This window comes from Azolla caroliniana, unplaced genomic scaffold (assembly GCF_043228905.1).
Source record: "Azolla caroliniana isolate FFs.n. ecotype wild unplaced genomic scaffold, voAzoCaro1.0.p SCAF_2, whole genome shotgun sequence".
Taxonomy (NCBI): domain Eukaryota; kingdom Viridiplantae; phylum Streptophyta; class Polypodiopsida; order Salviniales; family Salviniaceae; genus Azolla; species Azolla caroliniana.
In genome coordinates, this window is record NW_028230437.1 from 25,683,170 (window position 1) to 25,754,838 (window position 71,669).

General features: G+C 38.6%; 5 protein-coding genes and 1 non-coding gene across 12 annotated transcripts; 3 read left to right on the plus strand and 3 right to left on the minus strand.

Moving 5' to 3' along the window:
* The first annotated feature begins 11,313 nt into the window (after nucleotides 1–11,313).
* On the plus strand, nucleotides 11,314–17,230 carry LOC147867836 (uncharacterized). 2 transcript variants are annotated; one of them, XM_087315653.1, is made up of 6 exons: nucleotides 11,314–12,164; nucleotides 13,665–13,759; nucleotides 14,791–14,895; nucleotides 14,984–15,805; nucleotides 15,890–16,100; nucleotides 16,175–17,230. In XM_087315653.1, the coding sequence occupies exons 1-6, from the start codon at nucleotides 11,792–11,794 to the stop codon at nucleotides 16,882–16,884; spliced, it is 2,316 nt and encodes a 771-aa protein (XP_087171779.1). In that variant the 5' UTR covers nucleotides 11,314–11,791; the 3' UTR covers nucleotides 16,885–17,230. The 2 variants fall into 2 exon arrangements, with proteins under 2 accessions (XP_087171779.1, XP_087171781.1); XM_087315655.1 differs by lacking the exons at nucleotides 11,314–12,164; nucleotides 13,665–13,759 and adding an exon at nucleotides 14,432–14,561.
* Nucleotides 17,231–18,277: 1,047 nt separating this feature from the next.
* On the minus strand, nucleotides 18,278–25,479 carry RPN13 (regulatory particle non-ATPase 13). 2 transcript variants are annotated; one of them, XM_087315656.1, is made up of 13 exons: nucleotides 25,309–25,479; nucleotides 25,124–25,216; nucleotides 21,263–21,319; nucleotides 21,132–21,170; nucleotides 20,988–21,062; nucleotides 20,846–20,915; nucleotides 20,681–20,750; nucleotides 19,544–19,683; nucleotides 19,420–19,440; nucleotides 19,216–19,310; nucleotides 19,055–19,132; nucleotides 18,920–18,974; nucleotides 18,278–18,756 (listed from the first exon to the last, which is right to left on the minus strand). In XM_087315656.1, exons 1-13 carry the CDS (start codon nucleotides 25,363–25,365, stop codon nucleotides 18,617–18,619), a joined length of 990 nt encoding a protein of 329 aa, XP_087171782.1. In that variant the 5' UTR covers nucleotides 25,366–25,479; the 3' UTR covers nucleotides 18,278–18,616. The 2 variants fall into 2 exon arrangements, with proteins under 2 accessions (XP_087171782.1, XP_087171783.1); XM_087315657.1 differs by lacking the exon at nucleotides 20,988–21,062.
* A 655-nt stretch (nucleotides 25,480–26,134) lies between these two features.
* Nucleotides 26,135–26,206, minus strand: TRNAT-UGU (transfer RNA threonine (anticodon UGU)). The gene has a single exon. It is a non-coding gene; the product is annotated as a tRNA-Thr (tRNA).
* Nucleotides 26,207–28,399: 2,193 nt separating this feature from the next.
* LOC147867839 (5-formyltetrahydrofolate cyclo-ligase-like protein COG0212) lies at nucleotides 28,400–31,340 on the plus strand. 4 transcript variants are annotated; one of them, XM_087315659.1, is made up of 6 exons: nucleotides 28,405–28,856; nucleotides 29,562–29,652; nucleotides 29,735–29,961; nucleotides 30,217–30,292; nucleotides 30,385–30,529; nucleotides 30,611–31,340. In XM_087315659.1, exons 1-6 carry the CDS (start codon nucleotides 28,521–28,523, stop codon nucleotides 30,699–30,701), a joined length of 966 nt encoding a protein of 321 aa, XP_087171785.1. In that variant the 5' UTR covers nucleotides 28,405–28,520; the 3' UTR covers nucleotides 30,702–31,340. The 4 variants fall into 4 exon arrangements, with proteins under 4 accessions (XP_087171787.1, XP_087171785.1, XP_087171784.1 ...); XM_087315658.1 differs by having other exon boundaries at nucleotides 28,423–28,856; nucleotides 30,385–30,510; XM_087315660.1 differs by having other exon boundaries at nucleotides 28,550–28,856; nucleotides 29,558–29,652; nucleotides 30,385–30,510.
* Nucleotides 31,341–32,528: 1,188 nt separating this feature from the next.
* Nucleotides 32,529–38,868, plus strand: LOC147867840 (uncharacterized). Of its 2 annotated transcripts, none has more exons than XM_087315662.1 (3): nucleotides 32,529–32,673; nucleotides 36,957–37,157; nucleotides 38,782–38,868. In XM_087315662.1, exons 1-3 carry the CDS (start codon nucleotides 32,563–32,565, stop codon nucleotides 38,833–38,835), a joined length of 366 nt encoding a protein of 121 aa, XP_087171788.1. In that variant the 5' UTR covers nucleotides 32,529–32,562; the 3' UTR covers nucleotides 38,836–38,868. The 2 variants fall into 2 exon arrangements, with proteins under 2 accessions (XP_087171788.1, XP_087171789.1); XM_087315663.1 differs by lacking the exon at nucleotides 38,782–38,868 and adding an exon at nucleotides 37,259–37,975 and having other exon boundaries at nucleotides 32,530–32,673.
* Nucleotides 38,869–45,675: 6,807 nt separating this feature from the next.
* Nucleotides 45,676–47,528, minus strand: LOC147867841 (uncharacterized). Its single transcript, XM_087315665.1, has one exon. It carries the CDS (start codon nucleotides 47,389–47,391, stop codon nucleotides 46,327–46,329), a length of 1,065 nt encoding a protein of 354 aa, XP_087171791.1. The 5' UTR covers nucleotides 47,392–47,528; the 3' UTR covers nucleotides 45,676–46,326.
* Between the last annotated feature and the right edge of the window lie 24,141 nt (nucleotides 47,529–71,669).

Genomic DNA, 71,669 nt, shown 5'->3' on the forward strand with positions numbered 1-71,669 from the left:
TTATACTTTGATTGCAATAATAAATTTCTACATAACTTAACTAAATATTGGAAAAATTCCAAGTGTTTACCATTTCCACTAGCATTCCGTTTTTTCCATTGATAATCAGTTGGATCCCAATCCAAATTATAAAGCGGCTTTTTTTGAAAAGCCCACAATGAACAACACCGTAAGCATTCTTGAAAGGGTGGATCTAAGAGCCATTTTTTTACAGATCTTGCAACTACACGAATCGTTGAAACACTGGCGGACATCCACACATTTGATTCAGAAAATACATGCCACAGCCTACCATCATAATCCACATTAAAGTATATTACATCACCCGTAGTGTTAATTACTTTAGCTCCTAAAATAACTTTTAAACGAGAGAAATAACCAAACCAAGTCTGATTGCTAGAGGGGGACCATGAAGCCATAAATTAATGATACTTGTTTATTATATTAATGATGGGTATGAGTGCTTATGACATGGTTATTGACAATGATACCAAATATTTTATTTTTAGTCAATTGTTTTCTATTGATAAAGAGAATAACCAATTAAAACATGATTTATATTACATATGTATTTGTGGGATAAAACATACAAGGACATATTTTAATGTAAACATAAAATATACTTTAAAAAAGTTCTACTAGATTTGGTCTCCAAACTTGTTATATCAATGACTTTAATTATACCATTAAGATGTCAATGCATATTTTCTTCGTCTCCCATGACTCTTTTATCACAACATTTTATTTGAAAGCATCACATTTTCATCTTAAAATTTATGGCAATTTTGTTTAATGCAATCCAATTTATCTTATACAAATTCATTAATTAAAAACCCTTACAATCAATTTTTGCGATGCCATAATATGTGAACTAATGACAATGATTTTGAGCAAAATATGATCCAAATTAATTGTGAAACTGGAACTAGAATATGATCCAAATTAATTGTGAAACTGTATGGGGGTCCGTACAGGAGCTGAAGTTAACAGGGGAAGGTTGGGTTAAACAGTTAAACCCTCAGGGACATGGATTTATAGTGCAGGGTGGCATGGTGTTTCAACGGGTTGGAGTTCGACCTGGCACTAACTCATAACTTTTTGAAGAGATATGGAGCATGGTGGCTTGTTTATCAGTCTGGCACATTTGGACCAACCGTTGTAAGTTTGTTTTTCAACAACAAAAGATCCCTAGTGGTGAGGTATTAATAAATATCTGGTTTGAGTTGGTCTCTTGGCTGCGGGGACGATACGACTGGATTAAGGGGGAATCTGATGCAGCTGAAAGATCTTGATCAAAGTTCTTGCTGAAATGGGGTAATTCTCCTATGGTCGGCAGATCATCATCGGGGCCTCAATGGCACTACCGAGCACCCCGATGGCTGTTTCCCCCGATAGTTTCCAACAACGTCTAGGTGCTGTAAATTTGTATAGTTATGGTACAAATAACTAGGTTATTGGAGTTGTTTGGATACGTTTGTTGAAAATGAGGTGGGGACTAAGTCCGCTTTGGTGGGAAGGCCAGAGTGAGGGCTGTTGAGAGGAATTTTGAGAGTTCTATGATGTAATTTTGTTTGCTAACTAATGCGAAGTAGTGATTTTTTGGAAAAAAAAGAAGAATAAGTATCTAGATACAAAACATGATTAATTAAAATTTTACCGACATTTTATATGATCTCTACTTGATATCTATTAAGTTGACTCTGCTTATGGCTGATAATTATGTGTTGTAAGATGTAATTTATATTGGTACTAGAGAAGCTTACAAGTGTCATGCATGCACTAAACTGACGATAGTATATAAAAACCTCAAAATCGAAGAGGTGAATATCATCATCTGAGATATAACATAGTGATATTGTATTTGATAATTAATTTGAAGTACATTCTATCTAATTGATGTTAAGATCGTGCTCTATGTTAAATATAACTAACAATATTTATCTAAAGTAATGAATATGGCTCATACCACAAGGTGTCACACTTCTGAGGTTCACTATTAAAACTTGAGGGTTCACTTTTCTTATCCAAGGTTCATTATCAAGTGTTGAAAGTTCATTTTTCTCAATGGTGGCGTGACCGAGGAATAATGGATGGAGTAGAATTTCTTTGTTGGGTGGTGATGCTAAGGTTAAAGATTAAAAACATTAAGAATTGCACCAAAACCTCCACCACCTCCAAGGTCATTGTTATTGTAATTGCTTCCTATCTATGTTCTTTTTTATGATGATGTTGTTTTGTTATGGTTGACGAGGATATCAATGATATTGTTGGTTGGTGATATTCTTCTTGATCCAAGGGTCTTTGATGGGGGGACTTACCTTGTAAAGGAAGACTCTAACTTTTGATGCTAGGGGAGATTGTTTTTCAATGCCAAGTGATGAAAATCTACAAAGGATCATCGAAGCTTTTATGCCCCTCATCTTTTAACTTTGTCAAATTAGTTTGTTCTATCCATAGCCCAATGCTTATTTGTAATTGCAAGTTATATAACCATATTCATAATCCTTATTCATTGCTTTGCATTGTTTTCTTTGTTCCCAAGTTGTTCATTTTGCTTAAAAAACAAGACAATAGATGAACATAAAATACTATTAGTGCCTCGTACCATCGAATATTAACGTTTGGTAAAATTGGAAGTTGAGATGAACAATTTCAAAAGTACAGGCTCACTAATACACTCTTAAAAACATCTCAAGATGTCCTAAAGAAGCAGGTTTATAGTTCACTTTATATATACGCTCTTAACAACATCTCAAGATGTACTAAAGAAGCAGGTTTATAGTTCACTTTATATAGCCCAATTCCTTAGGTTCCTAGGCTGTCACATGTTCCCGTGTGTCACGAGTTCTTTTATAGGTTTGCTCCAATTACTATTGATAGCTAGTTTTTCACTTATCCTACAATAAATAATTGAAACTATTAATTAGAATTAGTCCATCAATATTATGACCTATGATTATGGTCACCATGTGATAATGATACTAACATCATCGGTGTGGCCGATGATGGATCATACCCAAACTTAAGTTGTGCATATCCACATGCAACCACCTAGTCTTGAAGGCATGGACTCGCATCTTCGTTTGCAATTACCCGGTCTCGAAGGTGTCAATGCACATCTCCATATGCAAATGTTTCATCTTGAATGGGTCATCATCATGACCCTCATTATTGTTGTCATTTAAATGTTGGCTCCCTAAATTATTTTAAAAAAGGTTGGCTATTCTTCATATATGTTTCGAAGTTATTTAGTTTGTTTGTAACTTTGTCGTTGTAAATTATTTTTGCCCCTCCTTCAACACAAACCCATGCATCTCACTTAATCTATTCATTTGATAAAAAGGAATTTTCTAGTTCTTTATAGGGCGTTAAAAGTAGTTGGGTTAATAATGTGCATTGTTGATGTGTTGTGTCATCAAATCATTCATTAAAGAGCATATTCCTACTTTCAACATGGTTGAATGTTATTATCATAGTGTGTCGACATAATCTATGTGGATGAACTCTCACCAAATCTCATGCATCATTAATAACGAATGTCTAAGAAAGTCAGCAAGAGAATAAGATAATTCGGGAATGACATCATAAATGCACAAATGGCTTGCTCTCTCCTACACTTTATAAACGCAAGTTTTCTTTGTGGCAACATAAATGCACCAAATCCTTGTTGGTCAAAACTATCAGGGCAATATTGAAATTGATATGAATAAAATGCCTAACGAGGTGTTAGAAGCAAGAGGTGAATCACATGATGTATTACCAAATGATATACATCCATGTCATTGTGCCATGTTATTGTGAAGTACTTGTTATATGATTCCACCAATATTGAGTTAATACTTGTGTACAATAGACATATACATGTACATGAAAGAGGACAATAGATGAAAATCTCGTGTGTCATCCTATGATCAAGAAACCTCATGTCAATTTTTGTATCATGCCCAAAAAAGGGAAATAGGTCCCTCCGGATGGGATTTGGACGTCGAGACGGATCAAACGAGACGAAGGAAAGAACCGGACTGGATGTATCCGGGAGGAGTCCGGCCGGATCCGGTATGAACCAACAAATATGAACATATTAGTAAATATGTTCAGACGTGATCGTTGAGGTCATATTTGTAAATAGCTCCAAAGTTATATAAGTATAAATATAACTAGGGCAATAGTATTATGTGTTGTAGATCATCACTATAATTGTACATAGAGAGAGAAAGAGAGAGAGAGTTGTTATGTTGTAACCGTCGATTGGCGAAGATACAGTGCTCGAGGTCGTTGCCTCTGAGTTCCCCCATTGTACCTTCCTCTCTCATAGTGATAGTTGGAGTCATTGGGCTCTCGTGGTTTTTCCCAATTAGGGCTTTCCACGTAAACATTCGGTGTGGTCTTTGTTGTCTTTGTAAGTGCATTGCTACTTTCTGTTTATTTCTTCCATCATGAGTTTGAGACTCGGTTGTGGACAAGCACTATTTCCATCAAATATAATTGAGTGTGTTGTTATCTTATCATGTAATAGTACATGTCATTACACTTGAATCAAGCATTAATAAAGTGTTGATTATGTGTTTGCTTATTTGACTGATAAATAATGTTATGCGAGATGGAATTTCGGGAACAATATCATCCAAGGCACCTACAAAGTCAGAGAAACATGCATGCACCTTCCTTGCCTTTGTAGGAAATAGTTTTCATGACGTGTGTCCCTTGTTTATTGGTCAACAATATATTAAAGACCTTCCTCATCGCCCATAAGTTGAGACATAGAGACCACAATGTACCACCCATGTTGTATTGAAAGAATGTAAAGAATGTCATTTGACCACGGGTGACTACACTTCAATCATGGACAACCATCCATACACACATGCCTACACGCATCACACCTTTGCATGTATCCTTGGTAATTCTTGTAGTTCCTACCTTAACATCTGGGATTCCTTAGCCATCACAAGTCCGGTCTTTGAGGAACAACTTATCTAATTGTTCTCTGCACCACAATATACAAGCAACCATGTCTCAACACTACTAACAAAATCTCCCATGCCAACTATGTCCCCAATTCACTACAAACTTCCTAACAAACTCACTTGTGCTTCCACCCTGAGGAAGGAGCCATGTTTATACCCATGTTCTAAGTATATGACTAAGGATGACATAGAATAGGACTTGGCCACCTACCTCACCACGTGACCAGTGAACCACATTCCCATTGATTGGGACCAAATGATAGTAGATACCAACATATCCCATATACCCAATTTTAAATATTATTTAGATGCACATGTTGTCAACTCGGTGCTTTGTTGTGTAACTCCTCACTAATATTGAATAAGAAGTTTCCCTCGAGGGGACCTATGAAAATTGTTACATTGCTTATCATTTTATGGAGGACAATATTTGTAGCTCATCACCTACTTTGAATAGCTCTTCCATAAGATACCATGTTGATCCCATAAGGATGACCTTAAAAGACCTTTCACTTAGAGTTTCACAAAGAGCCTATGTATAACCCTTCGAATTGAGTATTTATCCGAAAACAATGAACTAAGATCCATTGTCTTGAACTAAAAACCAATGATTACTTGGCATGCCAAACAAAGATGGACTTTTTACGTAATATATGGATAACTCATACCACTATTTGTGATTATGTTCACAATGAATATAATTCATACCATGATTTGGACCGATACCATGATTTGGACCGATATAATTCACAATGAATCTCCCATGATGATGTGAACCCTCAAAGATAAGAACATGGCCATGTTGCATGACCAAAAGTAGAATGCCCGAGTGAGTAGCCAATTGTGATCTCAATGCCTACTTAGAAGTTTGACCATCCCTATAGAGATTCTTGACCGTTTGTTCCACATAAAAAGAGTAATAGAAAACAATTCCCTCCTTATGATATTGTTCTATCTGTTCTAGCATCCTCATCGAGGTCCCCATTATTTGTTCTTTACATTGACCCAATGTTGGCCACAAACTTGGCAACCATATCAAACTATGGAATTTGAAGCTTGTGAGGCCCTCAATGGGTATGTGTTAATATCTTAGAGCATGGTTGAAACCAAGTTCAAGGAGTTGAATGTCGAACCAAATGTTCCACCATGACTAGTTAAATTGCAAAGGGCCTATCATTTCCATTTCTCTGCGAGTTGATCCATTTCATAAGTATGTATGTATTTTCTCGGTGCTACGATTATAAACATGTATAGGACCAATAAATTCATAAACATAAAATTCATATCGAGGAAGACTCGACATCGACACAATAGTGACAATGCTAGACAAACTAAAAAACAATGCAATAATAAATAAGCAAATTAATAAACAACTCCATGTTGGCTTCATATGATTTGTAAATTGGATTCACATGGTCCTCCCCTCCTCAAGTTGTCTCGCTTGATTCCTCCAAGTAAGATCCATGATTCTCTCCACACATGGTTGTTCCAAAGCAATCTCAACAAAGAGGATAGGCAATAAATATATAGACGCGAGTAGACACATGAATTGGGTTCGAGTGTTTTCAAATGTTTGATTCTATAGTTACGCAAGGATTACGTATATATCCAAGGTATACAAGTAGTTTGCGCGTGTGAGAGAGACACGCATATAGAGAGAGGGGGGGAGGAGCTCAGTTTACATAAAATATTTTAACTGTACTTCAAATGAAAATTTGAACAAATCTTTCATCTAAGGATGTAAAAGGTATATTGTGTTGATTTATTACAATGGCAAACTCACTCGCAAAAGTGTGTTCACGCATGTGTGTGGTTGAGTTTGATATCTCAACGAGGATGAAAGATGAGTAGCTTATAGGAGTGTTGGTACGTTGATTGAATTGGGGTGGCAATATTCTTGAATGCTAGGACATTCTTTATTTACTAATCAAATATTCCCAACCTTTAGGGTCCGACTCTTGGTTAAGGCTAAATCAAAACCAAATTTTATAACAATAGATAATGCACATGAAATGAATGTATATCATTGTTGTTGTATGCAACCAAACAAAGAGAAAGAGAGAAAAGTGTGACATCAAATAAAAAAATAGTTGTTACCTTTAAAGTTATTGCTTTTAACATAACTCGACTTAAATATGGTGGTGTTTTACATTTAGGTCAACCAAGCAATACTTCGGCAAAGAGAATGATCACCCTTCTTCGAAATTAATGTCTTCTTCAAAATTCTAACGTAAAATGTGAATGGATAATAGTGTCACCCTTTTATTTCATGTTGCTTAACGATTCAACGTTGAACTTTTTTGCACTTGAGAAGGGATGGTCTTTTAAAGCTAAAAAGGTTTAACACATTTTTTCATTAAATCTCTTGATTGATAAGGTACTTCATGAAACTCACATTAGAAACCAAAATCATGTTCAAATTAAATCCTTCAAAATTTTATAACTAATACGTTATATTGAAAATTTTCTTTACGATCACAAAATGGACTACCACACTAAAGAAATTTCTTAGACTACGACATGTTTTCAAATATTCATAAACATTTTAAATACAAAGAAAGACCTTGCCATCCTCTTTAAATGATACATGCCACTTCTTGCGTTGGCATGGATTTGCTCACAATCTTGAGGTCTCAACCACTTTCACCTCCACCATCATCATTTGTCTTGAAAAATAACATCATTGTAAATTGAAGTATCATAGTCATTAATCTTTCTATAATGGAACTATTGAGATATTTCAATTGTTGAGTTTCTATCAATTTCCATCGAATGTTATGCTAATATCTCTTTCCCTTTTTGTATGCATATGTTTTCTTCACATTGCATGTATATGACTCTCATTTTGCAATGTATACGTTGATTGTAAAGGCTAAACTTAGAGAGCATGTTTTTCAAAATATACGTGTTTTTTTAGCTATCGTAGGTCTAAATTCAAAAGACAATTCATGTTTTCTTTTTTGCCTCATTGTTTTCTAATCTCAACATAAGTAATATCGACATGTTCAAGATTCGCATTGATAATACAAAAACTTCAATTTATAAGCAAGTAGTCGAGTATTTCATTACTTTGGCATTTGTAAATCCACAAACTTCCCCTCCTTATCCAATAAGCCCAACAAATGCTTAGTTGCATTGTGTTTTGCACGTAATGTCTTATTTTAACTATCATTACTCTAACTATACTAGCATAATGTGTTGCGTTGCCCTTCAATTCACCATCTTATGTTTTTGATGTTGGTCACATCTCCATATACATGTGGGAGTTGCATATAAAAATTGTTTGTTCATGATTTATATCTTTTAACGAGTATTTTCACTTTGGGTTGGAGGGTTGTTATAAAGGCAGTAAATAGAGTTTATGAACCTGTTAACATTGGTTGACTTTGGATTTATACTTACTGGGACAAATGGATGTGGTTTGCTAACTATATTGCAAGGTTTGCATACAAATGGCTCAATGCATCACTTGTGATCTTTCATCACAAAGATTGGTTGGATCACTCACATTATGGTTATTATTATTATTGTATGTTTTCAAAAAGGCGTTGCTTTCCCATTAGTTAGGAGACTCGCAATAGGGTTATTATATACTTGTATAACCAAAGTTTGGTGCATTTTAGGTTCATATGTAAGTTTTTATCATTCTAGAGTCACACACGGAGTTCCTGTACTTCAAGATGTGTTGACAATGCTTCCACAATTTCATGTACAAATAACTCATTACAATTTTCCTTCCTTAAATGATAGCGACTAAAGAACTTTTCACTATTAAAATAATTTGTAGAATGCAATACTCACTTGTGGAAAATTGTGAGGTCATCTACTAGGTGATCAAAATGTTCTTAGAATGTTGTGTTGGTACCGGATACAATGTTTGGGAACCACCAATGAGTTGTGTGCATGTGCGTAATTCCTATGACGCTTCTTTAGTTTCTTGGCAAACATTGTTACAACTTACATATATACTATAGATAGAAATGGTTTTAAGTCGAGGTAACTTGAGTACGAAGGCATATAAAGGGGGGTGAGCATTAAAAGTGAAGGTATAGGAAATGGATGCAACAAATATTGTCAATTCAAAACAAAAGCCCACGTAAAGTTAGGAATCAACATTATGAACTGCTGGCATCTATTTGTGTTCAAACATTTTCAATTAAGAACAAACCATTGACCTTTTTTTATAGCATGGCCTACATGTACACTTGTGGTAGTTACCATCGTCATTTTGTGAGAAGATAAAGCTATTATTTTTAAGGGAAAAGTACCAAGATACCCTTGGAAGTTCGTCTATTTACTAAAATGCCCCTAGAAGTTCCAAATTTACCAAACTACCCCTATGTCCAAAAAATTACACATTATAAAGTAAGTATACACTCAAATCTACGAGCTCTATTTACCAAAGATGGAAGAAATGGACCCGAACTAGCCTTATTTACCAAATATTTGAGTGTATAATTACTTTATAAAGTGTACTTTTTTGGACATAGGGGTAGTTTGGTAAAATTGGAAATTCCAGGGGCATTATGGTAAATAGACGAACTTCCAGGGGTATCTTGGTACTTTTCCCTATTTTTAATTGGAGTTAATATGTTAGTAAGGAAGGAGAATTACATATACAATTATTCTCCTTTCCACTACAAATCATCATTTCCTCTCAAGAAAAAACTCATATTATTAATCAAGTGCAATTGCAATTCAATGCCACGTAAGTTAATTCAACAAATAAAGTTTAACCAAATCCAATCTCATTGCTCTACCCTCCCTAGTTTGTCTCTCTTGGAGGCAAAAATCTCTCTCTCTCTCTCTCTCTCTCTCTCTCTCTCTCTCTCTCTCTCTCTTAACACTTGCACTTTTTTAGGGGTCCCCCCAAGGATGTCTTTCTTGATTAAACAACCATTCTACCGTTTTGGACTCGTGGTAGATCACAAAAGACCCAATATGATGTTCTCATCATATCGTAGCTAATGCAAGAGTTCATACCCTCATGTCATGTGGCGTAGTCTGACGACGAATGATACTACAACACAACATTCTTTTAGCTTCTCTTAGATTGCATCGTGCTAACATCTCCCACTGGCTTTCCTTTGATAGGGTCTTCAAGTTCAAATTTGCTAGCAACAATGTGATGGCAGTGGGACACTCACCGTTTGTCATTTTCACACGTGCTCCTCAATTCATGAGCCCTTTGGTTGGTGTGCATGGGTAGTCCTTGCTACTCACACAACATTGGTTTTGTCATAAGTGCACACACAAACTCCCACGTATCATTAAGTCGTCGTCTTTTGCCAACAACGCACTTGTTTTGTGGTCTTCCCTCTCGAGGCCGAGTATGAGCTTGGCCCTACGCTCAACAAATTGACGATGCATGTGCCACAGTGTGAGCAAACATGTTAAAAAAGAATCGAAGCACTAGTGTATGTGAGCTTGCAGAAACGCATCGATGATCAGAAGGTTGGCATCCATGGTAGCGTGTTGTTTATCGGAGGGCATCTTCCATCCATGATCTGATCAATGCGCGAATTGTCTTCAATTGAAGTTGGGGGAGAGAATGGAGAGATAGATAGAGAGGAGGTCATGGGTTCAACCACTACATTCCATAGTGGCATCTAGTTAATTGTCTTCAATCGAAGTTGGGGGAGAGAATGGAGAGATAGATAGAGAGGAGGTCTTGGGTTCAACCCCTACATTCCATAGTGGCATATGGTGAATTACGAGATATGTATGAAGTATATAATAGAGAGGTGGGGAAAATTAGGTTTCGAACCCAAGATATAGTGCTTGTAGTGTTTACCAATAGGGTAAGCTAATTACAAAAAAAGAAGAAGACGAGAATGAGAATAAGAGAGAGAGAGAGAGAGAGATAGGTCAAGTGATTTGTTTTATTTTGGGGAGTTTTATTTTTGGTGGGGGGGGGGGGGGGGGGGGGTGCGCCAAAGAAAGAATGGGTCAAGAAGTTTGAAGGCGAAGGAAAAGCGATCTGAGCCGTCGGATGGAGGAGGCCAACTCTCTCTGAGCCGTCGATGCGCCACCTCAAAAGAAACGACGGTTTTCCCCAGAAAATGGTTTGCTTTTAGTAGAAATTCATATTTATTTGTTTTTTGATATTTATTTATTTAAATTCTCCGGAAACGAAATAACAACCTCATCATCATCTCTCCTCTCTCTTCCTTCCCTTCTTCTTCTTCTTCTTCTTCTTCTTCTCCTTCTTCTTCTGCAGACAAAAATTAGGGTTTCCCTTCAGAAGCAGAAAACTCCTCAGACTTCTCATTTCCCTCTTCCCATTCACTTATCGCTTCCTCTTCCCCCCCCCCCCCCCCCTGCCTTCCCCGTCCCCGTCGAAATTAGGGTTTCTTGCAGGGAGATTTTACAGCGCTCCGTTCTTTTGAACCCTCCCTCATTTCTTGCCCGCTCGCTCTCTGCTCTACAGATCTGAGGTCTCCGGTCCATGTTTTTTTATTTTGGCTTCCTTTGAGCCCTTCGAATCTTCTGTTCTCAGACGTTTTTGGTCTCTTTGGGTTGTCTAGTCTTCTGAACCAAGGAAGAAACAAAGGACGAGGTAGAACCACCTGAAGAAGAAGGATCGCGTTTTTCTTTCTCAACAAAAGAAACAGAAGCACGGAAAAAGGAACAAGTTTTTCTTTGTTAACAGCAGGCGAAGAAGAAACAAGAAGAACCAGAACGGAGGAGGAAGGGGAAAAAGGATTCTCTAGATTCTTCCCCATAGAAGGGTTTTCTCCCCCGCTTCTCTTCTTCCTCTTCTCCCCCCTCTCTTATCGTTCCTTACTTTTCTTATTCTTTACACAAAGCGGAAGAAAGTAGTCATGCTTCACAATCATACCGAATCTCTGCATTTCGTTGGGGTTCATGAAGAGACCATATCGACAACGACTTCATCGCCATATTCTTCTTCATCTTCCTCGTCATCATCACCAAATGATACCAACAGAGGAGGCAGGGTGATCCATTACTCTCTGAAAAGGCAAGATGGGTCTCTAATACTGGCCGTAGTAGGAGTCGAGAGGAACTTTAGGCACGTTTCGTATGTCATCCAGGAGGAGTTGGAGACCCTCTTGGGGCTTGATAGATTAGATCCAATGGCCTCTAAATGGAGATCGAGGCGAGATGTTGTCGACTGGTTAAAGAGTTTCATACGGACAGAATCCACCTTTTCTTCTTGGGAACCGAGCACCTTAGGTATGTTTGCCTAAAAGACAGTTAGTTTTTTCATGTTCTCTCTCTCTCTCTCCTATCTCTCTCCCTCATTTCCCTGAACGTTACATGATGACATTGATGGGTCGAAGGATCTCATTCCCAACTGATTCATCAAAACTAGGCCTATTAGGTATGTCCTTAAATGAACCCGTTTTCTATACGATGAACGCATGTTTTTCGTTTTTTCTTTTTCATCGGGTTTTTTCTGACATTGCTGGTTAAGTTTTGGAGTTTCATTTAGAAGCTCTACTTGGCTACGTGGTTCTTCTTAAACCAAATTACATTCTTTAAATAATTTTGTATTTATGACTCAAATTGACCTTTTTTTTTTCAAAGACTTAGGGTATCTTTGATTTGCCCAATAAATTAATCTGGAATACCAATCTTAGCCAAATTTCATAATTTTCGTTAAATATCAGTTTTTTTTTTGTCTTTCTTTCTTCCTCTCTTAATGTTTAGTTATTTGTTGATCGGTATAAGACATGCTTTAAATTTAAAAACCAGTATTTTTCTGCGAAGTTTTTCATATTCCTGTATCTGAGAGAAATTCAGTGGCCAAAGAATTCCAGATCTGACTACCAGCCCGCCCAACTGCCTGTTTTTCTTTCGGAGTTTTGGTTTTATTCTTCTCAGTAACCCAGTGTTAACGTTGAATGACACCATGTTTTGTGTTCTTGATGGATATGAAGCTTTCTGTACTCCCTACCTGTAGGCTTTCTGAATATTCAAAATATAGGTATGAATTTTTTATTCTTTCTGAATTTGTACTCTATATGTTTGTTCTTTCGGAAATATATTTGTTTCATACATGTGGATCATCTTATTCAAGATTTTTGGTTCCCAAAATTTTCATTCTCTTTGAATATATCTATTTTGTTTGCTAACTGTCTCTGGCTCTTATTTGGTTTGAAGATCTTTGTGAAGTTTTATTTCCTCTGAAAAATGTCTTCTTTTGTTTGCAGATCGGCTGTTCTGAATTATAGCTTTTGAGATCTAAGATCTATTTTTCTTGTTTTCTTTATTTCAGGTTTTGATTGTTTTATTATCACATTAGATTCTTCTTTTGTATAGTTTCTATGGATCTCAGTTCAGCCAATGTATCCTCTAATTCTGTGGTTTTGTTGTGTTTATACTTAGATCTATGTATATGGATATATGCGTTCATATGACTTCATACATGCACACACATATATTTGTGTGTTTATGTAGGACTCACTGTTTGTCTACATGGTTATCTATACATACCCACACCCACACCCCCACTCACACAGACTCACACACATTTACTCATGTATATGTGGTTGTGAGTTTCTTACTAGTTCAACAAGAAGACTGTTTTGTACATGTAGAATCGAAAAATATGTATTGTTTAGAACCTCGAGGTGTTAATGATAAATCTTTTTAAACTCGTCTACATTTTATTTGGATTTTTCTGCATTTTACAACGTACACAGTTTTTATGGCAATGTTACAAATGTTCAGGAAATTTGAAGCTTAACAATGAGGTCCTATTTGACCAAGAAATGGGAGGAATCAAGCAAAAGGATGCTAATATTGAAAGAGAGACATATATGCAGGTACATCATTCAAATTCTATTTATATATGACCTTTTGCTTTTCAACACTGTTATGAAATTCTAGTTTTGCTGGATCATGAGATTTGAATGAGGATATTTTGGTGTACGTAGAAAACTGTCAAATGTATGCGCTTTTTTGCTGAGAGAATTATTGCATATATATTCTGAGCAATAGAAACCATTCTATAGGAAACGCCTTTTGGCTATATACAACTTGTGGATCATGTAATGTTGGAAGATTTCAATCATGGTCATCCCCAGAGTTTGATGACGATAACTTGCCAAGGTATTCACCTTTGTGCATTTATATCCTTATGATGCTTTGGGTGTTATTCCGGTTTACCCATTCTTGTTCTTAAACTGGCCTATGCTTTCTGTTTTCATGATAGACTCAAAGTCTACATTGATCTAGTCGATCAACGATTTTTGCACAATACATCAGATCCTTCTCAGGTGTACGTCTACCTGATGTTTTCATCTTTGTGCACAGCAGCCAGTCTTTTTCTTAGCTTGATCATGTTTTCCTGAAGCCCAAAATGCTGAATGGAAAAGAGCGTCTACTGTTGGCAACTTTTCATCCCAGGAGTCACATACCTGTGCTGGTTATTTTTCTCAGGTGACGCATTGTTCCTGCTTTATACAATGCCTCTGGAAGTATGAAGTCTGAAAGTATTGATGAAGAAAAATGCAATTTCAATACAGAAAGGGCATTTGTTTTGATAGATTTCAGTCTTGTTTTGATTGAAAGCAAAGATTCTCTGGCACCTCACTCCAGACCTGGAAAATGTGATAAATGTTTCAGGTGTGTGGTCGAGAAATTTCCTTAAGAACCCTACCCGTTGCAAATTGCACTGAGTCTAGTATTTAGGATTAGGCTTTCTGGTATTGATAGATGTCACTGATTGAATAAAGGGTTCTGACAGCACTTTGTTGTTTGTGTTCCCTATGTTTTATTGCTGTATTTTTCTTATTTGCAGTAACTAATGGTTTCTGATGATGCATTTAACATTTTTCTACGAACACTTTTGCAGGGTCTTAAACCAACTAGAGAAATTATTTGGGTAGGAAAGTTCTGGTCATGCCATAAGCGATTTCGTCACTATTACTCTTTCCGTCGCAATGGAATCACAATATCTGTAAGTCATCTCTCATTCTTTTCATCCGTGGAAATATTTGTGTACTTTTTAAGTCTTAACTCCTGTATTTTTAATGTTGTTTTTGCAGATAAATTCATTTGTTTATGTCATGTCTGAGGGTGGTGAACGACACATTGCATACATAGAAGATCTTTATGAGGACAAAAAATGTCAGAAAAAGGTGCGAGTACGCTGGTTTCATAAAACAGATGAGCTTGTAGGTTCTGTCCCCCCACCTGCACCTGAGGCGAGAGAGATTTTTATGACACCATTCCCTCAAGTCTTGAGTGTTGAGTGTCTTGATGGGGGGGCCACAGTTTTGACTCCTGACCATTATGAAAAATGTTTGTTGACAAATCCTGATTTTGCAGCACAAGTACATTTGTGCTACAGGCAGTTTGATAATGATGGGATTAAGCCTTTTGACTTTTCTAGTATTAAAGGTTACTGGAACCAGCAATCTCTGTCCTTGATTGGTGTGACATGTCCCCGTGACCTCAGTCAGAGTTGTGATCTTGCAAGTGATAATGCAGAAATCAATGAAGATGAGGAGAGACATTTAGTCACAGTGATTAAAAGAGGTCCGAGAGGTGCCAGAAGCTCAAGAAAACGGATTGGAAGGTTTGAAACTCCTCGCAAGGAAGGTAGTTTAACTCCCCAGCATGATGTCAGTTGTGACACAGCTGATGCTGCTACTGGAAGTGAGATTGAGCTACCTTCTGCCAGTGAAGGAGAAATTGGCCATGTGAATCAGGTCACGTTTATTCCTGGTGACAAAGTAGAGATTCTGTGTGAAGACAGTGGAATGCGAGGTTGTTGGTTCCGATGTGTAATTGTGAAGAAAGATTTGCACACTTTGAAGGTCAGATATGAGGACCTGGAATCAGGAGATGACTGCGGGAACTTGGAAGTAAGTGGACGTGTGTGACAAATATTCAATTCCACTCCAAATAGAGGTTGCCTTTAATCTGACTTGTTGTCCTTTGTTGTGTAGGAATGTGTATCACTTAAGCGTGCAGCTGGCGGTGACAAGTTAGGGATTCGTGCTTCTGGTCGCCTGGCCATCAGGCCGTCACAAACTAAAATAGAAACTTTGTCTTCTTATGAGATTGGTACTGCTGTAGATTGTTGGTGGAATGATGGTTGGTGGGAGGGTATAATATCTAGCAGGGAAGCATATGGAAAAGTTCGTGTATATTTTCCTGGTAAGGAATGCTTATTTACTCATTGTCTTCATTTTCAAAGTATTTATGCCCTAAATTTCACGATTATTGTGCAGATGAAAATGAATTTGCATCATTCCTAGTTTCAGAACTCCGCATTTCAAAAGACTGGGTGAATGGTCGTTGGCTAGATGTAAAGGATGCAGCATCAATCTCAGAAAGATTGTTGACTGCAGAAGATTTGGATAATATTGTGGATGAAAGCAAGATTGTGTCTCAGGCCACTGTCAGACATGGAACATGTGCAGTGCAATCCATGTTAAGGATGACCAAGGATCCCAGAATTGATGAATCCTCAGGTCAGGTAAACAAATCATCTGAATCTGGGCATCGCACTATTGATGACTCACACCAAAAGAATACTCAATCTGGCCTATCTAGGAGTTTTTTGGGACAGCAACTAGACATCTACAGGGACAAAGAAAATAAATCAGCAAGAGAGGTCATCACCTCTAATGGGGTGAAATGGAAGGTTTCAAGAAAGAGGCATCGTGAAGTTGATGCATCTGTTTCAGCAAGGTCTGAAAAATTACAAGTCATTGGTCGGAGGGATCCTATGTCAACTCTGGCAATGGATCATCTTCAAGGGAGAGAGATCCCCTCGTCAGATTCAATCCAATCAAATAAAAAGAAAGAATCCAGAAAAGCTGAGATGAAGAGGTCTCAGCCTGGGCATCATGAGCAATCAAAGCCTATTAATGGCACACCAGTTAATGGTTCGCTATTCAGTCCTGTGTCTCTAGCTAGCCTGGTGATGTCTAGATAAAGACTACAGCTCCATGAAACTGTCCTGTATAATGTGCACCTTGGGAGAAACCATGTTAAGAAGCAATGTTCCAAAGGGAACATGTCTTTACATACACAAAAGTGTGAACACCCTCTGCTTTCTTCCGAATGCTGGGTTGTTGTTTTCTTTGGTACAGAATATAAATGAATCACCTACGAACGTCAAAGGATTAGGATTATAAAAGATGTGCTCATCCTTATGTGTTTAGTGTGCACAAGTACTCATTTTATCTGCTTTGGCAGATTGTAACAGTTTTTGTGGAACCTTTTTGGTTGCACAGATTTAACCAAAATTAACATCAGCTAATTTGTACGAATTTCTTCTCTCCAGTCTCTATTCTGATGTTTTTCACTCATCTTGTTCTTCTCTCTTGAATTTCTTCGCACTCTATTTTTGTAGTCATCTAATTGTACATGTTATAGATGGGTGAAAGATGTGTGTTGTTTTCCAGTACATACATTCAGTACGCATGGCAATGTGTTGGCTCTGCTATATTTCTCAGGGTAATGTGAGCAATTATTCCTCCTGTGCATGAGGATACAGCCAGTCTATTACTAGCATTAATATGGCATTAATACCTGCTATATATGTACTGCATTGTGAAGATAATGATTCCCATATTGCTCAACTAGATAACAAAATAGGTATCCTCCATTGTGAACAGACTGGAAAATAGATAATGTACCATTCCAATCAGGGTATATACCTGTGTAAAACGTCTGAATCATAATTTCTGGGTAAGGCTGACAACTGAATCATAATTCTAAATGATAATGGAGATGAAAACCAACCTCTTACCCATGGGTTGTGGGGAACTCTAATAGTTTCCTTGTTTAACCTTCAATAACACTATACTTTCCTAAGCACCACTTGCATATTCCTTAGTTAATAATGCTAAAGTTCATAAACAACCTACGTGGTAGAGATAACCAGAAGGATAAATTATTGTTAGTATAACTCACTTAATGAGGTTAAAGTTCATACACTAACGTACTAAGTTTGATGGGGCTCGTAGGGCTTTGTCAAGGCATTTAATGACTAGGAGAGTTCAACATATACGGTAAACATTCACACAGACCTTGTAACTGCTCACAGCAAATTAGGAACAAGATTTACATATGCGATAAAAATTATTGGTAGTGATTAAGCTCCAAAAAGATCCTTTTCTCATTGGCTAAGAATGAAGGGCAAAGGATTTACTATATTTCTATTTACAGCATTCGTTTAGAAGATAATAAGCTTGGTATAAACCGAAAGGACAAGGAATATCTAGAAGATAATGAAATTTATCCCAAAATTACTTTTGTTAACCCAAAAAAAGACATCTACAACTTAAATTCCTATAATGCATCTATAACATGTGAAACTCAAAAACTAAAACTTAGAATGCCTTGATACTGATGGTTTGATTATGATAAAATAGCATAGCACCATAGCAATGACATTCTTCAGCATCAGGTCCAATGATGATGCTTTTATTTTGTTAGCATACATATAAATGTGATGCTTTGTTGCCCAATGGTCAATAGCATTTACAGCATTTATGTTTTATCATTGAACTTCCACATTGAAAGGTACAAAAAACAATTGAACTAAGATGATCATAATTTACGTCACAGCACTAGATAGATGTTTATGGATGTACAGACTATCCCAAAAAAGTCTAGAATATTTCTGGATACAAAATAAATATCTAACAGCACAATGATGGCTACCTAGTGTCCTCCATGTGATGATCGGTTTCTTGATCCATACCTCTATCTTCAGAAGAAGATGCTGCAAGATTTGAGGTTGCTTTCTTAGCTACTTGATCTTCAATAGCTTCTAGAAATGACAGAACTGTGAAGTTGTCTGCAAGCGTCAATTGACAAGATGTTATTAGTAAAGGGAAGAAAAACGTTCTGAGGTATATAGTAATGAGTACTCACAATTGAGCATCAATCAACAGGATAATATTAGGAAATGTTGCATATGAAAGATAAGTGTTCTGAGCAATTTAGTAAAAAGCACTCACAATTGCTAGAGTCAATTCCAAACTGGCTAAGATCAATTTGTCCACTCCTAAGTACCTAAAATATTTCATGGAAGCTGTCAAAAAGACAAAGATTGAAGGAAAAACATACTGCCACAACTGCATACTCTTACAGACATGGGTGAATGCATCTACTTGCTGATGAAACTGTGGACTTTGTAATAATTCCGCAATGGCTTGTGGAGTCCATGAACCCTGTCAATGAGAATACAAGAAAAACTTACATTGGTAACCTATACACCACACATACTTGAAAATTTTAGACTTTACAGTACTACCTCTGGTAAAAATTGAGTCAAATTTTCATCCAGAAGAGAACTGTCAAGAAGTGGAATGACAAGCTCAGGTTTTAGCAGATCAGTGAGACTTGGTCCTGATGGCAAGATTCAGGGGGAAAATAACATTATATAGATCTCCGAAGTATGTCTACTGATGTGGAAAGAAGATATGACAGTTGGAAGTGAAGAGGGAAAGAAAGAAACCTGTATCTTGTTGTAATAAACCTTGCAGAATAGAATACAGATCATAAAAACACAACACATCATTATTCCTCTCTATATATCTCCAGCTTAGACACTAATTAAAATGTGCAAAAAGAGGTCTAACCTGAACCTAATGTCCCTGAGACTGGTGTGATGGAGCTCAAAATTCTCTGCAAATCAGCCAGTTGGACAGCACCTTCAGTAGAAGCAATTTGAGGTACAATGGGAACAGCAGAAAATGGAAGATTTTCCCCATCCATTTTGCTTTATCCATAGGAGTGTAGCTCAATGTCAGATATGGTAAAATGGTGAAAAATGAAAAAACTGAATACATGATAAATAAAACTCTTATTGTGCAATTGAACTCTTCTTTCTATCCTGAGAACACGTTCAAAAATGAGCATGAACATGAAATATAATAATTCTACCAATATTGGTAAGCAATTTTGAGAACACAAACTCGAAAATTAAATCATTATCCTTTGGCGAGCCAATCTAGTCATATGTCAAGTTTTCAAGATCCTGTTTGACTTTGAAAAACATACTTTGTCAAGTAGCATCGTGTGTTCATGTTTTCTTTGATGTGAAATTTCTATCTTTCACTGCAGCAAGAGCTTGTGATTACAAAACAAAATCTTTTCCAATCCATGTAAATTTTCATGATGTTGAATGTACTCTTTCCAAGACATCTCAAATAAACTCTTCCCAAGACATCTCAAAGCAATTTTCTTGGAATGTCCATCTCTAATATTTTAAGAATGTGTAAGGTTACCTTATTAGGACTCTTTCCAACTTCTCAACCACTATTCTATTGGTAACTTAGATGTGGAGAGCTACATGGTTTCTGTTATCCTGATAAATGTTTTTTTTTTGTTTGAGTGAAAGTTTGCATTTCTGCTGTATACTGCTCCTCTGGAATGATTCAATCCCAGTTGTTTACAATATTTAAAAATAACTACAGAAACACGTCCTGGGCTAGGAAACACTTGACACACCTTTCCTGACCATGTGCAGATTGCTAGCAACTTAAATTGGCATTCACCAAACCTTATCAATCAGCATCATATGTGTTGTAAAAACTATACTTCATAATATTTGGTCATTAGCAAGACATCTTTGCTAGAACATCATTACCGTTGCCAGGTTGTACAATTCCACATTGTGATGTGGTGGAATGAAAATAGAGAGAATGTAAATACTAGGGTCTGTGGTGTTGTAGGTTTGTAATATTAAGGTGGATGCATTGTGAATGAGTTTTAACCTTATTTCTGCAACTTGAGAAGACGATTCTTCTCCAAAATGTACATTATCCTCCTCTTCTTCATCAGATTCTGAAACAGACATTCCAACACGTAAATGAGGTGGAAAAAAAAGAGAAAAGAATATAGTACTCTTCTAAACATAATGATCAGAGTCTAAAATAAACCTGGGGAGGGATAATTTAGGAAGTAATCAACAGTGTCACAGATTTCTGAGTCTCTTTTCTCATCTGGTTCCTACAATATATTACACAATTACAAAATGGAAGTAACACAATATTTCAACTGCAGTTAGTAGTACTGATTTACCTGCATCCAAAAAAAGTACTTCCTATCATCTTGTTTGAAATTTAGTAAATAAACACGACCACTGGATTGTTGGACCTGAATAAACAGAATAAGTAAATTTCAGTGTGAAAAATAAATAAATAAATGTGCAATCGTCCTCCTTACCTTTTCAAAACTAGCTTCATGGGGAAACACAAGTATATCCTGGTTCAAATCAAGGAAATTCAATAACGTGCTCAACATAAATGATATGGAAAAAACTGCATTGAACAAAGAAGTAGTTTCCAGTAGGATACATCATCAGGGTAATCCTGTGACCTTTCTTTCCATTGAACCCGCAAAAATCCTTCACCCTGCATATTGCATCTCTCTCTCTCTCTCTCTCTCTCTCTCTCTCTCTCTCTCTCTCTCACACACACACACACACACACATTGGGAATGTAGTTATCATGCTTTTGTTGTATGCTGATGATGTGGTGTTTTCAGGAATACTTTAGGTGATATACAAAAGTGTAGAGTTTTGCATGCATACTAAGTTGAATGTCAATAGCTCTAAAACAAAGATTATGCTTGTGAAGAGTCAAAGTAAGGATACACCATGCATTGTGTACAATAAGCCACTTGAAATTGTGAAAATCTTTAAATACCTTGGCCTTGAAGTTCCTTAACATCATACATGGAATAAATGGCTACCTAATTCTTAGAGGTGGGAAAGAGGGCATATTATGCATTTGAGAACACATGCAATCATGGAAAAATTAAGTGTTGGGTCTTCAAGAAATAGCTTTTTGACACTTTGGTGACAATGGCGGGGTGGAAGTATGGGGCAGTAGCATCCCTAATTCATTTGGAAAGTGTTTGAAAATGTGCAAAAGTATTTTCTTATAAAGTTTCTCCAAGTCAAGCAACAAATTCCATTGAGATGGGATCACTTCCCATTGAGATCATGGCCATCGAAGGGTTGTCGAATACATGCTTGAGGTTCAAAAAAGTACCTCACATTAATTTCCTAGAATCACACAATAAGCAACCAAAAGACAAATAAAAGCAAAAAATTGTGTTCCAATTGGATGCAAGTTATGAAAAAATGGTGTGGAAGATAGGATGCAACTGACTTGTTTCATGATGCATCAATAGATTCCTCTATGAATGAGGCCTTTTTGCAACACCAATGTATCATGACATGGGAAATTTGTGGAGGCTCACATTTCACACATTATATTTACATATGTTGCACCTGATTACAAAACCATATTCTTTGCCAAGTGGGGAAACCACAAACATCAATACATGTTAGAGGCCATCCCATTGTCTACTATCCGAAGCAATGCTTCAATGTGACGTAGATCACACTCGCTACAATGTGAGAGTAGGTGTTGGGGCACAAGTGATGAGAGTAGTTGACTATGCACACTTTGTCCTAAACATATTTAGGAGTCTGAGTATCAATCTTTGATAGAAATGCTCTAACTTTGAAAACATTTGACTATGCTTTCCACACATCTTCAACCAAACCCAATACTTTCACCATTTCTCCTGCGGTTACAATGTGCACTCACAATTGTGACATTCATCAATAATGTTCTTGAACATCGAGACTCACAACTCACTTTCATGTGAAAATGTTATAATTTTAGTCTCATAGTCATATTTAACCCCTGAAGACAATAATAAGCTCTCTCTTTTGAAACAAGTTTAAGAGTCAATAGTATTAACTTTGATGCAATGTGCTACATTCAACCACATTCAAGTTTGCCTTACACATATTGTTAATCTCGTCTACTCCATATACTCATTCCTCTCACAATCACAATTTGCATTCCTGATTGCAATATTATTAGTAAAATTCTTGGACATTGAGGGTCACTACTAATTTCCATACATGTTACGTAGAAATATTTCACTTATGATCCCATTGGTCCTATTTGACCTCCAATGACGATAATAGATATCTTTCTCGCTTTCCATATTGAATTTGTGAAGTATCAAGCCACAAGTAGGACAAGATGAGCTCAATTAGACTTTGAGAAGGTAGTGGGAAAATATCTCAAAGACCTTAGACTTTGCTAACCATGTGAAGGAGGTGTATTACAGGATGGCACACATGTATTATTGGAGTGTCCAGCATATATAACAATCACACTAAGCATTTTTATTAGATCCAACTTGCTCGCTAGTTTCTTTGATATTCTCAAACCTCCAAATAAGAGCATGCACTCGAATATACACATCAGACAAAGTTGGAGGAGACTAATGCAATTCTATACGAGGAAGCATTATATGAATTTTCCAATGACTTATGTATTGTATGATCGTCTCATAGATACGATGGTCTCATAGAAATGCTAAAACATTCTCTTCTCTTTGCATTAGTGATGTACCTAGTGGTAAGCCATAATTTCTTGGGCAATTGGGTTCGAATCATACAAGTTGCAGTACTTGGCTAGATGAGACTGCTAAATGTAGGATGATCTTGTGTTCCCTGTCAACTGATATGAATCTACTTTATCTCTCTTTCCATTGATGCCAATCAGTCTCCCATGGATGTTAAAAATTTATCTCAAAGAAGGAGGATTTATACAGTTGACTATAGTCCATTCAAGTTACTAATTAACATAAATCTGAAGTGCCAAATTCACAGAAACACCCATGGTTACAGTAGAAATCAATTTTAATAATGATAAATTATCATATAACGTCTACCTCTATTAACCTCAACAATATACGATCTCCAAAGAAAATCATACAAACAATGGAAACTAACAGTTCTCGAAGAATATTTACCTATGCTAACCAGAACAAGAGTGAAGATCTACAAAGAAAGTTGCTAAGTTATCAATAATGCAACAATGAATCATCCACAAAGAAAAACATGAAAACGAATGATAACTTCTTTCTCTGCTTATGTCAACTGACCTCACATGCATATGATTTGCAAAGGAAATCAGAAAGCTACTGAATCACATCTATTTCTGCCGACCTCAAAAATGTCTCATTGACAAAGAACACCGTGAAACTGTCTGATAACCTCATATTTTATATATTCTATCAAGAATATAAGAGGCTATATGATAAAATATAACTTTTATAGCCTCAACAACATATATGACCTACAAAGAAAATCATGCAGCTATGCCTAGCTCACATAACCTCGGGAATGTATACAATCTACAAAAAGAGCTGTAAAGATATTGAATAACCCTTACATCTTCTAACCTCAAGATGTATATGATCTCAAGTTGGAGCAATTGTAAATGCACTACTAACCAGAACAATGTAGGATTATTGATCTCGACAAATGTATATGTTTTATTAACCACAACAACATATGCACTCATCAGATGTAGATATTCAATCGACCTCAACAAATGTCTATGCTCTACTAACGTCAAGAAGTATATAAGGTCTATTAGCCTCGACAATATGTCAACTCTATTCATCTCAATAAATGTATACGATCTACTGAAGTCAACAAACTTTGAACAAGAAAAATGTCTACACTGTATTAACATCAAGACGTGTATAAGGGTCTATTAGACTCAACAAAATATGAACTCTATTAATCTCAATAAATGTATACGATCAACTGCAGACAACAAACTTTGAACAAGAAAAATGTATATTCTACTAGAACAAATGTTATGCTCTAATAACCTCAAAAAATGTGCATGCTTTATTAACCTCAACAAATGTTATGCTCTATTAATAGTAACAAATGCACATGCTCTATGAACCTCAAGAAATGGATATGATCTCCTGACCTCAACATATTTACAAACCCCACAAATGTTTAGAGTCTATTAACCTCAACAAATGCATACTTCTACTAAACTCAACAATGTGCATGCTCTATTAACCTCAGAAAATGTATATGCTTAACTAATCTCAGCAATTTATGAGCTCTACAAATGTTTAAATTACAAACTTCATCAAAGTTCTATGCTCTATTCTATTAATCACAAAAACCTATGAGCTGGACAAATGCATAAATCTATTAACTTGAAAAATAAATAACCTTGACAAACGTATGTGTTCTATTAACTTCAACAATTGTGCATGCCATACAGAAAGAAATCCAACAACAAAGAAGGAAAAAAAACTATATTTTCCTCCGATGCGCAACCAAACGAGGAACAAATACAAGGTACAAGACTCGCCTGTATTAGCCTGAGCATGCCTTTCCTGAGGTCTGGCCTCACAGTTCTATTCTCAACGATCATCTTCCCCATCCGGGCTTCTAGAAGGAGCTCCTATAAGAAAAGGCAAAACAGAAAGGTTAAAATACAGCGAGAGAGATCTATTCGCGTGGAAATAGATTGACGAAGAAGAAGAATAAAGTAACCTCGTTGCTATCCGGACCGAGGACTCGAGCTGCAGTGGAAGGGGAAGGAGACGCCATTGAAGCTTTCTCTGTCTGTTTCTGTTTCTGTCTCTGTCTCTGTCTCGGTCTGTGCGTGCGTGTGCGCAAAAGCTTGGTCAAAATTTAGGAGACACAGCCCGGGAAATAGTTTTTAAGGCCAAGACCAGACGCAAATAAATCCCTTCTTTTCTGTCTCTCTCTCTCTCTCTCTTTCGTTTTATCGTAAATTGTAATTAGCTTTTGCCTTTCTCTTCCTTTTTATCGTAATTAGCTTTTAAAAGTTACAAGCACTATGTCAATTTAGCTTTTGCCCTAGTGGTAAGTTGCACTATGTCTTTTATTGTAATTCCCTTACCGTAGCGGTAAGTTCTTAGACTACGAGCACTATGATAGGTTGCACTATGTCTTTTATCGTAATTCGCTTACCGTAGCGGTAAGTTCTTAGACTACGAGCACTTCATCTTGGGTTTCAAGAGCTTACCTTAGTGGTATTAAGCTAAGCACTACATTTTGAGTTTCTTTTGTTTACTAATAATTAGCTTTTGTTTTTCTCTTCTTCTTTTTTCGTAATTAGTTTTTGCCGATAAGTTGTTAAGAGTACAAGCAAGCACTATGTCAAATTAGCTTACCCTAGTGGTAAGTTGCACTATGCCTTTTATCGAGCACTATATCTTGGGTTTCAAGAGCTTACCTTGGTGGTAATAAGCTAAGCACTACATTTTGAGTTTCTTTTGTTGGGAGCCCAATTTTCTCACCTCTCTATTATTGACCTCAATGGGCAACCTTACCAAACATACGAAGTAATTGTTGCCCCCATTGAGGATCGAACTCAAGACCTTCAGTTTACAAGACTAACGCTCTACCACTGAGCTATAGAGGCCAAGTTTAACAAAAAAGAACAATAGCATTCTCTATCCCTTTCTCTCTATTCACGTACAAAAATCACACTCCCTTGATGTAGCCTAAACTCTTTGAGTACACCCGTGTTGCAATGCATGAACAACATTTTCCTTTTTTTGTTAGTTTCTATGACAAGGAAGCCAGCCTCGCAATGCTTCTTCACGACCTTGCTTATTTTGAAAAAACATATGGTAGGACTTTACAGCGGGCAAAAAGAATAACATTGTCCAAGATTTATGCTCTCTATGCACGTTTCAATGGGTTGAAGCATTAAGAAAAACTATTTTCCCCTACTAAGTTGTAAGTTCCCTAGACCTTGTGCCAATTGACATTTGTCCATGTAGATAAGTAATACTTGTGATCCTTAGTTGTTATATAATGTTAATTTGTTAAGCATACATCGTCTCCCTTACATGCAATTGTTGGAGTTGAGTGTTTTTAGTTTTGGAGCTTGTATAGTTCATTATTCCACGCAACTTTGAACCTATTTGTGTTGCTTAATGAGGATTTTCATTTCTTGAACTATAAACTACTTCTTAGTGTTATATCAACTCATGATTGTATAAAGCTTGAGATCCATAAAGGTGTGATGCACTTGCACCCTCGCATTATAGAGGGTTGCATTCATCAAATTCTTTCTTTAACTTAAAATCACCTCTTGGGATCTACAATCACAAACATGTGTCCTTTGGTGATTCGTTTGATTCTCAAACAACTACTGTGGATGTACTATGTTAGAAGTGACATATTTACCACATTCTTTTGATGGTTATTGCTCCTTCTTGAGCCAACCCTAATTATCATGAACTAGTTGGTCAAATAGTACATTGGCTTCAATGGATGCCACTCTCATTATCGTGGAGAGTATAGTCCATTAGTTTAAGGAATATATATCATTCCCATTACATGTATATACATACACATCCTGGATAGGGCTTTTTTCTTTACTCACATCATTAAGGTTTCATTAATTGTACTTGCAAAGTGATGTGGTGTTATATGATTGATTCTCAAGTGGTTCAATATACCAATACCTATTGTTTGTACATGTATTTGTCATATTGTTACAACTTCCTTGTATTAAATGGAGAGTTGACAATTATATAGTTGTTAAATTTATGCACTATGTTGTTAGCATTTGGATATGCATTGTACCTTTCATTTATTGTTGAAATAGTTGTCCAAAGAAAAAAATTGACCTCACTTTGTATCTCTTTAGTATGTATGCGAACAATGTTTCTTTACATACCCAATCAATTTTTTGTGAATTCTTGTAGATTTTCTCATAAGTACAACCCCTTTGTGCTGTTTTCTAATCTTTGTATTTTCATCCATGATAATTGGTAACAATTTATGATTGTCTCATAGTTATTTACTCAAAGGTGTAGATGGTACACCTCAATGCTTGCACGCTTATTATTCAATATTTGATGATATAATGTAGCACAAAAAACAATGCTTGATTAACATTCGATTGTCAAAAGAGAAACTTTGTTTATGTTATGGTGTGGTTATTTCAACAAAGAAGGCATCACAATGGTTTATAATCAATGCATAAAAAGCAAGGTTTGTTCATTGGTCAATTACATAAAAGGAAACATTGTATATGTTATAATAGCTTAATTTGTAAACGAATATATGATGGCTTGATGCATAGTAGAACACAAAGGACTGCGAATTCAAACATACTCAAAGACAAGAATGTATTTTGGTGAGAATCCATGTGCAAGGTGAATATGTAAACGCGAACAACAAATTATCTACTAAGTACCCCGCCCTCTCAATTAAAGATCATGTTCAATTATGATATACACATTGACAATTATGATCACAAATCCATGCTCATCATAATCAAACCACGATAATTGCATTGACAACCATACTCATGGCTTACAAGCTATCCCGAGAACTTCAACCACGAAAGCTAAAAAGAGACAAAAGGGCGTTCCTTTTTTAGATACGAGCCGAATAGTGATAACAAACATGACGTTTCTCAAACACTGGTGATACGATGGTACATAAATTGTGGACCAATGTTTCGAGTAAAGAAGGAGATAACATTGGGCGGGGGTGATTCGGTGATTTTTTATTACCATTTATTTTGTTTGGATTCTGAGGTACCAGAGACTGCCATGGCACAAGGAGATGCAGAAGAAGAAGAAGAAGAAGAAGAAGAAGAAGAAGGAGGAGGAGGATTGAAACATGGCAATAAAAATGACCAGAATAACCCCTCGAACACAGACAGACCTTTTTAGGGGTATTCACTGTAAATATCCAAAACCTCGGGCGTGGCTATGGCGTTTCTCTTCAACACCAGCACGACGATGTGGAGTCTGCAGAAGAAGCGCGCCATGGCTTCTTTTCTTGCATACCCTCGCATCTGCTTGTCTCGTCTCTGCACCGAACACGAAACAGAGAAGATAAAGAGGGAGAAGGGAACAGACCCCATTGTCAGCGATGGAGACGGAGACGGAAATGGAAATGGCGACGGAGAGGGACGGGGGATTTGGAAATGGTCTATTCGAAAGCGGATATGGGATATTCTTGAACGAGATAACGTGGCTTCTTACCCTCGCCCTGTCCACCATCGCATCCCAAATTTCGTTGGGGCACCTATGGCAGCATCAAAGGTAATTAAATTCTCGCCGAGACTCAAGACCTCCTTTCTTCTTTCGGCTCTTTTGAATTTGTTGCTGTAGGTGAACAACCACTTTCCTGGCTAAGCATATAAATGTAAAACGGAGAACACTTTTAGCTTTATTCTACGCTGTTTGCATCTGTTCTCGCATTAAGATCAATCTTGTGTAATTCAGAAGTCTTTCCGACCACAGAGTGTAGACATGACTTTGCAGAAAAGATCAAGTTAGAATCACCTTTTTCTTGTTTTTTTAACTGGAAGTTTCTTTAGCTGAGCATGTCTAGACATGATTTTGGAGGAATAACCCATCTTGAATTGCTTAGCGTGTTGATTTAATCACGAGAAAGTTTGAGCAATAATCTGATTCTGGCTTAGCACTTATGGGGTATGGTGTATAATTTTCGGTGTGACGGAACAAATGTTTTTATTATATATATGTATACATACGTACACATACGTATGTATACAAGTGCGTACACTGCATGAAAACACACTGTCCAAATTAATGTGTGAGAATCATAAGCAAACCATTGCATCCCAACATTTTCCACAGCAGGTGGATCAGCGTCACATCTAGCTCACTCTTTCTGTTGTTTTAAGTTAAACTGTTCACAAATTTGAGAAATATCAAGCATAATAATACTTTACTAAATTTAGTGCATTTGATTTACACAAATTTATTTCATTTTTAAGCAAGTTAGCTAGCCTTCCAGAATTTGTATCTGCCAAGTGCATCAAGGTCAATCCGGATTCTCCTCAGAAGCAAGTGCGTTATCTTACTTTATCTGGTACATCTTCCTACATTCGATGTTCTAAAAGCATAATGGTACAATTGCAATTTTTTTAGTGAAATCTGTGATGTTCCTACAGGGAATAAGAAATTATTGGTGCCACAACCAAGATTGAGAACTGGGTTCTTCTCAGAGCTAGATGCTGCTTCTCTCACCAAAAGTGTCTTTGCAGAGGCTTGCACCACCGCTGGGGCTGCCAAATATGGGAAACCTATTGGAACAGATGCTAAGCTAAAAGTTGATTTGATTGTCATCGGGTCAGTTGCGGTAGATCCAATCACTGGCGCACGACTTGGCAAGGGAGAGGTGTGTGCTTGGATTATAATTATTAGCACTAAGAGTGACTCTTTTATTTTAAGACTATAGTCTGCCCAAGGATATTTGGAGAAATAAGAAAAATGCAGAGATGTCTTGTGGTTAAAATTTTTGCACTCTTATTTAGTTACACGACTCACATTATGCAAAGGTGCTATTGGAAACTTATAATGAGATGTCATTTGATATGATTAAAGTGAAACGCCATTGAGTTGAGTGTTGTCCATTGAAAAATTTACCATGTAGGGGTTTGCTGAATTGGAGTATGCAATTTTAAGATACATGGGTGCCATTGATGACTCCACACTAGTGGTCACCACAAGTAAGGCAACAATTTTCCTGGTTTATGAGATCAGATCCTTTGAACCATCATTATAATTTATGATATTTTTTATTTATAAATCTCTTGTTTAGTTCATGACAAACAGCTGGTCAATGACATTCCGGCATCAAAATTGCGGGTTCATGATGTGCCTGTGGATGTAATTTGCACTCCAACTCAAGTAATTTATACTGGCACTAAAATTCGAAAACCACAAGGTTTCTGGCTGATACAATTGTATGTTGGTTTTTTTGTAATTCATCAAAAGTATTTGATAAGGGTTGGATGTAAATCCATGATGTGTGGGGATTTTGGTAGGCATATATTGGGATCTTCTTTCACCTCAAAAGTTGGCTCAAATACAAGTTTTGCAAGATTTAAAGCAGCAAATCGAGCTAGAAACAGGTGAAAAGCTTCCGATTGGGCTCTCTGAAGAACTTCCTCCTCTTGCTGAAAGGAACCAAACATGGAACAAAGGTTGCAAGTCGTAGTTATGTGTTTTGAAAAGAGATAAGAGGAAAGAAGAAGTTACATCCATACAAGAGGAAGTATGTTTCGTTTTTCTCTTGATGGGGGAGTAAATTTGCATCAACCAAGGGAGGTGGGAGTTGAGCTTCCCACTGCTCTGCCAATGCTTCAGTGAACCATGTTGGAAGTATATAGAATGATTCAAAAGCCCAATCCTGGCAAACAAGGAAGATTTTGGAAAAGAGTTTTTTCTTCAAGTACCAGCTGATTATTTGTTTCTACGGGGTAAAACAATGGTTGCACATTCTTGAGATTCCTGTATTTCATAGTTCTAAAAGTATCTATTCTAGCTGCCTATTTAATCCCATGCATTGTGTCAACTGGTTCCATCTCCTTCACATGGGGAAGGCTATAATAATTAATCTAGTAGAAACCTCAAGAGATGAAGCATTTATGTCTTATTTGTCATGAATTTATCTCTAATTGACAATCGGATGAGAGCTATGGATCAATGTATGATATATACAACTTTCGTGTCCTTTGTTTGATTAATAATAACGAGTTTGTACATTAATTCTTAGCCTGTATTGAGTTGATTGTTTGGCTCTTACTTGAGTTTGCTTTTGATCGATTGGATTAACTACAACTGTTTATACTTTGGCAACATAAGTTTAGTTTTGTTGCATAACTTGGATCCACTTTACTATAGGCAATGTTCTATAATTGATTGCTGGTCTCACGAACCAACTACTAGCAAGCTTAATTGCTACAAGAACATTGGCAATGAGCCATGAGCCATCTTCCTCGTTGAATATGTAGAAAAACTACATTGGGTAATGCTACAAATTTTATAGGAGTTCAACATACGTAAATAAATAGATAAATTTACTTGTACTTTTGTCACCTCAATAAACATTCCCAATAAACAATTTATGAGAATTGAATGATATTTTAGTGAATGGTGCACCTTTTCCTTGACACTAAGGTTGGCATTGCTTTAAATGGTCAAGAAGGAAGGAGGGGAATTCTAGACGTCACTTGCACTAACAACACCATGTCAATGTGTTGAATGGACAAATTAGAAACTATGAAAGCCTCCATCACTACTCACATTTTGTCATCATACATACAACAAAGTTGGGTGTCGTTGTTTAAATAAGACTTCAACATTGCTTATCATTACTAATCATTTATATAGAAACATTGACCATATCATTGCTTCCAATGGAAAATATGGAAAGGCTTCAATGGTGTTCCCATCTACTTATCAGAGAGCTTTAGATGGACAACGAAGGGTTCAATCTATGATTTATCTCCACCAATCAACTATTTATACAGGAACAATGTCCATGTCATTGCTTATAATGGAGAATGCGGAAACTAGGAGACATTTTGACACTACTCACATCCACCCATCAACATATTGAACATGGACTACTTACTTGCTAGTGCATGGAATGGGCAATGAAGAAAATGAGAGTCGAAGGCTTCATGGAAAAGCAAAGTATTGGGAGGGAGCTTCCCTAGAGTAATATATTATATAATGGGCACACGGTAAGTTAAATCATTTTTGGCGAGTCACGTCACGTCGAGCCAAGGAAAAGAAAAGTCAGTCAAGTGAAGTGAAGTGAAGATATATATATGTAAATGCGCGAGAAAAGAAGAGTCGGTCAAGTGAAGTCAAGTCAAGATAGATTGCGCACATAGAGGGCAAGTGAAAGAGGCAAACGAAGCAGAGAAGTATTTGTGGAAATAAAAAACAGAAGGTTTTACTTTATTTGTTGTTGTTGGGGGGAGGGGGAATGCCAATGCTCTGCCTGCGTACCAATGTTCGTGTGGATGCTCTCCTCACTTCCCACATCCTTCAACAAACGTCCTCCTCTGTGGCTACCATCCTCTCCAAACCACAACAGGTATGGTGAAGAGAGAGAGAGAGAGAGAGAGAGAGAGAGAGAGAGAGAGAGAGAGAGAGAGAGAGAGAGAGGATACTATTAGAAGATAGAGATTTTTGAACGCTCACGAGAGACCCAAGTATGGTATCTTTGAATACGGGCCGAACCCATAGAGAGGTTCCAACCTGGCTTTAACTCAGGTTTATGACTTGAAAGAGATGTTTTTGGGCAACGCCTATGGAGACCAAAAGAAGTTTTCGGGGCTAAACCCATGGCCAGGATCAAACTTTGGGCTCTCTCAAATTTATGAGTTAGGAGGGAGGGAGGGTTTTGAATGTCCATGGCTGAGATCATGGCAAAGGTCAAACTTGGGTTTGTGTCAATTTTATGAGTTTGAGAGAGAGAGAGAGAGAGAGAGAGGCTATGTTACTGCATTGTTTGGTTTATCAACACAAACACAAGACACAGGAGAATGCTATAAGTGTTTTTATGTGTATGTATATATATGTATGTGGGTATGCCTGTCTAAGTATGTATTGCAAATGAGGTATGCGTGTATATATGTATATATTGATAAAAAATGTGTGTGTATGTAGGTATTTGTGTCTTATGTATGTAGCATGAAAAAAATGTGCGTGTGTATGTATTACAATAATAGCTATATGTGGGGTTGATGTTGAGTAGTATTGCCTAGAAGGTTTACCATACAATATCCCACCATAATCGTGCGATAGTTGTTGAGCTAATTTCTATTCCTTCCTTTGAATAACTTTCCAATCCATTTATTTGCCAATTTTGAAGAATACCTTATGCTATTGCCCAATTTAGCAATGCATCCATCCATTCTTTAGCCATAGGGCCAGTCTGTTTTAGCATTTCGGAGTATGATGAAGTATAGCTATTTTGAAGCTTTTCCTGCTTCTCATTACCTGTTCGTAGTCAAAACTTCCCTGTGCATTATGGAACATGTCGGTCATGGTTTTCAATCCATGTATAATTGTTCCACACACACATACACATGAGAAGGAGGCATCCACTAGGGCCAAAATTGGCCTATGAGACTAATCATGATTATAAATATGGGTGAATTCATGTCATGCATACTAAATCAAAATAAAAGCTCTACATTTTCTAAAGCTTTTTTATGATGACGATCTTAATAATTGTGATGGAATGGTTTTGGAGATGGTTTACAAGCATGAAGTGCAGAGAATGAGATAGATAGATTTTATCATCATCCTTGAAGGTCAAATATGACATTTAGGACTAAAATTGAATTATTTGTACATATTAGGTGTGGTATTGAGTAATGACTCCTGATCTGAAAGAAATTTATTGATAAATGTTGCAACCTAGAGTGCACATTGTGATGATGAGAGCATTGCGTGTAGTAGTGGACTGGATTGACAATGTGTGGAAAACAAATTCAAATATGATCAAATTCAATGCATTGTGTCGAAATGTGATATGCAAAGTCAATGAGTTATCTCACTTGTATCCCAATGCCTTGCTAAGTCGAATTGAAGCAATGGTGTGAATTGAATTAAACACTTTTTTAGTGCAAAATATGCAAAGTCAATGAGTCGCCTCACTTGTACCCCCAATGCCCTACTAAGTCGAATTGAAGCAATGGTGTGAATGGCGGACAAAGGGATGGGCTCTAGTATGTATTAATGAGCACGGTTTCCTCATCTAGAGAAGAAGATGGTTTTGTAGTTTGGTGAGAGAAAATAGAATAGATTGTTTAAAATCCACAAGGAGGCTAATTTTGACTCATGGGATCAAATAACATATCATCTTGTATGTGGCTCCTTCCTAAGATGGGGGTTATTACTCTTAGTAAAAACTCTCTGTGAGAATAATGCACACAAATACAATCACCCTACTTGGTGGAGATTTGAGCATGACATTTAAATTATCATGTCCATCAAACAAGTCATCATACTTCTTGTGAATTACCTTATATGCTGAGCATGTGAGAAGCAAGTGATATTCATCCTCCATTACGTTTCCATTGCACACATTGCATATCTTCATACTTGGGTGTTGCTGCCATGATGCTATCTCAGCGCCTAACTTGTATGAGTAAGTTCAAAGAACTGTTAAGGCTTTCTGAGAACCAAGGCTCTTGGGGGGAATAAGATGTGGTTGGATGTGTTCTGGCATTTTTAGTCAAATAGATAGATATTTTTAGTGTCTATAGAAAGGCCAAAATTGACCCATGGGACCTACAAAAGTTTTTCTTGATGTGTGTCTCCTTCCTAAGAAGGAATATTCATACTTTGAAGCACCAAGTCTTGATGTGTGAAAAAGGGATACACATATAAACTCAATCTTCGAAGAGTTCTCTTTAGTGTGACACTCAAGTCATCATCCCCTCTTAATATATTATCACAGCTTCCAACAATTGCACTATATGCAGAGCATATAAAGGGGGTGGGGGGATAGCTAGATAGATAGATAGATTATATTATTGTCTTCGGAAGTCAAATATGACCTATGAGACCAAAAATATTACATTTCACGTGATATGTGTGAAGGTGAGTAGCGACTCTCGATGTTCAAGAACTTTACCAATGAATGTTGCAATCGAGAGTGCCCATCGTGGTTGTGAGAGAAATTCATGCAAGGATTGGGCTTGATCAGAGAGATGTGGAAAGCATGGTCGAATATGATCAAAGGCAGAGCATTGTATCAAAGTGTGATACTCAGACTCTCGAACTAGAGAGAGAGAGAGAGAGAGAGAGAGAGCCCAGATGGATGTAGCTCAGGTGGTAAGGTTGCCCAATGGAGACCAAGTGGTCATGGGTTCAACCCCTACATTCCACAGTGGCATCTAGTGAAATAGAGATATATATGAAGTACATAATAGAGAAGTGAGGAAATTGGGTTTCGAACCCAAGATATAGCCCTTGTAGTGTTATCGACTTACCACTAGGGTAAGCTAATTACGAAGAGAGAGAGAGAGAGAGAGAGAGAGAGAGAGAGAGAGAGAGAGAGAGAGAGAGAGAGAGATAGATTGAGATTGAGATTGAGATTGAGATTGAGATTGAGATTGATTGATTGATTGATTATATTGTCATTTTCGGAGGTCAAATATGACCTATGAGACCAAAAATATCAAAGTGTGATACTCAGACTCTCAAAGTTGTTTAGGGCAAAGTGTGCATAGTCGACCACTCTCATCACTTGTGCCCCAACACCCCGTCTCACATCGCAATGCATGTGAGCTAAGTCACATGGAAGCAATGGTTCGAATGGCAGACAACGGGATGGGCTCTAACATGTATTGATGTGTACGGTTTTCCCGTTCTCGAAGAATATGGTTTTGTAGTTAGGTGCAACATGTGTAGTATAATGTGTGAAGCGTGAGCCTCCACATTTTTCCTATGTCATGATACATTGGCACTGCAAAAAGGTCTCATTTACAAAGGAATCTAGTGATGCATCATGAAACAAATGTGTTGCATCCCATCTACTAAACCACTTTTTCATATCTTGCATCCAACCGAAACACAAACTTTTGCTTTATGTGTTTTTTAGATCTTTTTGCTTGCTTCTCATTCAATTCTAGGAAGTCGATGTGATGTGGCAACATTCCTAATTACAACTTTTTCAAAACCTTCTTCCTTTACAAACTTGGCAACCATTTCTGCCAATTCATCAATGCATAGACCAAATAGAGTCGGTAAGAGTGGGCATCCTTGCTTAACACCAATAGTGCTATTGAAAAATTCTGAAAGTTTATCGCTCATATGCACAAAACATATAACCTTCTCATATATTGGGGAGATTGCAAACATATATTCACTTGGTACCTCAATTACTTCCATTTGCCTTCAAAGATGCCCACGAGGTATCATATCAAAAGCTTTCTTGAAGTCTACGAAGCAATAATAAGCTTTCTTGAAGTCTATGTTGCAAGGCATGATTAAACAGATTGCTTATCCATGCATGTGCTTCATTTCCCGTCCATTTGAGCATTTCAACCTTTATTCGTTGAAGATCACTTGCCTTTCGAGAGGCCAATTTTTTAAGTCCTATGCATATATCTTCATTGTAAATAAGGGAGACATATGTGAAAGAAAACCATAACACGTGTCATCTTTTCGGCAAGAGATAGCTCATATAAATTCTGACAATGCATAGGCAAGTCAAGAAGAGTTAAGTCACCATAACTTTTAACGAGTTTCCCCTTTAAATTCCCCAAAATTTAGCACATGCATGCGCTTTCTCTTGCATTTGGAGAAATTGTTGAGAGAGAGAGAGAGAGAGAGAGAGAGAGATTTGCTTCCCTTATATAGTCCGTGATGGTGTTGTTGGAGGACAATGTTGCTGTGCACTACAATGCTGGGGAGGAGCGAGCAGCTTGGGGTGAGCTTGTATCCATCGGGGGTCTTGGACCAGAGCAAAATGCAACATTATGTTGTGCAATATCAGAAATTCTCGAGGAAAAACTTGATATTCCAAAGAATCGCATCTATTTACGCTTTCAAGATGCCAAGGTATGTGTGTACAGGTGCCATAATCTCGTATTTATTGATTTAATTGCTTTTGTTTGCTTACTAAATCCATCGTACTTCACTTCACTTTCTACATCATGCAGCAAGATCCATGTTTCGGCCATCTATGTTGCATGCATGTCATGCATCAATAGCTAAAGCTGAAGCAAGATTCAAAGAGCTCTTCTTCTATGCACATATATTTAACTCGCTATGATTCACTTGATAGATTTGTTCCTAGGGCAGAAAGTTACCATCTGAGCAAAAATGTTGGATAAAAGAAATAGTGTGGGATACCTAGATACTGATACTCTTGGAAGGCTTGTATATAAAGCTTGAGTTGTTTTTAATAGAGGGGTTTTAGAGTAAGATGATACTTATGTTCCCAAAATCCATCAATCTAGTTATTTTTCTTGGAGCTTAGAGTTTAAGGTCAGCCTTATTTGTTTTTGGAAACTTGGAAATTTTGATTTCAAGATCTTTCTTTACGTCTTAAACTTTTTCAAATGTGATGTAGTAACAAAATAGTGAAGAAAATTCTTCATATAAGGTGAACGAATTTTTGCTGGAATCTTCATATGGCAATAATAGTAGTGTGGGACAGAAGAGATGTCCGAAACGTACACGGCAATTCTGCACATGCATGTCCAAGTGTTTAAAACAATTTTCCTTTTATATGAAAAGCAGTTGGAAGGTGGATAAGTCTGTCAAACATTAAAAGAAACTTAATGTTTTTGGGCATGCCTTTCTGCAGCTAGCTTTAGCTTTGTAGCATTTAATGTTACAATTTGCTTTATGCTTGATTTTGGAGCCTTGCTTTATTCTCTCGACGATCATCATGCTACTCCTAAGCCTTGCTTTTTGCTTGATTTCCTCAATAATGGTTACAACTAGTAGAAGCCTAAGTATCCAAATGGATAATTGTGATTGACAATTTCCTGAATTTTCCAGTATAAAAGATGATATAGAGTATGCTAATAGGAACAAAAATGTATGCGACAAGGACTTGATACCCAATGCATTTGAAACAAGGGTATAATTGTGTTTGAGGCTGCAAATTTCATACAATATATGCCTCAGCTATGTGAACAAGAAGTTAAGAAGTGTTTAATGATTTACTCTAAATGTGAATGAGGTTCTTGCCTCTCCAATTGTAAGTTGTATATAGAAAGTCATAGACTAAGTGACTGTGTAGACTTCCTAAGGTATTGATGGGACATTAACCTTTAGGATGATTGCGGATGATATATATCACATCACCCTCAGCAAATAATGAAGCCAATGAATGTTACAATGATAGAATCATTATAGACGATTTATTTATGTGAAGAAATATAGATATGTCCAAAATGTTTTTCATGATTTCCCTAGTTATTGTCCTTATGGTTTTGTTATTTGCCAAATGCCGTTGTCAACTTTGGAAATGATATTTCTGGTTGACTGAGGTCATATAGGAAATGACAAAGACTTCAGGTTATTTGAGACATTAAAGAGAAACAACGGTGTATATTAGAATTTTCTGTTGATCATAATGCCTTCATTTAATATTGAAATCAAATACTTTGTATGGATATAATTTGATCTACTCCTAATCTCATGGTTATTTTTTGCATGCACTACTAAAAAGAATGGTTCTTCCCACTTCCAATGTTCATCAATTTTGGTGGTTGTATCATCTTGACCAATGTATAGTATCAATGTTGTATTGATAACTATAGTAATGAATGAAAGTTTGTTTTCTCTGAGCTTCTCGTACTATTATTAGGTGTGCAATATAAATTGAAGTGCTTACATGTAAAATGTTTGTTCCATTATGGCAAAATCTTGTGGCAATCCCCCTAGATGTTGCTTGCCACCCATATCCATTAGTGGTTAAAAATGTTCTTAATTCACTTATGCATATACATATATGTTTCACGTCTCATTGTTGGAACCCCATGCTTCTAATCCCATTCTAGTTCTAGTGCCACCACCTCTACATCTTGTTCTAGTTGTTGATGGACCTAAATTTGAGGTGATCAATGTTACTTTAAACTCCAAGATCAGGTGACAACTTAAATTACCTTGTTAATGCCAAATGATTGATGTTGGGAACCCATTGTAGTCTTTCTAATGGCTAAGCTTTTGTATAAATATTTCATTTTGTCGGTATCTTGATAAACCAATTATTCAGGCACTAGGACATGTGGAACTTATTAGTAGACTATTAAACTTTAACCTTTACATCTATTCTTATACATGAACACCACATCATTATGATATTCTACACTAATTATTGAATCACATTGTGGTTTGATAGCTATGTGTGATCACCAAGTGACAACCATACATAAAACTAGAAGTACTCTATATTATAGGGATGATTTGGTTAATGTTGATCCATCCTAGTTCAATGTTAGTCTTCTACATAATCTTGTATTTCTTGTTCTTATTTTCTATAATAAATTCCTTGTCTATATTTTCCTTTCTCAATCTAGCGTTGTTTTTGGCAATAACACCCCCCCCCCCCCCCCCCCCCCCCCACACACACACACACACACACACACACACACACACACACACACACACACACATCATTCTCATCCTCCACAGCGAACTCCCTTCAATAATGTATGCATGATCATTATATGCTACATCATTATTAAGTTCTTGAACGTGCTCTATTATATCATGAAACTTACTCAGGACATGTTTCACCCTTTTAATTCTCTTATCTGTCATAGAAAGGTCTTGGCTTATATCACTATGATCTCCAATCAACTAAAATAAACACAAATCATAAAGGTGATATAAATGACACATCAACATTAACTAAAATTATAAATTAAATTCATGCAAATTATTAACATTTACCCATTCATTATTGTTTAAATTTCTTAATTTGTCATGAAATTCTTTGATACCATACTTTGATTTGATACATCATGATCCTTCATTTTCGAGCAAATATCTTGTCCATGCATTTGAGAAAGTTTCACAGAATACTTACCTCAAACCATTCTATGAGTACTATATATCTCAAAAACTTTGTAGCACGATCAATAATGTATCATGAAATATAGTATAAATCTAATTACAACAACTCGTTATAGACAATTTAGACCAATTTTTTTTCCTTGGACAAGATATTGACCATTGTTGAGGTTGGTTGGTGAAGTTTGGGGTAGAGTTGGACATATTGGAGTTGTATATATGAACTACCTCCCATGCTTCATGTTCTTGACAAAACTTTTACCATCTAAGTAGTAGCGAGGAATCTTTGTTTTTTGTTTAGTATTCTTGATAATGTCCACAACTTTACATTTTTTCGAGACGATACCAAATGGAATAAACTATATTCTACATGGATGTCAATTCCATATTTTTGGATGGATAATATTTTAGGAAGGCTTTGATAAACTACTTGGTTGATCATCAAGATGAACCTTCTTACAATTATGGAAAGGTTTGTGGGCACCAACGGTATTGCGAATCAAATTACTCATGGTAAGCAATGAATGTTAAGATTAAGAAAGGAGGAATGGTGTAAGGGTACTTAACCACATCCGCTACTCTCGAGCAAAGGAATAGAGACAACCATAAAATACCGTTGGTGTCTCAAGGATAAGATGAAGAGAGGAAACTGATCATCTCTACATATTGATGTTGAAAGAATATTTTAAAACTCCAAATTCATCTAGTTAGTCATAAATTTTCTTCACATAGATCTATGGTTGTTGCCAATTAGTCTTTGTGGAATAAAGATCATTTATGAACCCTACATACTACTAATTGTACTTCCCTTAAAAGTTAAATCAATATTGGTTTCACTATCCTCTTTCTTAACTCTACCACTACATGTTACCTCACATTATACCTTGGAAATTGAGATGAACGGATCCAAAAGAGAGCTTTGTCTCACCAATAGAGTGTCTTGACAATGAGTCAAGATGTGGTAGCTCAAACTCAATTAGCTCCCAAACCACCACTTGTTCCCATGTATAGTGGATCCTTATAGCTTTATCCTTACAAGCCCTAGGGTAACTAGTTTCCCAATTATCCTAAGTGTAAACCGTTGGCATTAGCTTTACAATTGGTCTCTAAGGTTATGCCTATAACATAGGGCCTAGTAAAAGGTGCTAATGGAATATAAGTCCTCACAATTGACATATTTAGGAGATGTCTTGTGGATCATGCCTTTTGATCAAAATTGACAATGATAAGTTAATGCTACCAATGTTTTATATGGAACGTTCATTGGTTCTCATGGGCACCAATGACGTTGAAATTGGTCATTTCAGGTGAGTGTTGATTTTTGAGTTGAAGATGACGAATCTTGATTTCATGCACTTTTAAGCCACATTTAGAGGTATGTGAAAGAGACAAGGAGATACTTGAGGTACTAAGTTGAGGTATAGAAACTAGAAAAGTTTTGGGCAACTAGAGTCTTATTTTTATTTTAATGATTCATTTTTATTCACCTATTGAATGAAATCCCTAGTTTAATGGCTAAGCATTTTGCCTTCCACACAAATTCTTAATACTAAGGAGGGCTAAATCCAATACTTTCAACTTATCATTGAAATTGTCGAGAAATTAGTTATGGAACAATACTAACTTAAATTGGAGTAAAACACCGATCGCCATTTCCTATGTCTTTCACCGACGAGTTGCTTGGACTAAATAAAGCATAAGGCATGGAAGGTTGTGGATCAGCTTTCACATCAATGGTGGCTCATATGAATTTGATGTTGCCATATCTCAAGACTAGACCCAATATGTGTAGTGGGAGTGTTGGTAAAGTTTATAGAGCAGAGTCATTGGTAAGATGTGATCTATATTCTAATTATGTACCTGAAGAGCAGGGTTTGATTTGACATCAATTTTGGTCAAGAGAGAAAAGCTTGCGTGATACTATGATTTAGATTGGTGGGACATCCAGAGGACAAAAGGTCTGCCATAATCAGATTTAGTTCATTCTCCCCAGGGTTCAGAATATTTCTCTACTGGACGTCCAGAAAGGCCTACCTTACTAGGAGTCAGCAATGGCTCGGTTCCAGCCTAATCCGAGCCGTCAAACTGTCTTAAATGGTTTGACGGTTCGGCTCAGGCTTGAGCTTCGTAAACCGGTTTGAACTCGGTTTGGCAAGGCTGAAGCCGAACCAAACTGGTTAAGGCGAAACGGTTTGTCCAAACCAGTTCCTCGGTTTAGGAACCGGTTTGGTTCAATTTTGAAAACTACCAAGCCAGTTAAGCCGAAACTGAACCGTTGCGATACGTACTTGAGCTTCCTCTCTCAATGTCCTCTAGTGAAGGAGAGTACAAGATGGCATGTTATGTTGGATGCCAAAGGAGTATGGATTAGAAAGCTTCTATGGGAAATCAGGATACCAACCCTAAGTGGGATCTCTGGTAGAAATATATATATAACATATGACAACCAAATGCATTGCTGTCACAAATAATTTGGTTTAGGGTTTAGGAACTAAGTAGCATATGGAGATTCCATGCTATGTGATCATATAAGAGAACTAACTTAGGTTGAGAAGGAGATCAAGTTGGAAGAAAATTGTCTTTATAAGCAGACAATTATGCTAATCTCTTTTATATGAAGATGGTAGGCCTTGGGCGGATTAAGAAGCCACTTCCAGAGCATTCGGAGTGGGGACAATGCAGGGATTTGGAAATAGATAAAGCTAGAATAATGTGAACAGTTACTATATAAAAGATGGAAGTAAAATATGAAAAAGAATATTAAGATGATGTAGTTAATAAGTGTGGACAAAGCACTTCAGTAAGTGTGAAGAAGTGCTAGTTACCCCTCGTAACTTAATCATGTGTCATAGCAACTTTAGAATGTTGTATGTTTAGTTCTTCATTCCTAGCCACTGATTTCCAAAAATTAGGAGCATTATGTGACATAAAGTTCCATTTAAATCATTTTCTCAGTTGTTATGGGACTTCCCTGCACTACTAATACATCTCTATCTACTCCATTACAGTTTCTCTTTGTCAAATTGTTTGGCGCAATAGTTAACAAAATGCATATCAAAGCTAGCTTGGGAATTTGAATGATGCCTTCCCTTGAACTCACGTGCTAGAGTTACAATATATTTCCTACTTTGCAGCAAACTATTCATTGGGTTCTGTCATATGATTGCCCTTCTTGCCATTTGTTTTAGGCAAGATATCATAAATATCTCTTGTATATTGAGAAAATATATCTTACATATACCCTGGGTTAAATTAGGTTGCCTCCTAATTAATTGCTTTGTGCTAATTGGGTTAGATGAAAATCTAATTAGGTCTACCATACTTAATTATTTTGCACAATAAGTATGCATCATAGCTAACTAGTTTCCTTGATAGGCATCTCTAATTAGGTTGCATTATAATTGATGCATTTGAATATCTAATAATAAGTAGCATTCCTTTGCTAAATCTAAATGAACTTTTCATTTGGCTTTGCACATTTCACTTTGCCCCTCTAGGCTAAGGTCTAGGCTTAAGAAAAATCTCCTCTAGTGTGTCTAGTGTTTTATCAAGGTTAATTTTGAAATGATGAAAGTGGCATTATCCCATATGTATATGAGTGGTATTTATGATATTTTCTATGTCATCCAAGGGGGGGGGGGGGGGCATAGCCTTCCTTTCGCTACTTACATTGATTCTTTGGAGTGAAGGCATTGATAATTCGACACGACTTTATATTGTGGGATCATATAAATGAGTTGCACTTAGTATTACTTGTTGTTATGATTTCTGCTAAGAGATCAACTCTTGTTATTAATCCTAAGAATGTTGCTCTATCTCTACACATGTCAACAATGGTGTGAAAATGCATACACAAGGGGTAGTGTATGGTTTTTTTTCGTACCACAAGGCATGCACTTTCTTTTTCATTAGGACTCCATAGGTTATGGAACAAGCAAGCTTGAGATCATGACAATCACTCAATTAAGTAGGTTATTCCTCAAGTTTTCTAATACCTTGTTGGATTGGCACATTATGTATTTAAAAAACCCCAAAAATGCTCAAACTCCAATTCATTTATTTGGCAATTAGTACTACATGTCCAAATTCTCCATTAAGTAGCACCCTCTATATAAAAGAGCTTCAAATGTAGTCCAATTAAAGTTTCATATTAGTATAGATGATTTTGAGAATTTCTAAGGAACGCTATGATATTCTTGCCCTCTTATAGTAACCGTATATCTAATGACTTTGGTAAGGTGATAGCTTGATCCCTTGTTGTCATACCTAGGCTTCAACAAGGATGGAGTAAATGAGCTTGTGAGAAGTGACAATTTTGCATTTGCTCACTTCAAATAAACTAACATGATCACACTATTTTATTGAAGTGTTGACACAACTATTCAACCAGGGCTACAATATCACGATCAATATGTACATACCTTGTATGAAGACTTCATTAGATTATGTAGAGAACAGTACTAATTAGGAGCTATTGAGCATGTACTGAGAATAAATAGTAAACTATGAACTTAATCAACATTATCAAGCTTCTAAATGATTCACAATGGTTGTACAATCTATGCGAAACTTAGTGAGGACAACCAAAAGGTTCTTTCCATGATCTAGCACCTAATATTTTCCTATCAATCTTCACAAAATATTGAAAGAAAGGCACATATTTTATGTGATCTTGCACCCACACCTTCCAATACGGTTTTCCAAGATCCCAAGCAAATGGTAAACCTTTTACATCCAATTGATCGAATTGTGTACACAACAATAGGTAGTCTACTTAGCTCCAACTTGGCATTCATGTATGTTATTAAACATGAAATATATAAGAGCCTGAGAGAACTTACTTCTATATTATTCATCTGTATTAACATCATTTATCACTATATCACCAAATACCTAGTCAGTCAGGTACATGAATTTTGTTAAAAGTATGCATCCCACCCACAATTATATGGTCAAGTATATAGTTCCATCATTTCAACTCAACTATCTGGGTGTTATATTAATAAGCTCATGTAATAGTCTCCATGTACAACTACAAGGTTATAACAATAAGTCTCCATCAATCTACAAGGTTATAACAGTAATGAAGATTGTAATGCACGTGTTAGAGACCCAATATAGCAAATGGCTAGTAGAAGGACAAGTAAACACGTGAATCTCTTCCTTGTCAAGACCAATTCGGATGTTAATTGAATGTTGGCCTATGTAGAGGAGTTAATAATAAGACAATGGGAGAGACTCTAGAGAGACAAATGAAGGATTGGGGATACCCTAAGGGTTGAACACAGGATCCATTGGTGGAACAATCTAGCATGGAGAATGTGTGTATGTATATGTGTGGAGTAGGATGCTATAAAGTTAAAGCTAGTGGCAAGTGGAGACCATAGTTATGGAAGACTGTTCAAATGTACAAAAACCAAGGTTCTTAACATTAAATGCATGCCCCCCTCCCCTTATTTCTTCTCTTCCTATTATTCTGAATTTTCATTTGTCTTCCTTTGCATTATAATTATACCACCTTCTTTGCTCTTCCATTAATGAAGTGATGAAACTTTAAAAGCAACTGGTAGAAAAGCACACTTACAAGGTCCTTCAAAAACAAGTTTCTAGGAAACCCTAACTTAGGCAGCTTCTTCTACTTCTTCTTCTTCTGTTTTTAATACAAATTGAATTGTTAGATATATTGTCTTTTTTTTTTTTCTTTTTTTCTATCTTTTTTCTTGGGTATCAATTCTAGATCTCCATTTGGAAAAGTCCTAGGAAACTAACTCAAAAGTACAGTACAAGGAGATGGAAAGGTAAAGAGAGAGAGAGAGAGAGAAGAAGAAGAAGAAGAAGAAATTTTAACAAAAGGAAGAAAAAATAGGAAAAAACAAGAACCCCACAACAAACATTAAAACATCATCTGAATCATCATGAAGCTTTGTGTGAGAGACTTGCCAAAAAAAGATGGATTTTTTCCTTTCCCTGGTTCTTCATTATTTTGAGATATTTGAAGGAGGGGGTCGGAGGGGGTCTTTTCCTGAAGGATATTCTTCTGAATGGTAGGTACTAACTCCTGCTTGACATGATGATTGATGATTGATGATTGATGAGGAGGGCCATGGGATGATGATGATTGATGATGATGGTGATGGTGATTGTGGTGATGGTGATTATGGTGGTGATGATTGTGCCAACAATGATGAGACATTAGGGTTTAGTAAGGAGCACCAGATCGTCCGCCGCCGCCGCCGCCACCGCCGGGTGGTGCCCAGCCGCCGTACATATCCGACGGCTGCATTTGGCCGAGGTTGCCGGCCAAAAGGTTGGGCGGGACGTTGTTGTAGAGCGACATTGTAGAAGGGTCGACGACAGAGCCGGCCATTTGGTTCACGTTGCTGTTGTTACCCACGCCCACGCCCACGCCCATGCCGCCGCCGCCGCCGCCCGATTGCCCTCCCATGCCGCCGCCTCCGCCCGCATCGTCGTCATCCAGCGGCAGCCGTTCGTAGGTGGCGGTGAGGAAGGAGGCGGCCATTACGATGACGGGACCCGACGCCAGCAGCGCGCCCACCACGCTCCCGCCCACGACCTGCCCTTGCCCGCCCGCCAAATAGATGGTGAGGCCAGTGGCCCCCGGCGGGGCCGGCGGCGGCAGGAAGGAGCCGGACAAGGAGAGTATCTCGAAGCGCCCCTGCAGCATCACCGTCGCGCCGGGGGCCGCCGGCTGGCGCAGCGTGACGTTGGTGACTGTGCCGGTGCCGCTGAGGATGCAGACGCCGCGCTGCCGCCGGCGCGCGTATGTGGAGATGGTGTCGCCCACGTCGCAGCCGCTAGCGATCTCCAGGACGTGGGCGCGCAGGGCGTTGGGGGAGTCGCGGGTGATGATGATGGGGGGCTTGGGTTTGTTCTTGGATCCCGGGGGTCGGCCGCGGGGCCGGCGAGGGGCGTCATCGCCGCCGCCGGTGGTGGTGAGGGCGAGGTTGTTGGGGTCCGCGTTGGTATTGTTTCCACCGCCGCTATTCCCGCTTGTGTCGTCGTCTGAATGCTGGCCCGCGGCGGCGGCGGCAGCGGCAGCGTTAGAGTGAACTAGGTTGTGGAGGTGCTGCTGGTGGTGATGCTGTTGTTGTTGTTGCTGCTGCTGGTGCTGCTGGTGATGGTGATGAGAATGAATGTTAGTGCTGTGGTTGTTGTTCCCTCCGCCTCCGCCGCCTCCGCCGCCGCCGTGATGGCTGGATGAAGAGAGCGGCAACCCTAAGAGTCCTGGATGGTGTCCTGCCATGTTGAAATTGCGGCTGTGATGATTATATGCTGCAGCATTCCCCTCAGCCTATGAATCTCTCTCTCTTCCTCTGTTTCTACCCTTTTCTCTATCTGTCTTCCTCTCTCTCTCTCTCTCTCTCTATCTGCCTGTGTTGTGTTCACTGTTTTGGCCCTTCCTCCCTCGCTACCTATGTATTGTCTCTGTTAAGTATTACTTATTGGCGCTGATGGACAGACAGGGACGGAAGATGAAGCTAGATAGAAACAGGGGGGAAGGAGGAGGATTAATGGAAGAAGGGAGAGTGATTATAGGGTTGTGTATATAATAAATAGCTTATATGTTCTAAGGCCAAAAGAAAACAGAGGATTAAACACTCTAAAACTAGAGAGAGAGAGAGAGACACACACACACACACACTCAGAGAGGAAATCTATATTGAATGCTACAGAGAGACTTGGAAAGAGAGAGAGAGACAGAGAATCAATTCAGACTTCGAAGGAGAGAAGGGGGGGGGGAGGGGGGGAGGGGGAAATAAAACGTAGAAATAATATACATATTAGAGAGACACTAATACTCAGTCTTAAGCATTTAAAAGGATAGATATGAGAGAGAGAGAGAGAGTGTCTAGAGAGAAAACCTAGACGGAGAGGCTAGAGAGAGAAAGAGAAAGAGAGAGAGAATGTGTGTGTGTAGGTTTTTTAACCAAAGGGTAACAAACAAACAGACAGACAGACAGAGACAGAGACATTGAAGAATGAAAGAGGAGAGAAGGGAAGAAAGAAGAAAGGAAATGAATGAATGAAGTCGAGATTTGAACCTAGGACTTTTCAGGGAGTGGATGACGTGGACTGCCACGTCGGACTGATGCCACGTGGACGCCAATCATCCTCTCCCCCCCCTCCCCCTGCTGGCTCTTGGCGATCGATCTGACGGCTGTCTGCCGCCTCCCACGTTCTTCTCTGTAGAAAATGGACGGCTCAGATCCTTCATCTCTCTCTCTCTCTCTCTCTTTCTCTCTCCATATCCCATTCATTTGAGTCAGTGAGTCAGTCAGTGAGTCAAGTCATTCATCCGCCCCTGGCCAAATGCGAAACGATTCCATTTTTCTCTTTTCTGTCTCTCTATATTTCGCTTTCTTTGCTCTTTTTCTTATTATTCAATCTCCGCTCCTCCCCCAAACACGAAGAGAGAGAGAGAGAGAGAGAGAGAGAGACAGGAAAAAAGGGAAAGCCCAAGAGAGAGAGAGAGAGAGAGAGAAAGAGATGCTTTTGGCTTAGTTAAATGTTTTGGTTTCACATTAGCCGAGACAGGGCCAACACTCTTCCCATCTGCACGTTCTCTTTTTATGCGTCCAATGATACTCAACCTAGAAAAGCAAATCAATGGCCAAAGCGCGCGCGCGCACACACACACACTCTTGTGTGTATGCTATGGGATGGGGGCCATGGCCTCTCGCTCGCTCCATATTGATTGTTAATTGTGGTGCCTCTAAACAAATAAATCAATATATATATATATATGTGTGTGTGTGTGTGTGTGTATGTTATGTACATATTGTGTTCGGACATCATCGTGGGCACTGCTGAATAAATTTACTATTCATAATTGTTGGATCTCTTTTGATGTTTGGTTTGATTAGGCACGAAGAGTTGAATCGGAAAGAATTGGATGCTTTCCAAACCATGAACTCTGCATAATATATACATATACCATAGTAGTAGTAGTAGTAATAATCATCATCATCATCATCATCATAATATAATAAACAATAATAATGATAATAAATAATAATTCTATTATTATCATTGATCCACAACCCTTAGAGAATTGGGAAGGATGATGATCATGCGTGTGTGTGTGTGTGTGAGAGAGAGAGAGAGAGAGAGAGAGAGAGAGAGAGAGAGAGGTGGTGCTTCTTCTTCTTCTTCTTCTGTAATCAGGTTGCCTCATGATGTGCAGCAGCAGCCTCAAAACAACTATACATAAATATTATGGGAAAAGAAAAGAGAAGCGTTTACATATATCGTTTTTAATTCATGGGAAGACTTAATCAATTTGCATCCTTACGTTTTCCAGACATCGGTGAGAGAGCTCTCTCTATGCATTAGCTTAAATCCTAATATTTCTCGTTATTTTTCGGGGACTTCAGTCGATGGCTTTGTGTGAAAAGAATGCATGTTTCTGGATTGTTTTGTTATTCCCAATTAATTAACAACATTATACAATATAGGCCGCCCCTCCTGCTTTGGTTTCGTTATTCTGATCATTTGCTTGCACTTTATGCTTACTATGAGGACACTTAATATAATGGCCAAAGTGCCCTTACATACCTAATCTACACACACATGTATAGTAGGAATTTGCTCGAAGAATATTTGTAAATGTGTCGAGTAATGCTATAATATCTATGTCTTCATATATAATTATATGTTGCTATATTTCAATGCAATTACATATATCTCTATCTATAGTACCAATATGTACATATACTCGTAATAAATTTGCTAGGAACCCATCCAATGTAGTGGGAGCTAATTACAATAAATTATTATGCAATCACCACCATATGTATATATTGAGCACGTTGGTTTTTTTAGTACATTTCGAATGTTGGATTGTTATTATTTTGTTTCTCATCCATTCTATATTTGATCAATCTTTTAACTACACACACACACACACACACACACACACACATATATACATAGTATATATGTGTGTGTTATAGAATCTAGATAGAGTTAAGTAAATAAAAAGAATTGTCATTCACTTGACTTTTGTCACCTCTAGTGATGAATGTATATGCATGTACATAAGTAAATATATATGCTATGGTCTTCTCTACCATTTGCATGCCCCAAAATTTTGAGGAAACATACTTGTGTTTTTCAATTGCTATAAATAATCACCTTACAAGAAGAATCCAATACCCTATCTCAATCTTTATAATTATGATGAATATTTAGGGGCACCCATCCATGATTGGTGCTAATAATTAGTCCTTTCTTTTCACATTAACCTAGAAACCTCTTTTAAGCCCTCTTTTCTTCCTTATTATGGGACCCTATAAGGTTGAATAAGTTATTACATAAGCATAAATGTATAAATATTTTGCTTCAGGAGTCTTATTATATTGGAGAGAAGAACTAAGTTTGAGGTAATATCTCGGTGGACTGGACTATAAATATAACTAGTGGTACATTAATAGCATTTACCTAGTTCTACTCAATCATGAGCATTTCCATTTTCAACATTATCTCTTTATCACATCACCAGCATTCAATGCGACGGCGTCCCCAACATCAAAATGTGTGGCTATTTCGGACCTTATATTATATGATGATCTTTCTCTTAGGTTTATACATATGAATGTGTGTGTGTGTATGTGTATATATATATATATATGTATGTATATAGTGTATTAGATATTGAAGAGTCCACTACAAACATACTTATAAGTGGTGTATTTAACTTTAGACACAAGTCAAACATTAGATTTTCCATGGTTATATTTATAGCATCTAGAGAAATATAACTTGGGGTCTAGTATATGTATATATATATATATATATATTTAGAATATTTAAGAGGGATAAAGATAGCAATAATATTGTTGTTTGTCTTTCATCGGGGAGGTGTGCTCTCCAAACTTTAAAAAAAATATGTGTGCTACATACATATGTTTAAGGCACAAAATATTGGTGTGGTATATAACTAATCACATTACATCCATTTTCAACATTATCTGTAGACATTGCGCTATATTAATGCACGTTCATCCTTCAATGGAACTTTGTCGCATCGATTTCATATAATTATCATTGAGATGGTCTTCTCCTACGATATTTATATGGTGAAAATATTTGAAACTCTATAAAAACTCAAAAGAACGTTGCAATGTAGACAATTAGATATTGAACGACACACTAATGAGTCAAAGGTTAGTATCATCACCATATAATAACTTTAGGGGAAAAATAACTAGTTGGGTCTAATATTATACATTGGAGTATATTATACATAGTAAGGTTTGAAAGATACACTTGTGTATAATTATTGCTCACTAGTAATCTTGCTAAATGTTTTGTACAATATCAATATGCACAAACATGTGTATACCAATATATGATCAATATTAAACAAAGTTGAACTCAATAAATATAACATCCGCCTCATGCTAAAAACTCAAATCTACTAATATTAATCCATGAATTCGTACCAATGTCCAATGTATGTAGGTGGAGTTACATCAATAGAGCTTTTGAGAATGATGAGAATTAACTATAGTATCTATATTTTGTACACTTGTGCATCTTGTGTAGTATATTTGTGTACACTATAAGGATTTTACTTATTGACGTGTTTTTCTTTGCCCAACAATATAGAATGGTCCTTTACAATTAACATCTATGCATGAATACATAATGGAGGCTAATTTCTACACATAAAAGTTTGAAATTTAGTTGCTAGTTAGTCATAATGTCAAAGAACAGAAGGTTCAAAATTATAGGCATTTGGCTCAGGTGAGTGGAGCATAAACTATCCATTTCTAAACATGATTCGAGGTATGTTAGGCTCTACTTTAATGCATAGCTTCATGATAGAATTGCATGCCTCGAACATTAGACCCATCCAACTTTTACATTGCAAGATTATGATCAACCATAGAGAAACCCTTATCCCTCATCAACCGATATTTTTGCTCCAACTTTTCCACTATAATAGTCACTACAAAAAATTGCAACAAACTGGTGGTCGAAAATTCGAGAGATAATGTCACATTGACATATGTTGTGAAGTTATTTATTGATCTAGGTGTTCACTCAAGCTTGTCATGTGCAAAGGAGACTATATGTTAACTAGAGCAATGAAGGGCTTGAGGAAGTATTACATGGAGTATGTCAATTGCCCATAAACCAGTGAATGAATTGGCAGATGTTGACAAACCATGCTCTCCAAATGATTATGAAGAAAATTGAGGAGGAAAATTCAATAGATTGGACTCACAATCTCAATTCCATGCTTTTGACATACAAAACCAACATAAATTCAACACCAAAGTTACTATTGGATTGTATATTTACTACACTGACTTTATCATCTTAGTGGAAATTGATGGATGTTGACAAGGTAAATGAACAATCAATTCTTTCTATGTTGCATGTCCACCAACGTATTTGAACAAAAAACAAGTTGAACCTTGCCTGAGCCTTTTAACCCCTTCAATATAGGCCCGAATCATACTAGCATAAACCTTAAGTTTGTTGTTATCATTGCAACTAATTAGGTTACTCCGTTAGGGTTGATATGTGGAAACATACTATTGATCAATTGCAAACCTACTCAACTCACTTTTTCTATCATGTGGATGCACACAAGCATTTCAATATTCATGGTTCTCGAGGTTTTTAGATTGGGCCATGTATAAACCAACGATCCAATCGTTATATCAATGATAATGTGTTCACAAAGATAAAATACACAACTTGTTCATTGTCTCTCTACACATGCATCTCATGTGCCAAATACTCTATATGGAATGCATGTGATGTTGTACAAAAAATGACAGTCATACTAATGCAGCCTGCATATGAGATTATACATGATGTCACTAATGGAGACATATAATTAGACAAACACGAACAATATTGTGTGTAATTGAAATGGTTTACTATACTAATATATATGTTCAGGACAATGTGTCTTTAATTTCGTGATGCAGCACCATATGTCTTTAATTTCGTGATGCAACACCATATGCTTTAGTTGTATTAACATTTATTTAATATATGGGAACTCTCGAAGAATCTTAAACTATATTAATGTAGATGCTTTAAATTTGGGAAATCTTAAGCACAATATGTCTTAATGTACATGCTTTAAATTTGGCAACTCTTGAGCATAAGATGTCTTAATGTAGATGCTTTAAATATGGGATCATACCAGAATATGTAAAACATTTAGAAAAATTGTAGTTGACCAATAATCGACTATATGCATTATCTTATTCTTTTAATAGGTATCTAAACAATTAGTAACCTAATATAAATATTTGGTGACAATAGTTTCCAACAACTACAAGTTATAAGTTATAACGAACCCCATTGTTGTCCACCCCCCCCCCCCCCCCCCCCCCCCTCACAAATGTGATATTAGAAAGCACACATGCATTTAAAAATATATCCTTAATATTTATTCAAATTTATTTACATAGATGTAGTTTTAAGACTTCTCACTTTCTCTAGCTATACCAACCCATGTCCTAATTCATTGTTTTTTTGGCACATCTCTTAATATTATATATGCTATCGAGATCATGATACTAAAAAGACAATTTGTCTAATTTTCTTAGAGTCAGCTAATCTTGACACATTATCCATCAAGTGCTAGCACACCCTTTCTAGTATGTTTAGGAACATTTTGCAATATGATTCCTAACAATTATAAGATGCAAAAGGTTACAACCTTGATAATGATACTACTATGTAACAACCTCGATCATATCTATTGTATATGATGGATGATGAGCCAAAATCATGTATATGTTTTGTACTAAGGCGTGGGTGCCACTAGAAAGGCAACAATATCATGCGTGTTAATACTTTAGATTATATCTGATGTATATGAACATACTAGGTGTCCCTTGAATGCATATTAACTTAAGTTGGTAAACTCATTACACTTTAATACCTTAACCATTTGGCTAAACACCAAGGAACTAGGCCTTAATTCTTGATGTTTTTTTGATTGATCATCATTAAAACTCCATGAGACACAAAGCAATGTGATTTCTTCACTCAAAGTATATACTTAGAAGGTGTCTTTATCAAGAAAAATTGAGACCATGTTCTTGAGATGATCCATCTAAAAGTCAATTTGTATGTGGTATTGCATATTGGTGGCAATACACAACTCACAAACCATAGAATCAATTCATCGACAAGTAACTAGTCATTCTATATTTATATGTAAGAAAGTTTGGCACTTTCATAAGTCTATTTATGATAATTTTAGCTAGATACTATAATGTTTTTAGATAGATACTATAATTTATTCCTCCCAATTTATCCTTTTATACTTGAACCTATATTGAATGTTTTTGTGGATAATTTAGTTCTCTTCTTACTTGAAATGTTAACTGTTTAGATGTAGGTAACCTTTTCTTAAGAAATGCTTCATGAAAAAGTTCAATGTGTTGGTTTTGCTAGTCATGACAATTATACGTCTTGAACATTATTTGAGTCATGGAAGCTGGAATAGAGTGTGCCTTGGTTCTAAATATCTATGAGGCCTCTTCATGAGTATGAATTACCCCTCTTGTAAGAAACCTTGGTATATGACATTTTAGATAGTTCATGTACCTTGATATATATAAAGGAGGTATTTTTAATAAATCGATAACTCAATAATCGTGTTTAGAAAGTCAAGAAATGAAAGTTTGTTCTAAGGTCATGGATTACAATGAAATTATAAACAAATGCCATAAGTGGTGACTAGTGATATTAATATAATACAAATTATTAATTGAAATGAAGAACCAATATGCGTGATGGAAAGCAATCACCACATTTGTCAATACTTGGCGTGAACTTGTAAATATTGTTAATTTATTAAGCGGTATTCCAACGACCCCACGTGATCAACACGTTGTGGCTTTGATTGAGATGCGTGGCTGCCAAAGATGTAAAAGAGAAACAAAATTAGGTGAGACAACAAATACAAGTTATACAACCATGGCATGGAAGATTGAACAGTATTTGCAATTCTCTGGTAATGGAGCTAACCGCGACATCAAAACTTCCAAACCATGATGAAAAGTAAGGTCGGGTGCATTGACATGTGATTGTGGGCCATCACAAGAATCATACATTGGAAATCCTTATTATAGTAGCATGATCATAAAGATGTTGAGATTCTAAAATTATAATGGGCGTTATCACCTTTTAATGGATGCTAAGATCAAAGAAAAAGATGCCACAACTAGTCACATGGATCATATCCCTAGGATATAAGATGCATGTGACAATGTGCATGCTTATGCAACCTTCATGGGTTAGCTTGATGTTTGTGCAAGTTATAAACATAGACTCTCGCTCACACAAATATAGAGACAAAGATGAGTGACATGTATATAGCAGTGGCACACAAAACAATTGTGAAGCTCAGTATTAATAAACGTTTAACTAGTCATTTTTCATTTCAACAAAGATCGACAATTTTACTATGCTCTATCATTTACAAACACTTCTTTTATTAAGAGTTTATTTGTAACAAGTATATTAGATCTTAAATATATCATGCAGTTAAGTATTTCATCACCTTATAAAGCATGCTTTCCTTTCAAAAGCATAATGTCCATGAATGCAGGAAGTAACTAAGAACACCTCATATAAACTAGTTGGACTGGTCCATTAGAATAATCTAAGGCACTATTTGCAAAATAAGTTATAGAGTCATAGAAATTATCATAGCTATTAGCATGAATTATTTGATAATATTAAATGGGAAACTTGCGACAAGTTTCGATTGCAAAAGTCCATGTGGTTTCTTAAGGTTTTTAGCTACTCAATGGTGTTGTCCAATATGGATACAATTAGACAATTTGGGAATTGTGGTAATTACTGTTGGAAATAGGAATTATTCACTTAAAATGCAAAGCAAAAGTTAAAGTATGGCTCAATCTCGTGGCCTTCCTATCAATATACAAGTTTATGGTTTGACTTATGTGTATACACATGGGAAACATGATCATCACTTTTAGTATACTGTGTAAAAACTTACATGCTCTAAAATTAGTATTAGTAATAATAGTGGTAGTAGCAATAGTAGAATTACATATTGATTCATCTTGGAAGCCTCTAGATTAAATGGTTCATAAAACTTTAACATAGGAAAAAGACTCAGTTTAAGCTTAAGATATATATATCTATATATTCTAGTTATGTGATAATGCTAGTTTTATTGGCATGGTGTATTAAGTGATTGGAAAATGCAAAAGATGCTAATGGTAGAGACAAAAAGCAAGAGAAAAAGGTTAAAACAATTAAGTAAGCAATGAATATGTTAATAGAGAAGAGTGCATAGGGTGGGAAATTAGGGTGGGAAATTCGGAGGTAATGTCGGTAGTTTTGGTGACAATCAAACTTATTATTATTAATGATATTGATATATTATATCTTTCATTTCACACATTGCCCAATGCCCTCCACGTTCTCTAACTTTTTCACCACCCCAACATTGTAAGTCAAGTGAAAAAGATAGAGAGCTTGTATAGAACCAATATTGAATCATAATGCTCAACCACTCGATCTCCACTCCAAGATCGTGACATCATATAATTATGACATCACGTCGATATCGATCCGAATCAATTCTTGTAGATCACTACTAGCTCCTCGAATTATAAGCTTCGCGCCAGAAAGTGACCCATGGATATAGTTGCTCCACTCCAATATCATGCCAAAGTCTCATATCACGATCAATGGACGAATATGCTTCACCTAAATTCAACATTAGGTTCCTTGTTCAGTGGGTCAAATCTAGCTTTATTCATCTCACACATGGACATAAGCATCGTAAACTTGAACTAGGTCAATTCTAACTTTATGCTTAGGCCAACGTCATACTTAATGATCCTTGTTATAAAGCCGACCACCCTATGCTTATATATTCGATCTTTTATATTTAAATTGATTCAGATGACAACCATCAAAGTGTCCTTATGCTTGAGGGATCAAACTTTAACCAAGTTGCAACAATATATACTAAGACAAAGTCATGTTGAAAAGTATCTATGTCAAGGTAGATGATGTCATAAGATGTTACTCTATCGACATGATCAAATAGGAGTGACACACAAAGATTGATGTCAAGATGCTCAATTTCTATGCATAAAGCATACCGGGCGAATAGGATTGGTAGCCCTAACAAGTTTTGCTTGATCTCATCTTCATATGCCTATATAAGCTATAATAAAAATATTGATCGATTTCCTAATGTCGAGGGTATCAACATTTGAAAGTTGGCTTCCAACTCGTGTTGACGTTATCGAAATTTGAAAGTTGATCTCCTAGTATTGAGAATATCAAAGTTTGAAACTTGAGCTCCTCGTGTCAAGGGTATGGACATTAAATTTATGCATTTAGAAAAACTTTCAATGTTATAACTACAATTGTATGGAAACCGTTTACGACTTCGGATAAGAACTTAAATCATTCACTTGCACATCCACATGATGCCATAACACTAAATGCTATTGAAAAGAACATACATTTGGGCATTTGGGAGAGATTGAAATGGATTACATTTTCAATAGAAAGACTATGAGTTACATATTAAGGTCTAGACATTATGATTGTTTATTATTATTATTATAACTTGAAATTTTTTAGTACAAGAATGGGGATGATGAACTCATTTTCTTCCCTTTACGGTAGTTCATTAGGCACTCATGTCGTAAATTTTTGCTGTATATTGATTTGCCCAATTGTGTGGAAGGAGCCCATTAAACACAAACTAACTCAATGGCACTACCAAGCACCCCGATGGCTGTTTCCCCCAATAGTTTCCAACAACGTCTAGGTGCTATAAATTTGTATAGTTATGGTACAAATAACTAGGTTATTGGAGTTTTTTGGATACGTTTGTTGAAAATGAGGTGGGGACTATGTCTGCTTTGGTGGGAAGGCCAGAGTGAGGGCTGTTGAGAGGAATTTTGAGAGTTCTATGATGTAATTTTGTTTGCTAACTAATGCGAAGTAGTGATTTTTTTGGAAAAAAATAAAAATAAAAAGGTTATTTTGCTTGATAAAAGAGAAAAACAATTTGAAGTATCAAAGATAGATTTTTTTGAAATATTAATAGATTAGTTGAGATGGGATTGATTAAAGGCAATCGAAGGATAATGAAAAATCTAAGACATTCCAAGAAATAAAGAACCCAAGGGTATTTTAGGGTTTTGTCTTGATAAATAACAATAACATATTAATACCATAGAAGGTATTTCCAAATATAGGTTAATAATATTTAGAATCTACCATTATTTCATGCTTTTAACCTTTTGTTTAATCCAACCTTGTTCAATCGTGCCCTTGCGGAGGGTTTTCCACCACAGTGGACTATGAATACAGTGGCCCCCATACATAAAGGGGGGGACCCCATGGACCCAAATACATATAGGACCATTATGATAGGCCATACCCTTGCTAAGTTATATGGTGCAGTAATGGAAGCAGAGCTTAGCGACTATATGGAGACCCTAAACCTTCGTGCACTTGAACAAGCTGGTTTTAGACGAGCCTTCTCCACTATTGATCATATCTTCACACTTAGATGCCTAATTGACCAAACCAAGGCTCGCAAGAAGAAATTATATTGTTGTTTTGTGGACTTCTGCAAAGCCTTTGACACAGTCCCTAGAGAGCGGTTGTTTGATAGACTTAAAAGCTTGAGGATACCAGATGATATGGTATGGGCCATCTACGCACTATATGAACAAGTGTTCGGGTGTGTCCGATGCCCATGTGGCCTATCTAATCGTTTCACTAGCACTATTGGTGTAAAACAAGGTTGCCCCCTATCACCGACGCTTTTTGGGATCTACATTGATGAGATCACAGATTTTATTGCTCGTGAGGGGGGCACTGGAGTGGTCCTTGGGGATACGCAGGTTCGTATCTTGCTCTATGCGGATGACATAGTTTTGCTCTCTGAATCCGAACACGACCTACAAAGGCACCTTAATGCCTTAGATGACTTTTGTGTACAACGAGGATTGGTAGGGAATCTAGGGAAAACGAAAGTCCTTATCTTCCACACATCGGCCCAAGTTAGAGCTAAGTGTCACCTAACTATCTCCCATAGCCCAGTCGAGGTGGTTGGATGATACGTCTATCTCAGAGTCACTTTTAGTGCCCGCTCAGGTAAATTTTCGATGACACAGGTAGCGAAGGATAGACTCACGAGAGGACATGCATCCCTCTCACTCCTAGAGAGACAATGCCACCAAACACACTTTCAAGAGCCACGGACTAAAGGGTGGCTCTTTGACTCATTAGTGACCCCCTCCCTCATGTATGCATTAGCGGTTTGGGCTCCAGGATTACCATCTTTCATGGGGACGCAATTAGAGAGACCATTGGTGATGATGCTATCACGCCAACTCCGAAGAAAATCGACTGTACCACATGACATTATTAGGGCTGAGTTCACGTTACCCCCAATGTTAGTAGAGGCACTTTTTCAACTTGTAGTCTTCATTCACAGGATACATAGCCAACCACATGATAGAATATCTCATCAAGCCTTTAAGGCCTCTCGATCATTGTATGAGTTCGGTTATACTAGCTCATGGTATGGCATGATGGTGAGTTGGCTTCTTGCGAATGGTCTAGACATTAATAACCTACCTCCCCTTAGGTACAACCACACGAGTGATAACACTTTAATCTCTCATGAGGACCGCAATAAAGTAATACGCCAAGAAATATGGCAAATTTACACTCGGTGTAAATGGATCACCCCACTAGAGCCACTCCCATCTAAAATGTTGTACTATAAGAAACACTTCATGCACTTCTCTGAGTTAGGTTTTATCACGCGGCCAAAATATCTAGATGTATTCTTACCACATGCACTAAGGGTTGCCATTGGACAACTTAGAATATCATCTCACCAACTAGAGATTGAGAATGGCCGTACTAGTGGAGTCCCTAGGGAGGAAAGGATATGTAGGTTATGTCACATAGAGATAGAGGATGAGTACCACTTTACATGCAAGTGTTCAACCTATGCCGAGATAAGGGCAAAATACCAAGACATACTTGGTTCGTCTCCCACCCTCCCCAAACTATTAGATACTCTAGATATAAAGAAATTAGGCAAATACATTCTAGAGCTAAAACAACACAGAGAGAATAAGTTACAAAATGTTGACAATAATGTTGCTAATGATCACGAACATGTAACAAATGAAGTTTTTCAGGAACAGGAGGAGACAACGAATGCCGACACACTTGCACCACTCGGCCTTTCCATTGATGAGGCAGAAAACCAGAGAAGAACCAGACGTCCTCGGGTGCCGGGTTTCAAAGCAACTCGACGTGATGTGGAAGCAATATTGAAAATAAGGGAACGTGAGCTACACCGCCCAGAAGCCATGGCTAGGGCACTCTCTACATTGGAACCACGGGTCACACCCACATCAAGACCCTTTGACCCCCCACTTCTTTTCGAGAGGCTTGGGTGGAAATAAAATTAGGCTTAGTGTATAGTCACTTTCGAGTATACTACGTATTGTACACTACTAGAACTCTTTTAGTTTAAGTTCTATTTTTTACTTAATTTTATTTTAGTTATGATAACTGGATAAATACTCTTTTGTTGTAAACCAATTGTCTCATGGGCCAAATTTGGCCTTAGAAGCCGTTAATATATCTTTCTTTCTACTACAAATTCATGACAATCCTAAAGTTGTCTTGCCGCCATCAAGTTATGGAACATTCATATTTTACTTAGACTTTCAATCTTGTTTAGTATGAATCATGAGATAGAAGTGACATAATTTACCATATGGGACAAAGGAATGTTCTATAACATTGTTTTGACGAGGTGGAGTGGTTTTACTCTACACTGAAGTATTTATTTAAGTCAATAGTTCGAACTTAACCTTAATAAAATAGTAGGGGTAATTATGTACCTATATGTACATATTTCACATACAACATTAGGGCATTTTAATACTTATTTAGTGTCTTTTCTTGGATTTTTTTTGGCATAATTTATTATATATTAGCCTACTGTGGTTAGTATTTGAAATTGATTAGCTCGAGTTCATGTAAAGCTCTATGGTTTGGCACTATTTCACAACATTGCTTGTAACATTGAACTACTTTGTATATTGCCTCTGGCCACTTTGCTTTTAATGCCAATGGAGGATATTTCTCTTGAAAAAACAAATTAGATCTAACATGTGTGTGCATACATATTAACATTGCCTTCTTGGCAAGGTAGGCACCTTAGTTGATGAGGTTTTTTTATGACACCTTTTCAAGTCATCATAGTGTACCTTAGTTGATGAGGGTTTTTTATGACACCTTTTCATGTCATATGCGTGGTGTACCTTAGTTGATTAGGTTTGGATTTGGCATTGCTAAACCATCAATGAAGATCAAAGTCCTACGCATGTGTTGACCATTGAGGAATCTCAAAGTCAATAATGGCAACCTCGTCTTCATCTTAGAGGTGATCGAGGAACATAAAACATGAATGTTGATGCTAACGACATGATCTTTATCGAGATTGGAGCTAGTACGGTGGTGTAAGGTCCTACATAATTTTATCAAGTTATTTCCAGGTTGATGAACTACGAGTTTCAACTAGCGTCTGCCAACATTGTGCAAGTATCTAGTTCTCAAATCCGACTACTTTTGAAAGTTTTGTCTAGAGGTGGCTACGATCGGTAAGAGGGTGCAACCGGTTGGTTCACCTGAATTTGATCTAGCCGATTCAGACATGAACTTAGTCGGTTGGTCGGCCGATTCTGCTCAAAGTGGCTACGGTTGAGTATGGGGTAGGGCCAATTGGTCTATCCGTTGTGATGCCTAGACAAATTGAGCATGAATCGTGCCGATTGGATTGTTGGTTTGATTTCACATAGAATGCGAATCGAAGAGGTGTGTCTTCTCTCAAGGCGTTAGCATGTAGTTGCCGGACAGAGGATTTCAGTCGGACTGAAATCTTAATAGAAACCTGTTCAATGTATACCAGAGATCTTGAGTTCTTCAAGGATCAAAGCAAAAGTGTTGGTGATGGGGTGTATGATGACCAACAACAAAAAGAACCTCGCTCTGATACAAGATGTTGTGAATTGTTGTCAATGATGTGGAATAGGATACACCATTATGTGATGAAGAATCAAGAACAAGATGAACAACATTAAACAAAGTAAGACAACATCAACAAGATTAAGGAAGTTGTACAGAGAAACTGTGAGAGAGAGAGAGACAAAGGGAACCATAGAGGCACAGGAAATACAATCTGTATTATTCAAAATATGGCAATTCACATCATGATGAACTTTGTTACAAAGTCAGTTATGTAATAACTGAGCTAGGGCAACTGCCCTTTGGTCTAATTATAGAAATGCCTTAAACTTAGTATGTCCAGAGTGGGACATTGTGAATACGGCCATTATACACCCATATTCGACAGGGGGCACATGTTTTTGGGAGGTATAGTTGAACATGAAGGTGACCGTTTTGTGAGCATGGTGAGTGGAAGGTGATGGAGGAAATACTTGAGTGAATCTAGTTCAAAAGGCAATGAACACTCGAGTGAGTCATGTTCCTCCACCGACATGAGGCATGTGGCCATGTACAAGTAGTTGATAAGGGAAAGGAAGTTCATGAGGAGATCATCAACAAGGGTTTGCTAGAAAAACATGTTGTAATGTACTTATCAATGCTTTGGTAGATATGTGTGTAAAATGTGGTGTACTAATGAATGTATGTGGCAGCCTAAGAGCAGTTGAAAAAGATAAAAAATCCATGGTGAATTTGTTAAGAAAAAGTGTCCATGTATCTTTTTTTTTTTTTTTTAAAAGATACACCTTAGTAAATTACTTGAGAAATGTACATATAGAAAACAGAGGGAGACATTTCATCTCACCTCTATTGTAATACAAAACCTAATACCAACATCTGATGATACAGATGATATCACAATAGGAACAAATGGAACACCATCTACAAGCTATGCAATAAAAAAGGAGGAATGGAATAATTCCACTTCATACCAGGAGACGTATCTGAAAATAAGTGAAGCCCTCGCCACCGTTTCTTAAAGTCCACTTGACGTTGCCTTTGAGCATCAGTTGTACCCTGCAAATCATCATATTGTCCACGTATGGTGTGGACAAATAACCACCAGAATTCAATAAGCATATTATTGAGATGTATGTGAGCATTATTAAAAACAACATCGCATCTCGTTTTCCATATTGTCCACAGCGCTAGTGACGTAACAGTACGCCAAATAACCAGATTTTCAGTTCTAAACCGAGGAATAACAGATGGAAATGAAGTGAGATAGATGTACCCATTGGAAAAGTAAAAAACATGAGAAGCATGCATACGTTCGTAATTCATAACATCTCCATGAAGGACACCCCATAATACTGCACCCCACGAGAAAGTAGAACGAGCATAGTGGTTTCTTAGTAATAAAAACAACTTACTCCAGAATTGCTTAATTTTGGGACACATCCAAAACAAATGCAAAATAGATTCCGTAGATTCACCACAATGCATTCCACAAGCATATTGCTGATTTTGCCTCAACCAATCACCAACAGGAAGAGCATAATGTATCAACAACCACCGAAAACAAATAACTTTTTTCGGCAACTGCATACTCCACAACCATTTCCAAAATTTTGTAAGTTGTAGTTCATTCACATTATTTGCAATCCAATGCTTCATGGCAGCCGGGCATTTATACTTTGATTGCAATAATAAATTTCTACCTAACTTAACTGAATACTGAAAGAACTCTAAGTGTTTACCATTTCCATTAGCATTCGGTTTTTTCCATTGATAATCAGCTGGATCCCAATCCAAATTATAAAGCGGCTTTTTTTGAAAAACCCACAACGAACAACACCGTAAGCATTCTTGAAATGGTGGATCCAAGAGCCATTTTTTTCCCGATCTTGCAACTACTCGAATCGCTGAAACATTGGCGGATATCCACACATCTGATTCAGAAAATACATGCCACAACCTACCATCATCATCCATGTATCTTTTAAATCACTTTAGACACAATATAAACCATTATTGGAAAAAAGGCAATGAATAGGGTTAGGGATGTTTTACACAAAAACCCTAAAGAAGTCTTCGTGTTGTGTATTGGGGATGGTGTTGGGTGTGGCTGTGAGAACGTGACTCAATGGGTGTAGGTGAGGTAGAATATAGGTTTGGTTCAGAGGAGGTAAAGAGGGATAAGCATGTCATGGGTGGTTTTAGGGGAAAAAAGGGTGATGTAATTGGTGCTTTGACTTTGGCTCCTCACATTATAAGAACCTTAATTAATGTTAATACAATATAACGAGAATATAAGGAAGAAAGGGTGTCAAACTACCCAACCACCCCATAAAGAAGGTGAGAGACAAATCTGCATCACTCGACAATGTTCCATACCACCAAGTTCGGATATTGAGTGTACCTTGGGTTTGAAGGAGAAACACACATATGTAGCTAGAGATTTGCTATAATGTTAAAATCGTTATGCAATAAATCTCCCTTTTATGAAGGTAGCTAGCCATATTAGATAGGTTCAAACCTTAGCCCTTGTGTATTTCACACTTCAATACTTTATTAGAAGTGGTTAAGCAATGAAACACTCAAAATTTATCTTCCATTATAGGAAATTAAGAATAACTCAATCCTTACACTTTATTTATTATGACCTAGCTGACACTTGTTAACTATAAGGTTAGAGAACTACGGTTCGTTATACCAATGTACTATTACATTCCTAGCATGAACCTTGTTTCATCAAAAGTCATTGCTTCTTCTTGAATGATTGTTGTTGGCTAACTCAATGTTTAAAATGGTAGGAGTAAACACCATTCTCGAAAGTTGTGCTCCATGAAACGTTGTCGTGGAGAAACCTGTCCCTAGGCGGAATCGGAGAATAATGTGCGCGAACTGGCCCTTATACGTAGGCACAAGTTTTGTTGTAATATATATATTTAGGTACAAGTCGGCAGATGTGAATATCCTAGGTTGCATGCATTTGTTAGGTAGAAAATCGAGGTGTATCTCTGTCTGAAAGGATAGAGAGTAAAGATGATGTAACGGGTTGTGACGGCCTCCCCTCCTTGGGCTATAAAAGAGAGGGAGAGGAATCGTAATGGGGGGATCGCTTTTTGTCGAGGACGAAGTGCTATCGGACTGGGAACCGAGATCTTCTTCTTTGTCTTTCTCTGTATTTGCTCTGTGCAGGTTTTCAGGAGGCTGACTCTGTCTGCGGAACGCCCGAGTGCTTCTGGCTGAGTCTCCATCTTGCGTCTGTGTGCGTGTGTGCATGTAGGCGTCTGAGCTTGTCGCTCACCGGCTCGCCGGTTGTAACCCCTTTTATCTGATATATATACATACACATACACACATTCATCTTGTTTCAATCAGTTGCGGTTTCTGTGTATTTGTGCGTGTGTGAAGCACGACCATCGCCAGCACGGCCATTGTCTTTCCTCCTCCCCTCCCTCTCTCTTGTCCCTCGAACCAAGACCCCTGCGGTCCCGCCTCGTTCTACACGAACGCGCGTAATAACGCTGTCGTGAAGAAAACCGTCCATAGGCGGAATCGGCGCGCCCAGGCGTGGGAACCGGTTCTTCACGCGCGCAAGCTCCAAGTTGTACATAGAAGCGAATTAGGAGGATAATCGGCAGGAACGGGCCCTAACACAAGTGGAGACAAAGACCGCGCGGACAGTCTTTTTGGTCGCGCGCGCGAGCGAAGGAACTGTACGAGTCGGCGGCGTAACTACGCGGACGCGTGAAGGACGGAGCGGATCCCTGTCCAAAAGGGACAGGGAATAAAGCTGACATGACGGCCTGCTCGTCGGCCTATATAAGGAGCAGGAAAGAGCTGTTGCAGGGATCTCGCGCAGAGAGGACGAAGTGCCGCTGGACCGTTTCTGGACGCTTCGCTCTCTGTTTCCTTCCTTCTTGAGCTCCATAGCTTTCTGTGCAGGGTTCCGAGGAGGCTCGCGCTGTTTTCGAGGAACGCCCGAGTGCTTCCGGCAGCACCTCCGACCTGCTACCCCCCCCCTTTGTGCGTCGAGGCGAACAGGCATCGGCATCTGTTCGTCGGCCTGTTCGGTTGCAGACAACCTGTGCCCCATCGAGGGTTGTAGTCGTGTTAGCCATTTTTCTTAATATACATATTTAGTCATTCGCATCTGTCTGTGTCGGTGTCTGTTCGCGTTCTCCGTGCTGAAGGGCCGTGTCCCTGTGTACCCCCCGGTCCTGCGTAGCCGGTTCTCTCTCTTTCTCCTCCCTCGCTTGCTCTTTGGTTCGAGGCCCCCGCGGTCCCGCCTCGTTTCCACACGCACTTGCGTAATATCTCGACATCTTTGGTGAACCCGACGTGAAAGAGGCGGCAGAAGAGCAGAAGATGAGGGGGTCGGATCTTGCAGAGGCCATGGCTTCGGCCATGGACCGGATTGTAAACGCGCGCGAGGGCACCGGTGCCCTCGACAGAGCCATTGAGGCGGTCGTCGGCACGATCGGCCGATTCGATGGGAAGGATGCCACGAAGTATTTGGCGTCCTACGGTGCAGAGATGCTGATGCGGGACATTCCGGAAGAAAGGCGTCTTGCCGGATTTCCCCGAGTGGCGATGCCGAGCATCCATGCGGAGGTGCTCGAGGTGCGGGCGGAGAGCCGTACCTGGGAGGAGTTCGAAGGTCGGCTCCTAGAGAAATACGGGCTGGACGACGCGCTCCGGCTTTCGAAGCGAAGGTTCATGGAATGGGTGGAGTCCCCGGGGAAGGGAAGAAACGCGTCGGCACTCCTCCGGGAGTTCGAGGAAAACTTTGCGCGCCTTTCGGCGCTCGACCGAACCATCCTGGACACGAGCCGGGTCTTGCTGTTTGTCAAGTCGGTCGACGAGCGGGATCGGGAGCAAGTGGGCCTCTTGCTGGAAACCGAAGACGGGCTCACTACCGACTGGGCGGCTGTCAAGAAGGTCTGTGGCCGTTTCGACAAACGGCGAGAATGGGCGGATAACGGGGCAACCGGGTCGGGCTCGGTCGCAGCAAGGAAGCTCGAACCAACGCCACTGGTGCGAAAGGAAGAGACCCGAGAGTGCTTGGAAACCGGCTCGGCTTCGACCGGCGTAGTCAGAGGCTCAACCGGAGGAGCGGCGCTGGAGGAATTGACGAAGGCGATAAAGGACCTCCAAATCGCGCAGGCCCGAAGGGAAGGAGGCGAACCGGCTCGCGACCGACGGCCGGCGGCAGGAAACAGGTGCATGTGGTGCGATGAAGTCGGCCACATTCGGAAGGACTGCGGCGACTTCGCGGAGGCGCTGAGGAACAGGGTGGTGTATCTGTGGGAAGGACGGGTGCATGCCAACGACACCCGAAGGGCCCTGAGCCGAAACGACGGGCGAGGTGGTATGAAAAGGTTGATGGAAGAGGCGGCGGCCCGACACGCGGAAACCGTCCACTACTCGGCGTCGGCCGGCATTCGAGTCGGGGGCGGCGAGGCCCGAAGGGAAAGCCAAGCCGGATTCTGGCCGACGATGCTAGAAGGCCTTGCCGGTGCAAGGCTTAAAAGGGAGGAATCGGACCGTGCGGAGAAACGGATACGGGAGATGACCGGGTGGAGCGACCTGGTCGAGGAAAAGACGGGCTTCGTGGAAGCCGCTTGCCAGAACTACGAGGCTCTGGTAGAAGAGAAGCGGGTGGGGAAACCCGGGACGATCGGGCCCTCACAACGATACGAGACCCGGTCCGGGCCACGACGGGACGAAGCCGGCGGGGCCGGTACGCAAGATAAACCCCAGAAGGGCGGGTACCGTCTGGGGACGGAGATAGAAAGGATCACGGACTTACGAAAGGTCCTGGAGGAACGGATCCTCGACAGCAAGGTGGAGCTGTCGTTACGAGAGGTGCTGGGAATCGCCAAGAAGGAGTTCCACGACTCCATCGTGGACTTGGTGAAACGAAAGAGGCTGTCGACGGAGACAGAACCGGAAAGACCGGTGGAAGTGCGGACGACGCACCTAGACGACATGGCGCTGGGAGACGAGTGGGCGGAAAGCCACTATTCGAGACCACACTGGGCCCGAGCGACCACGGAAACCCCGGTGAAGATCGGCGATGTCCAGGAACCGGTGATAGCTTTGGTGGACCACGGATCGGAGATCAATTTGATGTCCATGGACTTCTATAAGAAGGGCAAATGGCCGATCAACACCAAGCACGGGTGGAAAATAAGGGCAGCAACGCGCGCCACCGAGGAACTGCACGGGGCCTGTCCGAATGTGCGAGTCAAGATCGGCGACGTCGAGATTGACCAGCACTTCTTCGTGCAGGAGACGTCTTCGCATCCGGTCATACTGGGAGAGCCGTACATCACGGCGGCGCGAATGGAGACCAAGGTGCTGGACAATGGCTCGGCCTACGCGAGGGTCAAAAGCCAAGACGGGCGCCATTCGGTCCAGTTTCTGACGGTACGGCCGAACCACGAACGTAACCGTGACTCCCTCGGTTCCGAAACCCGAGAGGATTTTTAGAGAGGACTGCCAAGGCGTGGGGCCGCGGCAGTCCGGATGCTCCGGAAAAACCCCACATCTGTACGATAAACCCGTGTACAATAGGTAGGAAATTTTGCTTCTCCGACAGCGGAGCATGTACGATGGTCGGCATCGCCGGCCGAGAGAAAACAAAGACGGAGGGGAGACTTCGAGCGTGCGGAGTTCTCGGCCCTGACGAAGAAATCAACGGAGCCGTGGAGGCGGTCTCCTTCGACGACACCTTGGGGATGCTGGGGAAGGTAGTCGGAGAAGACCTTAACGAAGACCGGACGATACCGGTATGTTCCGAAGAAATGTACGAAGTCATCGCGGACTTCGGTCGAGGGCTCGAGTCGGAACGGACGGCCCGAGTTAGCACCAAGTACAAGACTGTGGACCGGAAGGTGAGGCCAGTTGCGGCGCCCTTACCGGAGGGCAGTGAGTCGCGAATCAAAGGGGTTGCATCGGACCCCAGCTTACGAGATCCGGCCTGCATAGGACACACCTTCACCGACGAGACGCCCCGGGAGCTCAAAATCGGTGGGGGCGGGTTCCTACTACCGGCGGAGGAAGACCGGTTTCGGAGAATGCTCGGAAGGCACGGGAAAGCCTTCGCATTCTCACCAGAGGAAATCGGGTGCGTAGACCCGACGATCGTAGAGCCGATGGTGATATTCACGGTACCGCATGTACCGTGGAATCTCAAGCCAATTCCGGTTCCGAGAGCTCACATCCCGAAGTTGATGGAGCTGTTGAAGCAGAAAGTTGATATGGGCATTCTCGAGCCGTCGAGCGCCCCGTATTCAAACCGATGGTTTACCGTACCAAAGAAAGACGGATCGTTGCGCTTCATTCAGGACCTGCAACCGGTCAATAGGGTGACCATTCGGAACGCAGGGATTGGACCGACCATAGACGAGTTCGCGGAGGCCTTCGCCGGAAGGTCGATTTACTCGGTCGGTGATCTATACTCAGGGTACGACCAGTTCCAGCTAGCCGTGGAGAGCAGAGACATTACGACGATGCGAACTCCCCTCGGCCTAGTGCGGATGTGTACGCTGCCGCAAGGAGGGACCAACTCGGTGGCCCACATGGTGAATGCGATGAACAAGGTTCTGAGGGACTGCATCCCGGACATCACCATGCCGTTTCTGGACGACATCCCGATCAAGGGATGCCCGGTAGCAGAAAAGGACGAGACGATCGGGCCGGACGGATGCCGGCGATTCGTGGCGACGCACATCGACGACTGCGAGAAGGTGCTGCAAAGGCTAGAGGCCGCGAGGCTCACCTTCTCGGGGGAGAAATCAGCCTTCGGGCAGTCGGAAATCATGGTGGTCGGACACTTATGTGGGCCATATGGCCGGAAACCGTCTCCGGCAAAGGTAGAAGCCATCTCCGCGATGAAGCCCGACTGCAGCTCGGTCACGGAGGTACGAAGATTCTTGGGAGCATGCACGTTCTACCACATATGTGTCATGATAACAGTCACATTATGCATCGAAAGGATCATGACACTCACATTATGACTCGAAAGGATTTGAACCCACGACCCTGTTGTACACATGTCAAATCCTTAACCATTGTATTAATATTCTTATATGTATAGTCTCTAGAATATGAAATCTAATATCATAGGAATATTCTATATTACTCTACATTCTAGAATGACCTAGAATATTCTAGAGTGTTCTATACCACTAGAACCTTCTAGAATACTCTAGAGATCTTCTAGATTACTCTACATTCTAGGATAACCTAGAATATTCTAGAGAGTTCTCTATTACTTATAAATAGGGATCTACCACCCATCCCAAACCTAAATTGGTTCAACGCCATTTTGTAGCCTACTCTTTGTAATCCATTTTACGCTTCAATATAATAATTCTCTTTCAATTATCTCTCTATCTCTTTTTCTCTCTCTTTCTCTCTCTCAGTCTTGACAGTTTGAACCAATTTTTTTCCTTTCATCTCTTCGTCTTCCACAAACCCTAACAAGTTCTCTTCTTCCTTCTCCTCTCCCCTCATAAGCTATGGAGTCCGTGAGCAAACAAGAATACATGCGTGTTCTTTCTGAGCTCGACATGCTCACGAATAAATTTGTGGCATTAGAGCATGAGAATCAAAGGCTACTTGGAGATCTACAACACGTGAGCGCCGAAAAAGCTCAACAATATGAAGAGTTATCACAGCGGGTTCATCAACTTGAGGCGACTATATTGTCATTACGAGAGCAAGCGTTGGGGGCTCAGAACTCCCCTAGAGAGCCAAAGATCAGCCTCCCTGCCAAGTTTGATGGTACGAGGTCTTTATTTCGAGGCTTTTTGAATCAAGTTCGTTTAGTTATTCAGCTACATCCCAATCGGTATCCAACTGATGCTGCTCGTGTGGGATTAGTGGGAACTTTGCTATGCGGTACAGCGTTAGCATGGTTCGCACCACTTCTCGAGAAGAAATCACCATTGCTGGAGGATTTCGAGGCCTTTGTTAAAGAGTTTCAAGCTAGTTTCGGAGACACCGACAGCACTAGGACAACGATAAACAAGATTCGAAGGCTCCGACAAGGAGATCGTCCCGCGTCATCTTATGCAGCCGATTTCCGTCTCTTGGCATGCGATATCCCTTGGGATGAGGCAGCTTTAATGGATCAATTCCGTCAAGGTTTGAGAAATGATGTCAAAGATCTTCTTCTTACTTTCCCTGAAGATCCGAAGTCACTTACAGAAGCCATTAGTCGAGCTGTGCGATGTGATAATCGCCTATTTGAGCGACGTTCTGAGCGCCAACAAATGTTACGCCGCCAACCTGAACAGACTTACGCTTCCGTAGTCGCAACGCCTCCACAAGTTTCTAGACCCATTACAAGGGATGGCCCAACTCCGATGGAAATAGAGTCAACACAACGTCGTGGGCCGTTATCAGATGCTGAGAAGCAACGACGTCGAGCGCATCGCCTCTGCCTGTATTGTGGTGGTCCAGGACATATAGCTG

Bases quoted from the DNA above. Each gene is read 5' to 3' on its own strand.
- LOC147867836 (XM_087315653.1), top strand. From the start codon at position 11,792: ATGCTTCACAATCATACCGAATCTCTGCATTTCGTTGGGGTTCATGAA. The intron at 12,165-13,664 runs GTATGTTTGCCT...ACAAATGTTCAG, and splicing joins TTGGGAACCGAGCACCTTAG to GAAATTTGAAGCTTAACAAT. The intron at 13,760-14,790 runs GTACATCATTCA...ACACTTTTGCAG, and splicing joins AAAGAGAGACATATATGCAG to GGTCTTAAACCAACTAGAGA.
- RPN13 (XM_087315656.1), bottom strand. From the start codon at position 25,365: ATGGCGTCTCCTTCCCCTTCCACTGCAGCTCGAGTCCTCGGTCCGGAT. The intron at 18,975-19,054 runs GTCTGTAAGAGT...GAAATATTTTAG, and splicing joins AAGTAGATGCATTCACCCAT to GTACTTAGGAGTGGACAAAT. The intron at 18,757-18,919 runs GTGAGTGCTTTT...TGACGCTTGCAG, and splicing joins TGGAATTGACTCTAGCAATT to ACAACTTCACAGTTCTGTCA.
- LOC147867839 (XM_087315658.1), top strand. From the start codon at position 28,521: ATGGCGTTTCTCTTCAACACCAGCACGACGATGTGGAGTCTGCAGAAG. The intron at 28,857-29,561 runs GTAATTAAATTC...TTTTTAAGCAAG, and splicing joins CACCTATGGCAGCATCAAAG to TTAGCTAGCCTTCCAGAATT. The intron at 30,511-30,610 runs GTTTCTGGCTGA...GGATTTTGGTAG, and splicing joins TAAAATTCGAAAACCACAAG to GCATATATTGGGATCTTCTT.
- LOC147867840 (XM_087315662.1), top strand. From the start codon at position 32,563: ATGCCAATGCTCTGCCTGCGTACCAATGTTCGTGTGGATGCTCTCCTC. The intron at 32,674-36,956 runs GTATGGTGAAGA...TCCCTTATATAG, and splicing joins TCCTCTCCAAACCACAACAG to TCCGTGATGGTGTTGTTGGA. The intron at 37,158-38,781 runs GTATGTGTGTAC...ACTACTAAAAAG, and splicing joins TACGCTTTCAAGATGCCAAG to AATGGTTCTTCCCACTTCCA.
- LOC147867841 (XM_087315665.1), bottom strand. From the start codon at position 47,391: ATGGCAGGACACCATCCAGGACTCTTAGGGTTGCCGCTCTCTTCATCC.